Source organism: Adiantum capillus-veneris, chromosome 14 (genome assembly GCF_014529385.1).
Source record: "Adiantum capillus-veneris isolate H3 chromosome 14, ASM1452938v2, whole genome shotgun sequence".
Classification (NCBI taxonomy): Eukaryota; Viridiplantae; Streptophyta; class Polypodiopsida; order Polypodiales; family Pteridaceae; genus Adiantum; species Adiantum capillus-veneris.
Window position 1 is genome coordinate 42,309,053 of NC_140944.1, and position 72,089 is coordinate 42,381,141.

The 72,089-nt window shown below is 41.4% G+C and overlaps 1 protein-coding gene across 1 annotated transcript; it reads right to left on the reverse strand.

The window, feature by feature from the left end:
- Nucleotides 1-26,229: 26,229 nt before the first annotated feature.
- On the reverse strand, nt 26,230-30,719 carry LOC147442271 (uncharacterized). Its single transcript, XM_086528503.1, has 7 exons — nt 30,096-30,719; nt 29,493-29,646; nt 27,607-29,406; nt 27,432-27,491; nt 26,962-27,110; nt 26,724-26,854; nt 26,230-26,625 (listed from the first exon to the last, which is right to left on the reverse strand). The coding sequence occupies exons 1-7, from the start codon at nt 30,483-30,485 to the stop codon at nt 26,568-26,570; spliced, it is 2,742 nt and encodes a 913-aa protein (XP_086384629.1). The 5' UTR covers nt 30,486-30,719; the 3' UTR covers nt 26,230-26,567.
- Nucleotides 30,720-72,089: the final 41,370 nt, after the last annotated feature.

Below are 72,089 nucleotides of genomic sequence, written 5' to 3' on the forward strand. Positions count from 1 at the left end.
GTGTGTAGATGCGCTCGTGTCGTATGTGACACGCCTCCAAGAACTGTGAGCCGTCCTTCGATGTGTAGACAGCCACAAATCAACACTCTGGGAGTGTCGATATCCTCAGCACCTGCAGACGTACGCGGAAAACCCCAAATTTGTAGAGTCGGATCTGCACCCACTGAGACCACGTAGTCGAAAATGGCCTGCGCAGACCTTTGTCGAAGCCGAACGGTGGCCGAGATGACCTCAGAATGAAATTTTGACAACACCAAGCCCTTCGGGCTTACCCACGAGATTTGGGGACGTGTCTTCGCTTGTCGAATTTCACTCCAATCTGTGTTGGTGACTCTAGCCTCCTGCAGTGCTGCCCCGAGCCTCGATCTGAGCTCTGATACCAGTTGAAGGAGTACGAGCGAAAGTGCGACGCGAGAGAGAGTGCGAGAAGAAGAGCACGATGATATGGTGAACTCGCTCTACTGTAATGTGTAGAGCATAGTGAGTTCTTATTAGGTTTTTACAAAAGAATATGTGTACATACCTGGCGGCCCGCCCACTTACCTGGGCGACCACATTGGGCTTTATACCCCAACAAAAATATCACAATGGATTGAAATAAATCAGGAATTTACAATACGTGACCATTTTTGGGAAATGTGGAAAATGTGTAACTCCAATCTTTACTGCTTCTTCACTTTAATCTTCGATGTGCATCCGTATGTCTTCAGGTTTTAGCAGCTTCTGTTAATTGACGTTGAATCAGTTAACATTCTCCCCTTCCTATTTTAGTGTCCGTCCCCGTGCACTGTTGAAAAAGTGTCCTTGGAGGCTGTGGAAGGTTTTGATTGGTTGTTGATGGGCTGATCTTCATTTTTTCATTGGATTTGTTGATGAGGTTCAATTTGCTGCAACATCTTCATTGGTCCGAGTAGTCGATTTTGAGAGATGATGTTGCATTTGTCCGTTGTAATAGCATCATGATGAGGTTGTTGTTTATTTATGAAAAATATGTACAAGGGAAGTAGAATGATGAGGTTCTAAATTAAGGTCTTATACCTGGATGACCAAAGGAAAAAAACCCAGTGGGAAAAAAGTGCCTTTGGTATACGCGCATTATTGGAGTACTTATTAGCATGGGAAATATTAATAAAGTACTCAAGGGATTTTTTGCTGATAGATATGGAATTAAAAAGGTAGTAAATATGAAAGGGTAGCATGATGGAACATTGGTTTGTCTATTGTAGTCCACTCAAGGTGCATAGGTGGAAGCAAAAAAAACATTGTCTAATGCATATGTCCAATGATGGGACATCCTATTTATGCATACACAAAAATGCATGGGAAACAATATGTTGTGCAAGAGAGATTTTGAGGGGTTCTTCAGAAAGATGGTGTAGCTATAAAAGCATATGACATGGCTTTGCAAGCTGGCACCCCTTTAAGAATGGTTTTCATTGACAAGGATATGTGCTCTCATCTTACTATGCACTGTGCGTGAGTGTTGGACTCTACGACATCACCAATTGTAAGTTAATAGACGTTGACTCTTATGCTCATCTCATCCATCATGAGCGACACGACTTTAGATATGCTCAACTCTTCCAGCTTGACTGTAAGCCTAATAACTACGACCTTAGCACAGATTTTAATATGACTTGAATCTTTGGGTCTAATGCTTTGCTCATTTTATGGCTCAGCAGCCCGACTCTGACTATGCCAAAGAGTGTTTTTTGCACCCTGGCGACTTGACTTTTTACATAACTTGTGCTTACTATAAACATTTCTTCAGGTAAAAGTAAGCTTGAATCCTCAAAAAGAGGATTAGTGAAGTACCAAGTTGGCATTGAAGGTTTCTTTTGCCATACCTGTTTTATCATCTTTGAATCTGCATTCGCGTTGGTTGGGTTGTCCTTCTTTGACTATGAAGACTCCATTGGTTGTTTGATTCTCCAATTATGCCTGTTGATAGAAGTCTCTGATGTTGTTGGAGGCCTTTGTTCACTTTTGGCATCTGGCTTTTGACTAGGAGCATTGGAAGACTTAGGAATCCAAACCTCTTGATGACCTTTGTAACTCCTTTGTTGACTTTGTTGAGCTTTAGGTCCTGCTGAGTTTTTTAGATCTTCATGCAAGTCTGGCGTAGTTGCCGTTGGCTTGTGGTTAACTGGTAGCCAAATCTTTGTATACCCTATGTAGAATCCTTGTCCAAGAAGAAGACTCTTTGAGATCCATCTTTGTTCTATATCCTTTTGTGAGCCGTGGTAGACTTCAGCATCATTCAATGTTGTTCTATTGTATACCTGCTTCTTAGGTATCCTAGGATATTGTCGAGGTTGATACCTTCGGGGCCTTCTTTCTTGGGAGGGACTTGAAGTTACTTCATATGCTCTAACCTGTGGTTTTGGCACCCATATCTGTCTGTTACCTCCATAGTACTCCTGTTCCTTTAAGCTCCATTGTGATGCTATCCATCCCATAATTTTGTCCCTGATGATCTTCATAGAAGAAATTTTCTGCAGATTTTGATGGTTTCTGGGTCAACGAAAAACTTCCAACAACCATATGATCTTTCAATAGTTTCTGCTTTGAAGGGGTCTGCTGGCTAGAAGTTATTGGGCTTCTAACTGGTGTAGCCTTTTCTGGTACTAGAGCTGAGCTTGTTGAATTTGTAGCTCCCCCCTTCCTAGGGTGATCACTATAGCCTGCTTCATTGTGAGAGATCAAAACTGTTTGGCTCTGGTTGAGTCTCACCTTTTGGGATTGTGAAGGCACACTTTGGGTAGCACTATTGATGTTTGGCATCTGTAAACCTTCTACATAGTTTTCTATGTATCTCCATGAAACATGACAAAGTATTCCCCAAGTCAAGCTGTAGATAGCATTATCTTTATCCTGATATTTCCTATCCCATGGGTCTCCTATGATATTGAGCTTCTGTGGTTTCACGACCCAAGGCATCATAGATGCTAGACTCTCGTCTATATCCACGACTATTTTGATCAAAGTATATGTTTGTTTGGTCACAATATCGAAGCTTGATTTTTGATGCAGGAGAGTTTGGCTCTGAACAAATTTTTGAGTTCACTCGGGTAATATCCCTCAGCTCTAGAGAGGATGGGATATAATAAATTATTTCCCCTGAAATGAATCATCCTTTTTGATCTATCACTAGAGGCACTTCTATGAGCTGGTATGTGGGCCGTTCAAACACTGGTTGATCCTTTTTGTACAGCTATCCTTTTTGGTCCACATAGTGTGCATATGAAGTATGTGTACCATATAATGCTAACATCATTCTGTTTGATATGTCCCTTAGACTTGTGAATGATTGCACACTTGTGTCAATGGATACAAAGTCATTTTCAAACCTTACAGTCTTTTCAACCTTTGGTGATATGTGGATACCTTGACCAAATTCATGCAGGAATTTGTTGTTCGAAGAATCAATTTTAAGATTTCCACGTGCCTGTGCATCTTTATGCTGATTTTGAACTTGTAGTGCAATTACTGGTGCTTCTAATGGTAATGTAGAATCATCCGATTGCATTAAAAGTAACAAGTTAGATGCACTTACATCAAGATTCGCATTTCCAATTTTCTCTGTACCTTGCTCAGCGGTTGATGTATCCCTGTTGTCAGGATTTCTTGGACAATCTTCAACAAAATGTCCACCTTTTCTTCCACAATCTGAGCAATACGCCATGATGGGTGGTATTTCATTTGGCTCTATCATGTCAAGCTCTTGAAGAGGAGCTTCTGTTTCTGTGCTTGCCAAATTGTTGGCATCTTCTTTTAGAACATTGAGCATCAAGCTGTAGACTGCTCCATCTTGACCTTTGTACCGTCTTTGGTTTTGTTCTCCAATTAGATTGGCTTCTATTGGTTGATCTGTTGGATCTTGCATTTTTAATTCTCAATTGTAGATCTGACCACTGTAATCCATGTACAATGACCCTGATTGCATATGCACCAAATATATGCTTTGCTGGCTTTGCAGATTTCTAGATAACCACTTGGGTTGATTTTTTGCACCTCTATCTGCACTTCGTTTTTAAGCTTGCAATACCTGGCTCCACTGAAGTCTGTGAACATTTGGGAGTTCTCTGAATCTGGTTTTACTCTAATCAATAGGATCTTGGCTCCTGTGCTGCTTTTGTTGTTCATCAAGTATCTATGGCCTTTTGAATCTATATACAAGACTTTATCTCCATTGTAGCCATAAAGCTGTAAAATCTGCTATGTTGCACTTGTACCTGTGTTACCACTTCTACTGACTTGCTCTGTTGTACTTGACCTCTCAGCTCGAGATGAGTCCATGTCGACTGGTTCTGTAAAAATTGTCTCCTAACAGACTTTGGTATTGATTAGCAAAAAAAATTCTGCTCAAGTTTGATAAGAATGCTTTACCAAAGTACTTTTGATAGTTGATTTCTCTTAGACTCACAAGAGTTGATTAACTCTAGCTCAAAAGTGTCAGAATTGATTGCAGCCTTTGAAATGATGAAAATCTAGGCCTTGAATAACCTAACCTGCAAATTAGATTGTTATCCGTTTTTTCACAATTGACTTGAATTCAGCTCTTGTCAAGCTCCGAATTCTTTGTCTGCAACCTGGTTCTTCAATCTGAGCTAAGTGAGTCAGCAATTGAGATTTCCAAATTCTACCCTTGCAAGGAGCTAAAGGACTAATCTGCAACCTTGAAATTGAGTTAACAGGTATCAATTTGGATCCGATCGAACCCAAAATTGACCAGTGGCCTTGTATTATGTTGTTCTAGCACTGTACAAGCTCAAAAGTCAAAAGTCTTGTTTCTAGAGCTCAAAAGAAGAAATAATCCCGATTATTTACTTTTCTCAATTTTTACACTTTTTAAGCTTGTGTTGCCAAGTAATTACCTTGTTGTGGTCTTTGGACAAGTTTGGTTGAGTTTGATCAAGATTTGTCCAAGTTATCAACAGTTTAGTATCCGTAGACTTTGATTCCAAGAATCTTGCTTCAGTCTCAATTTTGTGATCCAAATTTCACCAGATTTGATTTGTGGACTCTACTTGATGTGCTTGACCCTATGGTATACTCAGTTGTGCAGAATTTTTCAATTCTGGAGCAAAAGTAAATAATCGTGATTATTGACTCCAGTTTTTTTTCTCAAAAGTAAATAATTATGATTATTTACTTTTGGTGATTTTTGGTCATCTGAGCATGTACACTTGTTTAACACATCAAGATAAGCCTATGAGTCAAGTTTCACTGAATTTGAACAAGATTTACCAAGTCACACTCAAGTTCTCGACATTCAGTACCGATTTCAGTTTTTATCAAGGTTTTGGTCTATTTTGTGATCCAAACTTCATGAGCCTTTACAAAAGATGTTTGCAATCATCCTTAGAGTCTATGGTATCAATCTTGATCTGTTTTGAGCCAAAAGTTAATAATCGCGATTATTAACTTTTGACTTAAAATGACAACTTTTGTCAACTTTTCCCTAAACAGTCTTTTTTATGATCTCTTTTGAGCCTATGAATCAAGTTAAAACTTAATTTGAACAAGATTCAGCAAGTCAGACTCAGTTTCTCGACGATCAGTCAGAATTCAGTTTTTAGCAAGTTTTTGGTCTGTTTTGTGATCCAAATCCTTTGTGCCTTTACAAAAGTTGTTTGTACACATGTAATGAATCACTGGTATCAACCTTGATCAGTTTTGAGCCAAAAGTTCATAATCGCGATTATTAACTTTTGACCTAAAATGACAACTTTTTTCAACTTTTTCAGAGCCGTGTCTTTTTATGATCTATTTTGAGCCTATGAATCAAGTTAAAACTTAATTTGAACAAGATTCACCAAGTCAGACTCAAGTTCTCGACAATCAGTACAGATTTTAGTTTTTACCAACTTTTTCAGAGCCGTGTCTTTTTATGATCTATTTTGAGCCTATGAATCAAGTTAAAACTTAATTTGAACAAGATTCACCAAGTCAGACTCAAGTTCTCGACAATCAGTACAGATTTTAGTTTTTACCAAGTAATACACCTACTGTTATACACTAACACACTCTATTAACTCTCACAGATCTTCCTACTTACTGTACACAGAAAACTAACAACCTTAGTACACAGAGAATAAACACAGTACCTTTGAAAACTCTATTAACAAAGAAAACTAACAACCTTAATACATAGAGAATAAACACAGTACTTTTGAAAACTCCATTAAAATAAAAAAAACACAGTATAACACCAAATCCCTCTTCTCAACACACACACCCTCCTTCCTTACCTTTCCTACAATTGAAATTACACCACAAAAGAAGCACAGAGTGCCATTCAAGATTACTGTATGGCAATCCCCGGCAACGGCGCCAAAAATCTGCGTGTATGTTGCACGTGTCAATGCAAGGAACTTGCCAATACACCGTGTGCGAGCCACAAATGGCTCCAAGCACACAACAAGCCTAAACTAGTAAGCTCAAAGAAGGCGATGGTGTGTCACTCACCGCTCTACGCTTGCTTCGTGGAGGATTCCTCGCCGCGAAGAAGAAGGAGACGCCGCTACGCCGCGCTCAACCGCCTCGCCGCCGTCGTGCCACCGTCGCAATGCTCGATCGCACTCTCTCTCTCTCTCTCTCTCTCTCTCTCTCTCTCTCTCTCACACACACACACACACACACACACACACACACACACACATACACACACACACAAGGAGATGAAGAAGAAGAAGATGGAGATGGAGCAAGAGCACTCTTCAATTGCACAAATGAGAGAATGAGTGAATTTTAGGTTTAGTTGACTTTTATATGAGCTCGCCCCATTCACACTTGGGCGCCCATGCTTAGCCAACTAATCCCTTGAATGTTCCAGTTAGAGTGCGCCTCTCATCGGCGATCAATCTTACCCTTTTCCTATTGGACTGACAAGCCCGGTACCTGACTCTACCAAGTAAATAATACAACGTCCGTCGTAGGTGATAGGGTGTCCGTGAGCCGTGAGGGTTAACATGTTTTCAAGACTCACTCTATCTTATTGTATTGATAGCAAGAACCATGTATATGAATGTCATACTATGGGATGGAGTCGATACGACTAGTACACGGAGCCTACAAGAGGTTCGCAGGTTCTTGGAAAACACACTCGATCCTTATCTACTCAATACTACACTCAACTGCATGTCAAAGAGCAAAAAGTAATCAAAACATTCGCAGATAAACCTTGACAATTCACCAAGAAAACAAAGTCCAATTGTTACCAAACTTATAGCTCGGGTAGATAGAGCATTAACACACATGCCTAGGGTCTCAAATGATCCAATTTTCAAAACAATTCTTACTATCTACAAGGTTATTTTGACCTAGTCCATTTTGGCTGGAATGCACTCAATAACTTAGGAATGCTGCCCTAATACCTGTCCTATGCATAAAATGCAATTTGGATGCTTGAAACTTGAGTTACAATTAAATTAATGAGAGTAATAGGTACAAAAAAATTATAGAATCATCGCAAGAAACTTACAATGTCGCATAGAGCTTCCACCTACAAACACAATGGAATAAACGATGCTCCAAACAGACTATCATCAAGGGAGTTATGAGAAAAAGAAGATTGTAGGAGAATACATAGAACTCAAAGATTGTACATGCGTTTATTAGCCAAAAACTTCATTGAGGGTTTTTTATGAAATTTGGCTTTTATACCTTAGAGAAAAATTTTAAAATGTCAAAATAGAATCAAATCTAGATAGGAAGGGACTAGAGATAAGATAGAGGTATTTATCTAATTGGAAAATTTTCTTGAAGCCTATCAAGCGGTTTTTATGGAAAAGCAACATGAAAGCCACAACCCCTTGCTAATAGGGGAGATGGGAATGGGTAGCAAGACCTAAGAACCAAGACAAAATAATGATTATTGACCCCATGGTGCATGCAAAAGCTTCGTGTGCCAAACTTGTTGTCTCTTTGATAAACCAAAAACAGGAGTGGGCTATTATGGCCTAGGATATGATAAACGACGCAAAGCTTGCCTCAAAAGGGGAGATATGGAAGATGGCCACTGTGTCGGACAAGATTTTAGCACCTTGTTGAACATCACTCAAGCTTGGTGGCTGCACAGGGGAGCTAGCATGGAAGTGTAACAAAGCAGTCTCAACTCTGGAATGGGGAGAGAATCTCAGATACTTCAAGGACTCCTCCCGCAATTGGTCTCACTGGCTCTCCAAACTTGGAAGGGGCTCCTTGGACCCCTTTTGGAGGGAAGTTGCACAGCTGGTGAACGACAAAGGAATCTCTAAACTTTTGCATCTTAGGGAGGACAGAAGATTTTTTTGGAAGGATGTGGAGATCATGGTGATGTAGCATAAATTAGGGATATTTGAAAGGCTTCTAATTAGTAGACTCTTGGAAGTGCTGGCATCCTCATTTCCTTCCAGCTACGGATCAGAAATAGATTGGAGATCCTAGAATTGGCTGAAAGACAAAGTGTTCTCGCTTCCCCAAGTCCCGGAGTACCTATAATGTGCTAGTGTACAAAGCGTATTTGTTTGCTCCACTCAACCAAATTTGGAAGAAAAAGAGGGTTACTACCATATGGGAGATTTAAAGTCCGGATGACATAAAGGTATTTATCAGGAAGGTGTTCTAGCACTGGGATCAAGGTGCAAACTAGAGGTCTCGGCTCTGACACTTGCTCTGGCTGCAAGTCAGCCTTGGAAGACCCCCTTTATCTATTTGGCAAGTTCCCTACTTCACGAGGACTTGCCACTAGGGTTTGCAAGTGGGTACAAAGGACTTGGAAGATAATAGTTTTGATGGATGACTTGATCTGTAACATTTAATGGCCTAGTAACTTGTGTGTAGCGGAAAATAGCATGAACATAGTGAGTATTTCATTAACATAGATTCCTAATGAGCATAACAAGAGTGCTTGGGTGGAGAGAGCAACAAAAAGCATAACACCTAGTTAGATAGCATGAACAATACTTCAAAAGAGAGAGAAATTAAGCTATTGACAACAGTTGAGGACTGGATTTGCATGTGTATTCTAGTTTCTCCCATCAAGAGAGACATTTTACAATACAATCCTTTGTGTTCCTTCAATACTAGCTAGTGCAATGAAGATGGAAACTTCAAGCACAAAGCAAAACACTTATAAAACACAACATCAATTCCCTCACGGTCTCATACCCAAGACCTCACACACCTTCGAAGATGGTGAGAGCTAGCGGGGTATGAGAGTAGATTGAGAGAAAGAAGGAGTAGTCTTACGAGAAAGATGTACATCTCCTCACATAATCACTCGTATTAGCATAGCATAGCTTAGTAATTAGCATGGTAGAAGAGATGAGCATGCATTGAAGCTTGTCCCTTGGTTGGATTTGCATCACAAAGCCAAGAGTTGTTGGTGTAGGCTTCCCTTCTCACAAGCTTGGAGCAGGTGATAAGCTTTCCATTAAATCTTGAGAAGGAGAGAGAGAGTCTTCTTGCTTCACACATGACCTTGTGTGAGTGTGTATGCAATAATGCCTTTGAAAATTCATCCCCCTCTCTCTCTTGGTCGACCCCTCTTGCTATTTGATCTTGCTAGCAGCTCATTGGACCTCTCCCAGCTTATCCAATGAAAGTTAAGGAGCATAAGTGATAGCCTTCTGGCATGTGTCCCCCTTTCCCCTTTTTTGTGAGAGCTTTAGGTAATAAAGTAGTGCAACTAAACTCTCATTGGACCCCTTTGTCTCCTGGCCAATAGGAATCAGGCAAGCCATTGGGCTGCCGAATGCTCATTGGACCCCTTGGGAGACTGTTCGATAGTCTTCTAGAGAGATTAATTCTTATTGGTTCTTTCATTAAGTGTTTTTAAATTAATTAAACAAGATTTACTCTAGCCTAATTCTCATTGGTCCACCTCCATGGCCATCCAATAGGATTTGAGTACACCTTGTGGGCATCTCGTCTAGGGAGATGACATGTGTCCCTCATTCCCTTTTGTGTAAGGGAGACTTGTGAGTGTGAGTGCGTGTGTGTGTGTGTGTGTGTTTCTCTCTCATCCCCTACTTGCAAGGCTCACCCCCTCCTATGTAGGGACTATGAAGACTTTTTTATACACACAGTAAGCATTCAATTTTTCTAGTGTTTGACATTTGGACACAACCTTTGAATTTTGGAACCTTAGCATTAAGTCTTAATGGGCTGAACCTTAGGTTCTTTAAAGCCCATTGTTGCACCTTTCTCTTTTGCAGATGGCCCCCCCTTTGGATCCCTATTTTCCCTCCTTTGGATCCCTACTATGGCAGGTCTTCCAGCTTAACCAATATTCTAGCTTTTTCTCCCCTGGCACTTTCCCATATTAAATGATTAGTTTAACATGAGAAAATCATTTAGGAGAATTAGATATTAGTTATTATGACATTACCTCTCTCTTGAAATCATAGGCGTCCTCTCTATGGGATAGAGAAGATAAAGCCTATTCATTAGTCCTTTTTCTAGCGGGTAGAGGATCCCTATGTTACCCTATGACTTTGTTCTAGAACGTATGACTAATCCATTTGGCGCTTTGAGAGCCTAAGCTGCCGCAAGCATGTGTGCACATTAGTCATATCAATCTTCCATAGTAGAGTGACAAGCTCTACTTGGTGTTTGGTAGATGTCGTCTCCACAAACTTGATCTAAGCATGCATATTACTTCACATTTGTGCACAATAAAGAAAAAGAGAGTCTTATAAGACAAAAACTTTGTTCATTTTAAACATTTGTACATTTGCTTACTCTAGGGAAGCATTGTAAGCATTGACAAGGTTTAGGTTATCCTTTAATTGTATGCCTCGCATCCATCTAGCATCTTCAAAAGGATAATTCTTAAAGTTAATAAGATATTTTCGGATAGTCTTTCCTCCTCTTAATACCTTGTCTTCATGTCGGAGAATGGACTCGGGCCGCAGAATCTCTTGGTCCTTGATCTCCAGTGGGTCTTCAATAGTTGGTTCTTGAGGTGGCTCTCCTTTGTAAGGCTTTAGTAGGCTCACATGGAAAGCATTGTGTATGAGCCAATGGCTGCGCGACTTGAGTTGATAGGCCATCTCATTGATTGGCCTAAGAATCTAGAAGGGACCATAGTACCTTTTTGCTAACTTAGCATAGTACTTTTGGTGTCCCGTAGGATTCTTGCCTGTCGTGTGCCTTAATCAAGCCTTGGGAAATTTAAGTAAGACCCAATCATTTTCTTTAAAGGCTTGGGCTCTTCTTTGCTTATCAGCAGTAGCCTTTTGCCTTTTTTGTGAGATAGAGATAGCATCCTTAATCTTTTGGAAAGATTCTTGTAGGTCTCGGCTATACTCATTTGCAACGAAGATCTTCCCGTGTACGTGAAGTAGCAAGGGACTTTTTGATCTTCCTTCAATTACCTCGAAAGATGCTTTCCCATAGAAGTATGTACAGTGTTATTGTAGGCATACTCCACTAAGGGTAAGTACTTCTCCCACTGGGACCTTTAATCTAATTCCGTTACATAGTAGATCAAGAAATGTTAGGCTAGCTATTTCACTTTGGCCATCCGTTTGTGGGTGACAGGCTGAAGAGAAGTTTAGCCTTGTCCCTAAATTCTCAAAGAGACCCTTCCAAAAATTACTCGTCATTCTAGGATCTCTATCCGACACTATGGACATTAGCAAGCCATGGTACTTGAAGATTTATGAAATAAAGAGGGTTGCCATTTGATGGGCTTTGATAGTCTTTTTGATAGGTATAAAATGATTTTGTTTACTAAACCTGTCTACTATCATCCATATTCCCGTATTCCATGGATAGACTTAGGCAATCCAAAGATAAAATCCATGGATATGCTCTCCCATGGTGAATCAGGGATTGGCAAAGGTTGAAGCAATCCAGGTTGCTTCCCTCTATCAAACTTTGTCTTTTGGGATACCACACATTTAGAAACACACTCTTGTATGTTTGCTTTCATGATAGGCCAATAGAAATATGTTTCAATCCTTTTTAGGGTAGACTGAATCCCTCTATGCCCTGCATAAGGAGGAGCATGAGATTCATACTTTACTTTCTCACGTAGTGAGTTAGTAACACATAGTCTATTGCCATAGAGAAGATAACCATCTTGTAAAGTAAGTGGTTCCTCTTTCTTCCCTAGTGCAAGGGAATAGGGATCAATAGCATATTCATCTATCATAGAAGATAGATCATTGTGAGTGGCTATGGAAACCGCATTCACACTCGGCCGTCTTGAGAGTGCATCGGCTACTTGATTATGCTTGCCAGCAATGTGAGCAATATGAAAATGAAAATGCGGAAGGAAATTTTCCCACCTCATTTGTTTTTTGGAGAGCTTGGTCTGCATCATGAAGTACTTAAGACTTTGGTGATACATTCGTACAATGAAAGGAGTCCCCAATAAATAGTGCTTCCATGAGTCTAAGGCATGTAGAACTGTGAGGAGTTCCTTTTCATATATGCCTAGAACTTGCTCAACAGGGTCGAACCTTCAACTTTCATAGGCTATGGAGTGCCCTTCTTGGAGAAAAACAGCTCCAAGGCAATCACCACAAGCGTCAAATTGGACCTCAAATGGCTTTGAGAGATCCGATAGTGTAAGCACAGTTTGAGAGATAAGCTTTTCAAAAGCATTGTTCTCTTTGGTAGACCATGTATACCTAACTTTTTTCTTGGTTAGGTCATGTAATGGTCCTACTATTAGTGAGAACTTTTCTATGAAGCATCTATAGTATGCACACATACCTATAAAGCTTCTTAATTCATGAGGATTCCTTGGTTTAGTCCATCCTTTTATTACCTCTAACTTTGATGGATCCATTTGGATGCCATCTTGAGAGATAATGTGACCTAAGTACTGAATCTCTTGTGTTAATCTAATGAATTAGAGTAGATGATAATATCATCCAAGAATACTCGAGTAAAGGTTTGGTGAGGCCTGAATAGCTTCTCCATCAAGCGGTTGAATGTGGCTAGTGCATTGGTCAAGCCAAAAGGTATGACAATATATTCGTAAAGACCAAACGTAGTGCAAAATGCGGTCTTCACAATGTCTTGATCAACTATCCTTATTTGATGATAGCCACTTTTTAGGTCAATCCTACAGAAGTAGGTGGATCCTTGTAGCTTATCAAATAGGTCTTCTACCCGTGGATCAAGAAACCTATTCTTGATAGTAATCCTATTTAGTGCTCTATAGTCGATACACATACGATATGTGTCGTCTTGCTTTTGTAATAATAGCACAGGTGAGCAAAATGGAGATGAGCTAGGCCTGACCATGCCCTTCTCAACTAACTCATGCACTTGCTACATAATCTCCTCTTGTTGAGCTTGAGAAACTCTATAAGGAGGTTTATTAGGCAGTGAACTTCCTGGAAGAAGTTCAATTGCATGGTAATCATTGCCTCATTTATGAGGTAGCTCACAAGGGATGTCGTCAATAAAAACATCTTGAAACCCCTTGAGAAAATTGGATAACTCTAATTCCTTGTGATTATTTATATTTTCTTTCTAAAGCATTAGGTTCATTTTGAGAATCTTTAACAAAAATCATGTACACGGAAATAGAGCTCTTTATTGACTTATTGAAAGCTTGTGTATGTACATGGGTATGGTGTTACCCATTTGCTTAGCATCTATGTACATATCTTTTTCCCTGAACCTAAAGTAGATTCTCCTTTCAAGGAATTTAACATTGGCAGCCATGAAATCAAACCATGGTGCCCCTAGGATTACATCCCGTGCTAGAGAGGAGAGATAAAGAAGTCCTCTTTAATTTGTCCACATAGCTTTGGACATGGAGCCTCAATTTCCCAATTAAGGGAGTGACTAAAGCTTCTTGCCCCTTGAAAGCACCATCTACAAGTAGGACATCTCCCATCTCATAAGCTTGGATGCCTAGCTTGGTGGCCAAATCTGTGGATATAAAATTGTGAGTAGAACTAGGGTCAAATAGAATAAAAGCATCATGTTCTCTTACCTTTACCCAAGCATGGCATAGAGGAGATCCTTTGTGGTGAGCTTCCTCTTCTTAGATTTCAACCAAGGTAGCTCTTGAGGCTCATGGAGGGTGTTCTTTGGGGACAAGCGCAAGATGCATGCCCTTGCTTGCCGCACTTGAAACAGCGATTATCCTTGCGATAACACTCAAGCTCTTCAGGAGAGAGTTTGTTTTTGCCTTTGTAAACTCCCTTCTCCTTAGATTTTTTTGGAATTTCCCTTAGGAGACTTTTGGACATTGTCCTTCCCCTTAGGCTCATTGGAACCCTTGTTTTCCGTGGACTTAGAATTTCTTTTAGCCCCTGTTTGGAAATTGATTTGAGAAGCCACCATAGTATGGTGTATAACCCGCTGATATGGTGCGTGGCCTTTGGGAGTTGACATAGTCCGCCATTTCTTCAGTTAAGCCTGCACAAAATTGTTGCTTTTGCTCTCCAAAATCCATTCTTTTAAAGACAGGGCTTTGAGATCTAAATCCCAAAACTTGTCTACATATTTGTGAATGGATTTGTAGGGAGAGAGCTTCAAGCTTCTCCATTCGGTGAGTACTTTGAGGCTTTGGCATCAGTGACCAAAAACTGCGTCATAATGGAAACTCTTAAAGCGTTCCATGTTTGTGGAGCTTCACCGTTTGCCCGTAGGCTAGACCACCATTTCCTGGCAGACTTTTGAAAGTGCATAGCTACATGGTGTAGCTTAGAGGACTCTGTGAATCCCTCATCTCCAAACGCCACATCAAATTGTTGGATAAAGGCCAAGATTTTTTCCTTAGCACCAAAGGTGCCATCGTAGTTAAGGACAGAGATGCTCTATCCTCCCTCTTTGAACTTCTTGAGCTTGGATGACCTCTTCCACGTGGCATAGGATTTCCTATGGCCTCTTCTTTTTTATGGTTCAAAAGTTGCACCATCACTTTCTTCAGAAGATGAAGAATTTGAGGAAGATGGGGAAGAGAGTGACCTCTTTCTTGCCTTTTTCTTGCCATGATCTTCTTTGTCTACACCATCACTTTCATAAGAGGAAGAGTATGAAGAAGATGGAGAAGAGGGTGTCCTCTTTCTTGCCTTTTTCTTCTCTTGCTTTTTGTCATCCCTCTTTGAATTATGGTGTGGAGAAGTGTGAAATAGTCTTCTCCGTTTTGGAGGTGATGGAGAGCGTTTAGCCCGCCGTCTTCGTGGAACCATCTCCGCCGAGGTGGCAGGAGACTCACTTCTTTCTTGTTCCTTTGGTGGGGGCTCTTGCGTTCTCCTTTGAGAAGGAGATGCGTCTTCAAGAAGCAAAGTTTTGAGCCCTTCGTATGGATCCTCTTCTTCTTCCCGAATTGGAGAGAGGACTCTTTTGGGAGTCTCACAAGGAGCCTTCCTAGGTACTCTCTCGTCATGGTGGGGAGCTTGGAGAATCCCATGAGCACGAAGCTGCCGTTGCACTTCACTTTGGAGGGATGGATTGCTGATTGCTTATTGAAGCCTAGAAACAAGGTAGTTAACAAGCATAGGGGCATCATTAGTAGCTTGCTCATTAGCAAAATCAAAGCTATCAACATTAATTTCACTCTCTTTACTATTGTCAACCATTCTAACAACTTTTAGGTGTAAACTTTTTTAGGTGTACTTTGGCACTTCAAGCCCTAGTTGCTACTCCTCTTTACCCCTTTAGAAAAAGTACTCAAGCTATTGTACCCGTGGCTTGAATACCATTAATTGCAAGGAATAGAACAGAGGATTTTTCAACACCAAAACAGCACCAGCTCCTGTCAAGCTTCTAATAGCTCAATAGTGGTTAAGCCGTAGGCAAGCCCCGTAGGACTCCACTATTAAGACCATAGCTCTCGATGGTGATGCCCCGTTATCTGCACGAAGGCTGGAGCACTGCAAGGCTGAAAAATCCCTATTCTACTCACTCATTTGGAATTAATAATAACAACCATTTATAGCTAGCTTGAGGACCTCCTTCCTTGAGCAACAAAAGAGAAACCTTGTGCTCTAATACCAATGTAACATTTAATAGCCTAGTAATTGTGTGTAGCAGAAAATAGCATGAACATAGTGAGCATTTCATTAGAATAGATTCCTAATGAGCATAACAAGATTGCTTGGGTGGAGAGAGCAACCATAAAGCATAACACCTAGTTAGATAGCATGAACACTTCAAAAGAGAGAGAAATTAAGCTATTGGCAACAGTTGAGGACTAGATTTGCATGGAGCCGGTCCCCCCTCCAAAAGGCTTTGTATTATGGTTTCTCCCATCAAGAGAGACATTTTACAATACAATTCTTTGTGTTCCTTCGATACTAGCTAGTGCAATGAAGATGGAAACTTCAAGAACTAAGCAAAACACTTATAAAACACAACATCAATTCCCTCACGGTCTCATACCCAAGACCTCACACACCTTCTAAGATGGTGAGAGCTAACGGGGTATGAGAGTAGATTGAGATGAAGAAGGAGTAGTCCTACGCGAAAGATGTACATCTCCTCACATAATTACTCATATTAGCATAGCATAGCTTAGTAATTAGCATGGTAGAGGAGATGAGCATGCATTAGAGCTTGTCTCTTGGTTGGATTTGCATCACAAAGCCAAGAGTTGTTGGTGTAGGCCTCCCTTCTCACAAGCTTGGAGTAGGTGATAAGCTTTCCATTAAAGCTTGAGAAGGAGAGAGAGAGAGAGAGTCTTCTTGCTTCACACATGAGCTTGTGTGAGTGTGTATGAAATAATGCCTTTGAAAATTCAGCCCCCTCTCTCTTGGTCGACCCCTTTTGCTATTTTCTCTTGCTAGCAGCTCATTAGACCTCTCCCAGCTTAGCCAATGAAAGTTAAGGAGCATAAGTGATATCCTTCTGACATGTGTCCCCTTTCCCCTTTTGTGAGAGCTTTAGGTAATTAATTAGTGCAACTAAACTCTCATTGGACCCCTTCGTCTCCTGTCCAATAGGAATCAGGCAAGCCATTGGGCTGCTGAATGCTCATTGGATCCCTTGGGAGACTGTCCGATAGTCTTCTAGAGAGCTTAATTCTTTATTGGTTCTTTCATTAAGTGTTTTTAAATTTTTTAACCAGATTATCCTAATTCTCATTGGTCCACCTCCATGGCCATCCAATAGGATTTGAGTACACCTTGTGGGCATCTGGGCTAGGGAGATGACATGTGTCCCTCATTCCCTTTGTGTAAGGGAGGCTTGTCTGTGTGTGTGTGTGTGTGTGTGTGTGTGTGTGTGTGTGTGTGTGTGTGTGTGTGTGTGTGTGTGTGTGTGTGTGTGTGTGTGTGTGTGTGTGTGTGTGTGTGTGTGTGTGTGTGTGTGTGTGTGTGTGTGTGTGTGTGTGTGTGCGTGTGTGTGTGTGTGTGTGTGTGTTTCTCTCTCGTCCCCTACTTGCAAGGCTCGTCCCCTCCTATGTAGGGACTATGAAGACTTTTTTATACACACAGTAAGCATCTAATTTTTCTAGTGTTTGACCTTTGGACACAACCTTTGAATTTTGGAACCTTAGTATTTTGGAAGTCTTAATGGGTTGAACCGTAGGGTCTTTAAAGCCCATTGTTGCACCTTGCTCTTTTGCAGATGCCCCCCCCTTTGGATCCCTATTTTCCCTCCTTTGGATCCCTACAATGGCCTGTCTTCCAGCTTATCCAATATTCTAGCTTTTTCTCCCCTGGCACATCCCCATATTAAATGATCAGTTTAACATGAGAAAATCATTTAGAAGAATTAGATATTAGTTATTATGACGTGATGTTGGGAGGGTGTGGTGTCCAAAGCCAGGCCATTTTAGTGTGCACTCAAATGATCAGATTTTGCTACCTGAACTAGGTATGGAAGTCGAGGAACCTTTGAATCTTTGAGGACAAACTGGATGTTGCCCTCTTTTATGATATTGAGCAACTGAGCATTGAGCTCATACAAATGGTAGGAGCAAGAAGAGGGGTAGTTGACAAAGATGAACGATGGGTGCAAGCTTTGAGCTATTATCTATGTGCAAGTCTCTTATGGAACCCTAGCCCCCTCAAGGCACATGTAGTGCTTGAGAGCAATTGTACTCTTACCGAGTTAAAATAAACTCTCTCAACTCACAACTGTGAGTATGGGAAAAAAAAAGATAGTATTTATAAACTGGAAGCTCTTGGCCTCCACTACCAACATTACATTTTTGTAAAAATAATCAAAATTACATTTTGGACATGGTGAGTTTTATATATCAAAATTGAATGGAATTACAAAATTCATCTAAAAAATGGGTTGCTTTTATCCTACTGCTAACAAAGATGGTTTAGTAAGGACTACATGTAGGTTGCAACTCGTGCATAACGATGTGTGTGGGTCTATGCAAACTCCATCCTTGGGTAATTACCTATACTTCATTACTTTCATTGATGATTACTCTAGGAATGCATCGATGTATCCTCTTAAAGCTAAGCCCGAAGTGTACATGTTTCAAAAAGAAATTGGTTATGGTTGAAAATGTCTCTAAATGTACTATGAGCATCCTGCATTCAGATTGAGGGGGTTAGTATATGTTTCATGAAGTTGATGTATTTTTGGCTAGTCATGGGATAACACACCAATGTACAATGTCGTATATACCACAACAAAATGGTGTTGCTGACAGAAAAAATAGGTCGCTTATGGAGATGACGTGATGTATGATCAAGGGTCAAGCTTTATCACATTTGTTTTGGCTTGAGGTTATCATGTGTGCTACTTATGTATTTAGCAGATGTCCCACCAAAGCCTTGGAGTCTATGACCCCTTATGAAGCATGGAATGATAAAAGTCCATCTATTGATCACATGTGCATTTTTTGTTGTTTAACTTATGCTTTGGTGCCATAAGCATAACACAAAAAATTGGATGACAAGGCTGTCATATGCATTCTTTTGGTTACAGTCGTGAAATCAAAGGTCATAGGTTATATCATCCACAAACAAAATGTATCTTGGTTTCCTGAGATGTTGATTTGTGGAAGATTTTGATCAGTCTTTATTATCATGTACCAGAGATAGTAATGTAAGCTCACATGACATTTATGACACTTTGTTGTCTCTTTCTAATAGTGGAAACGTGAATGTAAGTTCCAATGAGGCACATGTATAGCCTATGGTGGTTTCCAAAAATTCTACGGATCAACCTATTACTAATGCAGATGTACATGATGTACTTGATGTCGAAAGGACTGAGAATCAAGAGAATAGGGGTATGCAAAAATGGTTGGTGCATACTTTGTGTGATAATAAAATGGATGCACCTTTGTCTCGTTGAACTTGCAAATATAAAAAACTTTGTATGGGTTGAAGCAGTCTTCTCATGCTTAGTATGAGAAAGATGACACTCCTTTGATTAAACAAGGCTTCTGTATAATAGTCCAACTAAAAGTAATTTGTACGTCAAATGTGAGGGTGATGTATTTCTCATCATCGTTCTATATGTAAATAATTTGTTGATCACTGGTCTGAATGAGACACACATTGTTGAATTCAAGGTTGACTTGAATGCCACTTTCAAGAAAAAAGTCTTGGGACTTTTGCACCATTACTTGGGCATATAATCTAAGCAGTGTGATGGAGGTATTGCTTTGCGTCCGCAAGATACATAGAAAAGTTATTATATGTAAGTTTGGACTTGAGGACTGCAAACCTATTTCTAATCCAATGGAAATGTTTAAAAATTGATCCTTCATTATGTTAAAGATGTTGTTGATGTCACTCTTTATCTAGATGTCTTATTTATGTATGCAATACAAGGCCAAATAATCAGTTTGTAGTCTCATAGGTCAACAAATTTATGCATAGCTTAGGGTCTAAGCATTGGTAGGCTATTGAAATAATTCTTTGCTACTTGAGTGGCACTTTACATCTTGGGTTGTTTTATAGGGGGGGGTGCTCATTGCCGCCAGATTTACATGCTTTTTTGGACTCAGATTCAGCTAGTTTTTATGAAAAGTGTTCAACAGTTGTTTTAGTTTCATGCTCGATAGTTAATGCATATCATGGTTCCATTACTGTGGACACTTCCATTTGTGAAGCTAAGTACAGGGCACTCTTCACAGCTATGGTTGAGTGTGTATGGCTCAGATGCCTTCGGGTTGACTTGGATGTTGGACAAGACATTGCCAACATCATCTACATTGACACTTAAAGTGCATTACTCGTTGCAAGGAACAAGAACCCAGTTTTGCTCACACAAAGCACATTGAGGTGCATTATCAATATGTCAAGGAGAGACTCTCAGCGGGAGAGATCAGCTTGACTTATGTGCCAATACATGCCAACCTTGCAGATCTGTTCACAAAGGCATTGCCTTGTGAGAAGTTTGAAGTTTTTCACAAAGCTTCAGGCTTGCTTCCCTTTGTGGATTGATTGTGTCCTTAGGGCATGGAACTTTCCTATACACTATGTGCCAGCTCTCCTTCACACCATCACTCACGAGGGGGGTTTGTTGCCATATATGTGGTAATGATATGTGTGAATGCACTTAGGACTAACAGGGTATTTTTTCGTCACTAGGAGGTTTTTATCCCCGTGCAATTTATATACACCCAACATTCTAGGGCTAACTTATCTTTCTACTTATGCACTAAGCAATACATTCTCTGTTGTGTTCCTTGAGCTTCTTCGTCTTCTCCAAATTATGTGCGCATCCCTACAGCCCTAATTCCTAATAGAGACCTTTCTTTTGGCTGAGGATTGCATGGAGCTTCAAGAGCCAGGAAGACAAAAGTATCGCTTCTCTCTCTAGTGCATTCTTGCAAGAAAATGGAAAAATCTCTCTTTTGCGTTCCTCCAATCAAAAAGAAAACTCTGAACATGAAAGTTGTTCATCTGATCATTTTTTATAAGACTTGTCAGCCATTTTTCAAAACTGTCTTCTTTTTTGAGCTATTCCAAACATATTCACACTAGGTTTTATAGGCCATTTTGTATTTTTACTACTCATCTTACCTTCTCTCTTGCATGGGAGGCTTGTGGACCACATACGTTATCTCCACATAAATTTAGGCTGGCATGAGTGGATAATAACACCTTTGCTCCCATTCCCACCAATTTTTTCCCATATTGCTCACTTTTGAAGGCCTTTAGGATCCGTTTTCAGACTTGCAAATATCCCGTTTTCATCCCATAAAATCTCGGTTGAATCCTTATTGAGTTTTGTTGGCACTTCTAAGGAATGCATTCAAATTCTAGAACTCTCTAGTTCACAAACACATTTCTCTTCCCATTGTACATAATTGGCCCTTCTACTATTTTCATTTTCTCTCAATAGAATGGCCAATTCTAGAGAGATAAAATTCATTTAAGTAAACCAAAAATGGAATGGAGGCATAGCTTCATCAAAACATTTTTGCTCCAAGTATCAAGTAAGGGCATCAACACTACATCAACTCTTGCCTACTTTCTAAAAAGGTATGTTAGCCTACTCTTGACCGCTATTGAATATATAATGTTGCACAAGACAAAGAATGGAAACATGTGCTAAGTTGCATCAACATCTCGGGTGGTGCTTGCTAAGGAAATACATACCACTAATCTTCTTCTAGATAAGGGAAAAGCAGGGTCTCTCACTAATGAATTGTAGAGCCCCTTTTATTGTCCTCTCAAGGCACATGTAGTGCTTGAAGTTCATTGTACATTCTTTGCTCATTCAATATAGCATCTCCACTCAAAATTGTGAGTATGGAAAAAAGAAAAAGAGTAGGTTAGCCTTTCTAAATGGCAAAGGGATCATATGTTTACAATGGTTGATAAACTTGTTTTTGGTCGAGCTTCTTTTTTTTCATACTTACAATTGTGAGTGGAGTGAAATTAACTCAAAAAAGAGATTACAATGTGCCTCAAGCATATTTTGTGCCTTGAGAGCCAAAAGATACAAAAGATTGCAAGAAGTTTATTTTTTGTAGCCACATACACAATTAAAATTGAAGATGTGACATGATTGCTAACACATAGCCCTCAACAAACACTTTATATTTTGTAGCCACATAAGATGTGACATGATTGCTAACACATAGCCCTCAACAAACACTTTCTTAATAGCTAATGTTGACAAGTGTTTGCTTCCACTCATTAAAGTTCTTGTTTTGTCCAACAATGAAAATAAAATACTTTCCTCTATGATTCTTCAACTTTGGCCGTTGCAAGGTTTCTTTCAAAATCTTGAAGGTTTCTTGATTTCCAAGTTTGCTTGAGATAACAACATCAGACAATATATGTATGTGCATACCAAAATGGCGTGGTTTTTAAAAACCTTTCCTTCAAGGAATAGAAAAAATCGTATCATTGCGGCTTGCCTGACACTAGGTGGGTAAGGAGAAGTCACCAAGATGGGATGGAATGACAATAGAGCTCATTAAAGAGTTTTGGGATGGCCTAGAAACCCATATTACATGCTTGGCAAACAAATCTCTTAAAAGGGAGTGCTTGATCCTAGTGTATAAAGAGGTATGATCAAGCCTATACCTAAGAGGTGTGATACTCCTAGTCTATTGGGAGTACCACAATAGCATAGCTCCAATGACCAACAATAATTGTCAATCTGTATACCCGTCGGCTAGGGGGAAACACTCAACGATTAGTGAGCTAATCATGGCAACACAAACGACAACTCTATGAAGTAGACTTCTTGGCCTATGGAGGAGCTAAACCAAGATGTCTGGCAATCTCCACATCCACTTCTCTTCACCCCAAATCAATCCAATCACACACACTAACATTGCAAAGACGCACACATCACTAATCCCATCATGCAACACACTAATCACAAGCGCACACACATAGATCTATTGAGCATCCACACTCTAATCAAACCTACATGCACACACAAAGAATAGAGGGAAATCACACAAAATTAAAGCAAGATTAACCACTAATTAGTTACGATCTAGCTAATCAAAGCATCATTAGCAATCACAAGAAGTATGAGAGAGGCATAGTGAAAGAGAATTAAGCCTTGATTAGTGTTAATCAAGTCACATGAGCAAGGAGAAGCTCAAGGACTCCATAGCCACACACCTTATGAGCTATCAACAAATCAAGCTGAGAACCCTAATTTCTTTTACACGTTGCCTTATATACCTAGAATAAAAATATGCAATGTTCGGGCGTTCCTTTGGGAAAATGTAAAAAATGTGTAACTCCGATCTTTATTGCTTTTTTGTATTCATCTTTGATATGCCTTTGTACGTTTTGGGCCTTTAGCAGCTTCTGTTAACTATCGTCGCCTCAGTTAACATTCTCCCCTTTTGATTTTAGTGCCCGTTCTCGATCACTGTTGAGAAATCCCCGGCAACGATGCCAAATGTTGGGGGTACCATTGTAGCATAGCTCCAATGACCAATAATAATTGTCAATCCGGAGGGATGAGCTACCTGGCTAGGGCATGGAAACACTCACCGATTAGTGAGCTAATCATGGAAACACGAATGGCACTCTACGAGGTGGGTTTCTCGGCCTATGGAGGAGCTAAGCCAAGATGTTTGGTAATCTCCACATCCACTTCTCTTCACCTCAAATCAACCCAATCACACACACTAACGATTGCAAGGCGCACACATCACTAATCCTATCATGCAGCACAGTAATCACAAAAGCACACACATAGATCTATTGAGCATCCGCACTCCAATCAAACCTACATGCACACACAAAGCACACAAGATTAGAGTGGAATAACCACTAATTAGTTACAATCTAGCTTATCAAAGCATCATTAATAATCACAAGAAGTATGAGAGAGGCATAGCGAAAGAGAAATAAACATTGATTAGTGTTCATCAAGTCACATGAGCAAGGAGAAGCTCGAGGACTCCATAGCCACACACCTCATTAGCTCTCACCAAAGAGTGGTCTCAACAAATGAGGCTAAGAATTCTAATTTCTTTTACACACTTCCTTATATACCTAGGGTAAAAATATGCAATGTCCGGGCGCCCAAGGCCTGTAGGGCTCCACAACATACTGAATCTGCAACTTAGGCACACTAACTGGCCTATTCTCTACAGCTTGGAACTCTCATTGAAACCGTAACACATTATAAATATTACAATGACTTGAAATAAATCAAGAATTTACAATACATTGCCATTCTAGAAAAATGTAAAAAATGTGTAACTCCAATCTTTACTGCTTCTTTGCATTTGTCTTTGATATGCATTTGCAAGGCTTCAATCTTTAACAGCTTCTGTTAAATGACGTCTGCTTAGTTAACATGAGAGGCACTAGATAAGAATTTTAGACTTAGGAAAAAGAAGAGCAAAGTGAGCTTAAAGAAGAATCTATATAAGTTAAAAATGGAACCTAATGAAGATAGTGCAAGCTTGGTCATTTGCCTTAAAAGCATGACCACACAGCTTTCTTATGTGAACTGTGCAGTAGTAACTGAGGACAAAAATGAAGTTCTTCTAGGAGCTTTATGGTCTAACTTTGACTAGATAGTGATCATCATTAAAGAGAAGGCTCCAACACCAAATTTCCAAGATGTTATCAACTCTTTATTGTCCAAGGAGAAGAAGTAGAGGAGAGATTCTACTTAAGGAGGAGGAGCTTTTGCAAATATTTCTAGCAATAAAACTTGTTTCAAGTGTGGCAAAGAAGGGTACATAGCAAAAGATTCCCTAGCATCAAAGACTTGTAGCGTTTGCAGAAAGAAGGGTCATCCTTTTTCCAAGTGCTTCAAGAAAAACACAGGCAGCACCAACAGTAATCCAAGGCCCAAAAGTTCAGTCTGTCTCGCAAAAGAGACAAAGATGGAAAATAATATAACAATAGCCTTCTAGTCTCTTGTAACTACGATTATGATGAAATTCTCTAGCTTTTATTTTTTGCCTTTACCTCTCATCGTATTTTGCTTAGAGATATATTGGGTTAGCCTAATCTCAAAATGTATACATCTATTCGAGGGAAGGTGTGCAACGTCTCTTGGATTAGAGATAGTTTGTCCCTAGATTAGAGATGGCCTCCTGAAATGGAGATGTTCTTTTTCTCCTGAATTGGAGTGTGACACACATGTTTGTTTTATAGTTTAAATCCCAAGGGGAGGATTCATAGGGTTTTTAAGCTTTAGCCTATGCTTGTGTGTTACACCTCTTGTCTATTGTGATGCATAGGTTGCATAGAACCATGTGGTAGCATATGGAAAAGGCACCTAAGAGGTGTGAATACCCATAGAGGTCATTACTAAAGGGTATGGACTCACTTAGAGATAGTTAAGGGGCTCCTAAAGTGCCTTCAAAGGTGACCCACGAGTTTGCAAGTTGGTTGGGCTGATTTGGGGCCTCTATGTGATGTTAGGCATAATGCCAAGTAAGATGCCTACAATAGCTCTATATAATCAATCAATCAAGTTTGTATCTACATTATTCTACTCTATTTTCATTGTGTACTCAAGTAATATTTTATCTTGCCAATCCATTGAATGGTTCTCTAATTGACCCTCCCTAAACCTCACAACAAGTCCACCAACCCCTTCTTCTTGCACAAGCTTTCCAATTTAGTTTTTTTCAATCCCATCACAATGCTAGATAGATCTATTTTGTCTTTTCGAGTCTACCATATTAAATTCGCTATGATGCACCATTCCTCTTCTATTGGGGAGTCTCTAAGAGCCACCCCCTATTTTTCTCCTTGGGGCTACAGGGGCCATAAACATTGATGATGGTTAGCAACTGCTTTGCCCATTTGATCTTCATACTTAGGATTCTGCCTGAAGCATGATTTAAGACCACCTGAGACTCAAGATCTTTGTCTACAATGGTAAGAACTCCACTGAAGCCATCCATCGTTTGCTTCATCATAAAAGTCTAACTAGTTTCATGCTACTTTTGACATCCAAATGGTGTTCTTGATTGTCCAACCTATCTTTCCTTCTCACGTCCCAGAAGAGAGCATGCTTTTTACAAGATTTTATGCCCTTCACATTCCACGACTACACATTTAATTGCTGAGATTCTCGTAGTGAATTGGAGCTTCTGCTTTGTCCGGTGAATTCTCTTTGAGTTGCCCAACGGCCCGTGCTTGTGCTTACCTGATATATTCTGCCACCCAACATCCTCCTTTTGAAAGGCTTTACAAGGATGCAAAGTACACCTTGCCAAGGAACACAAGACCACTGCTATAGGTGAGAAGGTTAACTTGCCCTTCCTCCTTTGAGTACCCTGTTTAGGGGGGTTTCAACAGAGAGAGAGAGAGAGAGAGAGAGAGAGAGAGAGAGAGAGAGAGAGAGAGCGCTTAAATGGCTTGGAAGACCTCACAAAAAGAGTGCCCTTAACACAAATGAAGCCAAGCAAGTTATTATTCTTCTGCTGAACAAATTGTCCAAACAAACTCTGCTGCCATCCAGCATGTATCCTCAGTATATGTTAGTAGTGCATGAAGCCTTGATTATTGAGGAGAGCCCTCCCCCCTTCATGATCAGCTTTGTCTTCTATAATTTAAGCTAAAGATTCGTGAGTGACTGGTGGTGATGTACAAGAGAGTAACTGTGATCTGCAAATGGTGCAGAATGTAGTCAGTAAATCTCTTCTAACAGGTCAATTTCTCTTTTAGAAAAGTGGCATCCATATGGGTGCAGGGAATGCACCACGCCACTGATGTCCCAATGTGCAGGGCGTCTCACTGACCAAAGCCAATGTTAGAAACCAGCGATGCACCAGACCCGCATGCTTGTAATCTTGCATCGAAAGCAGAAGTTTGTGAAGCTAGTTGATGCAAATGGTATGCTAGCTTTGCTTGCTATTCTGCCTTGAAGTTCAGGCTAGCAGTTCTCACCTTGTAGCCCATCCTTCTCCAGATTCTTGAGCGAAAAAGCCACACAATGATGGCAGCATGGAGCTTTGATGGCTGCCCTTACCTTGGCAGTATGACAACTGCATCTGAGTAATCTGGTTAAGCCAGCTTTCCTGCATTTCAAACCATGAAAAAGCCTCATGATGATGACCATACTAGCAGCAGAGAAAGCAAAAACAAGCATCCTTCGACCCATAGCCCAAGGGATATGTCAACTTACGAGCCTAGTGCCCTCCAAGTGTAAGACATGTTCCATCTGCAGAAAAAAGGCTCTCCACTTGTCCATCTCAGCTGCTTGGGTGGCCAGCTTGTCATCCAGTTGGCCCGACACTAAAACACTGCGAACTCTCCGCTTGCTTCGTTTCAGAGCTGCACAATAAGCAGAATTTCTTTATCCTTTTTGTGTTATAATAGAGAGCCTTTATGTCAAGCTGTATGGAACTTAACCTATGAACACGGAGTGATATCTAAAAGCAGTTATTATGTTTTGAAAGAATTTTAATTTTTCCGACTTTGGGGGGCCCTAATGGAGGGGTGTCACTAAAGAAAAAACCTCTCTGTGTAGCTCCCCACCCCACCACCCCAACCTCCTCTCTCTCTCTCTCTCTCTCTCTCTCTCTCTCTCTCTCTCTCTCTCTCTCTCTCTCTCTCTCTCTCTCTGTGATTATTTCAGGATGCCAAAATACATACCAGATAGGCGACCCTTGATATCGAGCCGCAAAAGCTCCAGCCAGCAGGATGCCACATTGCCTGCAGAGAATTAGAGCGATTTGAGCTTGACCTATATATCTAAAGGCCTGATGAGCCTGAGATTAGCTCAATGAGAAACATTAAAAATACAAATTTCGACCATGCTTGACCATACCAGTTGCAAATGAGACATTGCTTTCAAAACTTTTCTGGTCCTCTGTTGCTTCAATAGAGCATTGCTTGTTGTGCTGAGCTGCACAAGCTGCCAAACATTCCATGGTCACTTCTTTGGAGAATTGCTCAGAAGTTGATAGGGGGCAACCCATTTGTTCATTGGGCTCGCGTGAACTTTGCTCCTGCTTTTCAACTTCATAAGGTCCTAATGCTGCTCTTTGGCCGCTCTTTAAATCCACTGCAGCTGTATTAATAGCATGCTCTTGTCCCTCTTTGTCATCTCTAAAAGCTAATGAGGAGTCTGTATCTTTATTTACATATCCTAGTTTCAAAATAGATTCTTGTTTGGAAGTTTTATTGATCATTTCCCTCTCCTTTGTACCCTCTCTACGTCTGGCCAAGCTCATCACGTGATTCTGTATTGCAAGGTTTTCTTTCTTTCCATTCATGAAAGCACCTCTTATGACACCTTCCAGAACTGCATGAACCTGTTTTCTATCTCTCAATCTTGAAATTATACCAGGATTAAGCTTTCCCAAAATGCCACTAGGCCCACATATCCTGGCAAATTTGTTTGTGTTTTCTTTTGCCTCTGGGCATGGACACAAGTTTGACTTCTTGGGGGGTCGTCCACGGCGAACTCTAGGGATGCAGACACTGCTATGCTGACTCTGCTGGTAGAGAGTACCTGTTCTTGGCACAATTGGATGACTCCTAGATGTTTGTCTCGCAACTTGACTAGACGCAAGTTGTAATAGATTTTGCCCCATTAAGTTCTTCATTCCTTCCGTGTCTGAATGGTGTCTTGAAAGTGATCCACCACAGTCATTGCTGCTGAATTGAAAGATCAAGCCTGCTTCTACTGAGCTCTGAACGACATACTCCTGCTTTACTTCATTTAATCTAAAGACATTGTTAGAGTCATATATCATTTTGGCATCCAGCAAATACTGAGGTTTTGTAAGTTCCATTGTTTTCTCTTCTTGAAAACTGGTAGCACTATTGTTTCTGCTTGACGCACCATCCACCTGCATCATAGATTTCTGACTGGTTGCAAAAGAATCTGCATGGTGCAAACTGGTATGGTTGGCAAGGCCATCTTTTGCTCCAAAGTCTGCCATTAGAATCCCAGCTTCCTCCGTAAAACACACAGAATCCTCTTCAAACTTAGATTGACCTATCTGCCTCTCTAACAATGAGGAAGACAAAGTTTGATCACTGTTAACATTTCCTTGGCAGATCAAGTCAACAGCATCCGCTGTTTTGCTACAGCTAGAATTAACCACAACATGACTGCTACATCTCCCACTAAGTCCAGCTGAGACGTTTTGCTTCATTTTAGGGTACGTGGGAGGCTTTGTGAGTGGAAGATCCACAAGATTCTCTGATTTTGATGATGAGAAATTCAATTGCATTTCATTCTTGGCATGGTCAGCACTAGACAAAGAGTTGTTTTGATCCTTCAAACCCGAAACAGGGAGATTGGAACCTTGAAGGGCGGATAAAATTGAGTGCACTGTCAAAGCAGACTTTGGTTGTTTACAAATTGCAGCTTCTTGCAATAAGTTATTGCCCCCTTGTATGTGTTTAGTACAATCCACTGCTTTAGAAAAAGTGTAAGTTTCCTCCTGCGTCACTGGCTTTGTCTTTTTGCTGAACACCTTCCCCTCTTCGCAATTGGAAATGGACCTTACTGCTAAAATATTCACAACAGAAGACTCATTCTTGGGTGAAGATGTCATTGTCCGCCAAGATGATAAGGTGGACCTCCTCTGCTTCAGCAACAAAAGACGGGCATTTCCTGGTCAGTTAAAAAAGACAGAGTTGGTTAACTTACATGACAACATATTGTAGGCATTAGTAGTTTTGACAAGACACTAAATTCACCTTCAAACACAGGACTTTTCCGCTTCACTCCCTTGTGCTTTGGGCATGTTTCTTTCGTTTGGGTAGCATCATGGAGCTGCTTGTTTTCCTTGTTATCACAATAATACGTTGCTTTGTGCCGTGTTCTGGGACCTGCTCTTGCTGCAGCCAATATCTGCTTCAAAGAGATTGAAAATGTCAAAAGAAAACCTACACTTTCAGACATTTCAACAAAACTTTCGGCAATGTACTGGTGCATAAACTCTCTTGAGTGCCGGATTCACCAATGAAGAAAGAAAACTACTATTTTTGTCAGACATCTATAGAATTCAGATGGTATTTGAGCTGAATCTTAGCCAAGACTATTTTCCATTTCACACATAGCATCATTATGAGCATCACTAACTATGCATGATACAACATCATATTATCATTGGTAGCATAGTTTCATAACATTATGCCATGCACAATTCATGGTGTAAGGTTGCCGTTGCTTCATGACTGCCATAGAAAAAAGCATGTGTTCTGCTAAAACCAGTAGAATGCTGCTCTGTTCAGGCCCCAAGTGTGCATGCAAAGCCAACAGCTCAATCGCACAGAGAAAAGCAGGTGTTAGAGTAGAACCTTGGAAGATGCTTGGTTCTGATGTGAATTGGGGCTCCTCCTTTTAGAAAATTGAGTTACTGCTAGCCTCATTCTGTTTACACAGTTGTTTTGAAGGCTTGAGAGAGGCTTCATGCGGTTTCCTTGAAGTCCGTCATCATCTAGATCTGAGAATTCGTGACGTGCACCAGAAACAATTGCTCCTTTGGCCCTGCTTTTGAAGCTTTCCATGGAAGCTGAGCTGTTTCTGCTACTGTCGTTGCTATAGTTGAGAAGGCCTTTCTCTAGAGCAGGAGCGGGAGAGTGATCGGAAGAGCTCAATTCGGTTGCAGGTTTAAGATTTGATGAGCTAAGAAAGGCCAAGACATTGGAGGCCATGATGTCTTCATGGGAGGGGCCGCTGACATCCATTTGTGTGTGCGCGCGTGGCGAGGCAATTTTCTCAAGCCGCTACAGCAGAGAGCAATTGAGTTGCTCCATAGCTCGCTCGCTCTCTCTCCCAAGCTACCTTGCTCTGCTCGTACAGAGTTGCGGCGCAGACGAAGGACGCGAAGGAGAAGAGCAGAAGAATGAGAGAGACTCGGGGTGCCCTGTTTACAAGAAGACAACCCCTCTCTTCCTTTCGAAATTTGAATTCAAAATACTCAGCTGATGAGCAAATGCTATGTTCACACACACAACGGTCCCTTGAAAAGGGCTCCAAATTTCCAAAACCCTCCTTAAATTTGAACTTTTTTAAATTTTTTGTTTTGGATTCAAATTCAAAGCTAATATGACCTAGAAGCCACACCCATTTAGATGAAAGTTAAGGGCCGGTTCAAACAACGCAGCCAGCCCGCTCATGCCTTTTCCTCACGCTTGTATTCTCACAGCGTGCGCATGGCGCTTGTTATATAGTAAAATCTGCCGCTTTTAATCAACGATGGGGAGTGGCCAACTTGATAATGTTGGTAGCCTCGAGGAATGGGGTCATGAGATCAAATGCTGCTCAATTTTTTTTGCAGACAAGTCTCGAAACATGCTGCATGCCCGAGGCAATGAAGCCGCCCATGTAGACAAAGGGTCTGGAATAGACTTCCTTCCTAGTGGACGAATGCAAGAGTGCCACATAGACTCCACAACTCTATGCATTGCGCTTGGGGCTCAATCTGAATGCCCCCTAAGTCCCTTCTTGGAACTATCAGTTTCGCCTACATTGGCTACCCATTGGTCATCCATTCTGGGAAAACGGTATTGAATTCTTGGTTAGCGTAGTCGAATGCAGGTGCTTACCCACCAGAAGGGCACACGTCTATCCCAAGAAAATGCTTTACACACCACCTACCCGACTATGTCTAATGTCTTCTTTTTTTTTTTGCAAAACTGACAATTGTGAGTAGATTATATTATAATAGCAAAAAAAAACAAGTACCTGTCATGCTCGTGTCTAGCCATGACAACTTCCCGAGATCATCATTACATATGGGAGCCATCCCATGGCAAAGGCTGAGCTCATTTGTTAACCCAAGAGTGTCAGTCATAACGACGCCTACAGCCTTGTTCCATTCATCTGAATTTATATGTTTCTCGATGGCAATGATCACCTCTTTACTTTCTTGGATTATCTTCGTGAACTTAGTTGTTTCCAATGTGCTCTCGTATATCCGACTGTTCCTTATCTTCCAAACATGACGGAAATAGAAAAACCTCACAATTTGTGTGACGACGAGTAGCACTTGACTCTTAAACACCTTCCCTCCCGAGAGAGAGAGAGAGAGAGAGAGAGAGAGAGAGGTGTCGTGTTGTGCATCTACTAGGTGGAAATTTTTTCATTTCTAGAGATGTCGTGTCTTTGATTGCCTAGTGCAGCCATCCATCCATCTATCTATTTTGTCTCGATGCCATTGCCAGGTGGCCCTTGCACTGTTGCTTGTAGGTCAATGCTAGGTGGGGTAGATATAAGTGGAGGCGAGGGGATATGGTCTATGGTGCGGGTAGAAGTGCGTAATGAGGGAAGGGAAAGCGAGTAGAATGGCCTGCTCTGAAAGAAAGTTGGTTCGCAGATGGATGATAGACACGCAAGTGGAGTTGCACCTACAGGATAGAGCGAACAGGTTGCTAGGGACAATGGCGACGCATAGCAAAGAGACAAAAAGGGAAAGTGAGATGGGGAGATGTGTAGGTACAAGTGCAGAGGAGGCCATGGCAAACGCGTGCAAGTGTAAAGGAGGCCATAGGACATCCAACCACAAGTGCAGACAAGGACTTTTGCTTGGCAATTACGAGATTATGAGAAACCTTGCCTAAAAAGTAATAGGCTTACGAACATAGACTAATAGGTGATAACTAGTGTGTGTTTTAGATAGTGAGATAGAGTGTACATATGGAGTAAAAACAGAGTCTAATGTGAGCTAAACTTTGCAACGTGCATCTTCTTTTTACATTGACTAAGTTGCAATAGCCACTAAGGTTGCCATTAGCACATCTATAGTATATATAATGGAGCTTAGACCCTCCATGTGCCACACTCTACTTCACTTTAAACAGAACTTTAAAAACCATTTAATTTGAAATGCAAAAGTGAGGGATAAGTACTTAGATGATAGAAAATGAAAAGACTTTTGAATATTGGCAATGCAAAATCAAAAATTTAATGCTCTTATTTCTTATTTATAATATTATAATATATAAAAATTTGAAAAGGCCATGGAGTTTCACTCCCGCTCTCAAATTTCAAGGATGAGAGTACTTCTATTTTTAAAAACAATTTGAAAGATGCCTTTACTTTGCATTTTCGAAGGCCATAAAGAGCTTCTCTAAGTATTCCTCTATGTGTCATCGATCAATGAACCTTTTTTTTGTAAGTTTACATGGACCTTCCATGTAGTAAATGATTTTCTACCATTATATGTATACTATATATGATGGAGCTTAACATTTTTTAGAAATGAGAGAGCCTCCATATGGTGAGTTTTTTGTGCATTGCACGAATTGCATCTCTGTCAACTTTTGAGTCTTTATCGTTGTGGCGTCATCTTGTCTTCTTTTTGAACTTCAACTTTTGAGCCTTCGTCATTGTGGTGTCATCTTTTTTCCTTTTGTAGGATTGGTTTGAGCAGGTTTGTCTTTGTTTGTTTGTGTGTGTGTGTGTGTACGCGCACGTACGTACATGTGTGTGTGAGAGAGAGAGAGACGATTGTGTGTACGCACAACCTATGTGTGTATGTGTGTGTGTGTGAGAGAGAGAGAGGGAGGGAGAGAGAAAATAGCATCTTTGAGAGCGCTCACAAGCATGCTCCTGTATCCAACCAAATCATGCTCATCATCAGTGGCGTCTCTCTCTTCCTTGTGGCCTCACCATCATCGGCATTGTCATCACCCTTGTGCTCCTCACACTCGTCTTTTTTTAGCCTCATCCCCGTGCTCGTGTGCAGTGTGCTATTTTTGTGCGTGGTCGGCATGCTCTTTGTCAGAGGTACTGTGGGTGTTGTTATCCTGTCTATGCTCTTATGAGTTTGCAACAACTTCAAGGGATGACACCTAGGCCGGGACTCGGATCAAGTAGAGCATATGCGACATCATGATTATGAGGGTGCTAATGAAGTTTGCCAGGAAGCTGGATACATGCATGGGTGTACAAGCCCAAAGCAAGGCAGTCCCATGTGCAATTGCTCTATAGTATACAAGATAAGTGTGACGTACTAGCTTTCATGAGAGAGAGAGAGAGACAGAGTGAGTGAGTTATAGTTGTGTATCATTTTTGTGGTAGGGTGAGATGACTTGCATGATTAATGTGGGTGAGGCCTTAGATAAAGCATAAAAATGACTACTTCCTATTGGAGACTTTCAGGTTTGCAAATCAAGCAAATAAGGCTTGCCCGGGGAGGGAAGAGCATTCAACATAGCGAGAGACAGAGAGAGAGAGAGAGAGAGAGAGAGAGAGAGAGAGATAGATAGATAGAATTTATTATCGTCCTCGGAGGTTAAATATGACCTATGAGACCAAAGTTACATGTGATGTAGTATGTGTATGGCTGATGAGTGACTCTCGATACTCCAAAATTGTGGTGATGAGAGTCACAATGGAGAGCCCACATTGTGGCTGGGTGAGGAAAGTGTATAGGTCTAAGTCATGGCTAAAAATGTGTGTGTGTGTGTGTGTGTGTGAGAGAGAGAGAGAGAGCGAGAGAGAGGTGACACATTGAGAGTGCTCCCGCATCTATTTGGATGCCAATAGTGCATAAAAGACACACACACACACACACAGATTGGGAGTCAATTCTTGAAAAACACTTCTTCCAAAAACTTGAAAAACCTACAAAAGAGTTTTTGGAGGTATATTGCTTTTGGATGGTTTTTACATTAAATTTTGTAGGTTTTGTCACCTTCAAATTTAAAATTTAGCAATAAATTCAAATTTTCTAGGTAGGATTGCACTAAACCCTAGGTTTTTTTGTGCACTATTAGCGCGCGCGCGCGAGAGAGAGAGAGAGAGAGAGAGAGAGAGAGAGAGAGAGAGAGAGAGAGAGAGAGGAAGCAAAAGTATCCCATCAAGATCTTGCTCCCATACGTAGTAGATAGATAGAAAGGTTCAAGTGGTGTTTGAAGACAAATGACGGTTTGCGGTGGCCGACCATAGTCGGCAAAGGACAAATCACATTGGGACATCATGACAATTTGCACATGCATATACCTTGCACGGTGAGCACACATTCGTTCGCCTCCATTATAAGCCACATTCTCACAATAACCTCGTTCTCACATATGAGAAATTTTAAAGGTGTCTTGAAAGTCTTTACACTAAATTTCTCTAAGCTTTGCTGGCTTACTTGCCTTCAAATTTACAATTAAGAGGTAAACCTAAAACAATTTAGTTGGGATTACACTAAATTCTTTTCTTTGTGAACGATGCTCGTAGACGCAAGAAGTTCTAGAGGTAATTCGAAGATTTTTATCGTACATTTTGTAAGCTTTGTAGATTTTTTCACCTTTAAATTTGAAATTTTTAAGGTAGACCTAAAAAATTGTAGTTGGGATTATACTAAACGTGGGTTTTTTTGAGGACACACGTTACTATTTATTCCAAATTTGGAAACCATCCATATAGGGTTATAGTAAATCGCCATTATTGTTAACCATGCTCTTAGATATGAGAAACTTAGAGATAATTTGAAGGTTTTTACGCTAAGTTTGTTTGGCTTTTTAGGTTTTCTCGCTTTCAAATTTAGAACTTAAAGGTAAACCTAAAAATTTGTACTTGAGATTACACTAAACCTCGGTTTTTTCGGGCATTGATCGATACACAACCCTCTATACCGCAAACTTTGAAAACTTGCAAATAAAAAATGTTTGAGGTAAATTGCCTGCATTCCAAGGTTTTTGCATGCACACGCGTGCGCGTGCACGTTCGCACACACACACAGAGTCAGTCTTGCTAATGACATGATGGCATTGAGAGAGACAAAGAGGGAGGGTGGAAGAAGAAAATAATATTTATTTTTATAAGAACAATCCTATTAGATATCAAAGATCTAATGAACGAGTCTTGATCTCAAGATAGAGAGAGAGAGGGGGGGGGGGGGGGGGAGGGGGGAAGAATTCCACCCACCAAACAAAGAATTTCAGCACACTGTAAAGATAAGTGTGATGTACTAGCTTGTAAGAGAGAGAGAGAGAGAGTGTGTGTTATACTTGCATATCATTTTTGTAATAGGGTGAGATGAGTTGCATGATTAATATGGGTGAGACCTTAGATAAAGCATAAAAATTGACTACTTCCTATTGGAGACTTCCATGTTTGCAAGTCAAGAAGATAAGGCTTGCAGAGGGAAGGAAGAGTGTTCAACATATAGAGAGAGAGAGAGGGAGAGAGGTGACACATTGTCAGTGCTCCCACATCTATTTGGATGTCAATAGTGCATAAAACACACACACACACAGGGGGAGTCAATGCTTGAAAAACACTTTTTCCAAAAACTTGGAAAAACTTACAGAAGAGTTTTTGGAGGTAAATTACTTTTGAATGGTTTTTACACTAAATTTTGTAGGTTCTGTCACCTTCAAATTTAAAATTTAGCAATAAATCTCAAAGTTTCTAGGTAGGATTGCACTAAACCTAGGTTTTTTTTGTGCACTATGGAGAGAGAGAGAGAGAGAGAGAGAGAGAGAGAGATTTGGGGGTGGCCCGCAAGACCACTTGTGTTGCAAGTGCACAGAGACACGAAGAGGGAGAGAGGCAAGAGACGTTGAGACGTAGTATGGCTCTCACGAGAGAGAGAGAGAGAGAGAGAGAGAGAGAGAGAGAGAGAGAGGAAGCAAAAATATCTCGTCAAGATTTTGCTCCCATACGCAGTAGATAGAAGGTGCAAAGTCGTGTTTGAAGACAATCGACAGTTCGTGATGGCCAACTATAGCCGACAAAGGACGAATCGCATTGCGACCTCATGACAATTTGCACATGCATATGCCTTGCAAGGTGAGCACACATTCATTTGCTTCCATTATAAGCCACATTTTCACATTGACCACGTTCCTACGTATGAGAAATTTTAAAGGTGACTTAAGGTTTTAACACTAAATTTTTCTAAGCTTTGTTGGCTTACTTGCCTTCAAATTTAGAATTAATAGGTAAACCTAAAAAAATTTAGTCGGGATTACACTAAATCCTTTTCTTTGTGAATGATGCTCATAGACGCAAGAAGTTCTAGAGGTAATTTGAAGATTTTTATCATAAATTTTGTAAGCTTTGCAAATTTTCTCTCCTTCAAATTTAAAATTTTGAGGTAGACTTAAAAAATTGTAGTTGGGATTATACTAAACGTGGGTTTTCTTGAGGACACACAATACTATTTATCGCAAACTTGGAAACCATGCATATGGGGTTATACTAAATCGCCATTATTGTTAACCATGCTCTTAAATATGAGAGACTTAGAGGTAATTTGAAGGTTTGTTCGCTAAGTTTGTTTTGGCTTTTTAGGTGTTCTCGCCTTCAAATTTAGAACTTAAAGGTAAACCTACAAAATTGTACTTGAGATTACACTAAACCTCGGTTTTTTCGAGCACTGATCGATACAAAATCCTCTATACCGCAAACTTTGAAAACTTGCAAATAAGAAGTGTTAGAGGTGAATTGCCTACAATCCAAGGGTTTTTCGTGCATATGCGTGCACACACGTGCACACACACACATAGAGAGAGAGAGAGAGAGAGAGAGAGAGAGAGAGAGAGAGAGAGCTAGTCTTGCTAATGAGATCTAGTCGAGGAGTCTTGATCTCAAGATAGAGAGAGAGAGAGAGGGAGGGAGAGAGAAGGGAGGGTAATTGGGGGTTGAATGCCAACATGTGTGTGTGTGTGTGTGTGTGTGAGAGAGAGAGAGAGTAAGTGACATGATTTATCAATTACTACCTTTGCAAGAAATTGGAAAATATCATCAATTCACTACAAACATAGTGGATAACTGCTCAAGATTTACTCAAACCAAGCCTCTTGTTCCATTCATGCCTTAATATTTTACATGTGATTAATTTAGATAGGGAGAAGAATGCATCAAACAATGGAAAAATATCACCAGAGGTTGAATTAGAGAAGTGGATGTCCATATTACCTGTCACCATCACCACAAATAAAAAAATGAGAATGTTAGTACATGTTGGTGGAAGACAGGTGTCTTAAGAAATCCACACTTGTTATTGATGTCACCCTAATGCAAAAAGAACTCTAAGTGATAAATGACCAGAGAGGAGGAATCCATGAGGTGAAAGTGTTGTGGTAGTACCCTAAAAAAAAAAGCCTATCGTGTCCCTTCTTCTTCTCTCTACTTTCTCTCTTGTTCTTTATAGAGAGGAGTTCTCTCCTACCTTGCTTTTCCAAGAAGTGGTATAGTTAGGTTATTAAGAGTGGTGGGGTCCCTTTTTGGGAGTGGGAGGTAGTCTTGGAGTCCAACGGCTTTAGTTGGTTAGAGAGGGGGGTCTTTTGGTTCAAAGAAATAATAATAATCCCTTGCTCCAAGCATACTCACGACTTCCCTTATGTAACCCTTTTCATTTTTCAAAAATGGGTTCTATGGGTGTCCTTTTTTAATACCCTTAGAGGACTAAGGCTAGAAAGTGTTTGGGTCAGAGAGAGAGAGAGAGAGAGAGAGAGAGAGAGAGAGAGGAGGGCGGGGGGGGGGGGGGGGGCTCCACCGCCCACACTAGGTACTGTGTAAGATCCCCGAAATATGGGGGGCCCTAGGTCCCCCATAGGGGTCCTAGTGCCCTCCAATTTCCAAAGCTTGCAGTATTTTGTTTGGATCACAAGTATGTGGGGAGGCTATGCAGTTTTGAAGGTATCCTCTCGCTAGTCTCCATAGTTTGGCACGTTCAAATCCATTAAGGCAGAAGGCTTGAATTAATTGATTGATATCAATAGAGGCATCCTTTGGATGAGTATTGCAGAAGAAGATGGGTTCTAGTTGAGAATGATTACTTTATGTGCCCAGTCTGATGGTCGATTGCTAGACCGTTTTATGAATTTGATAGGTGGATAGGGTATATCATCTTTTTTTGTCAATCTTTTAATGAGTAGAGCATTGTTTATATCAGCCAACCCAAGCATCTCGCAACCACATTTTAAGAATGGTATGTGGATATTCCAAACCTGTGTCATGTAGTTGGTATCGCGACCATTAGTCGACATGACTCCTTTAACCCCTATTACACAGCCAAGGATTGCTCTGTGAAGGGGATCGGGGAGCACCACAGACGGAGAGTGAGAGAGAGAGAAGGAGACACACACACAAATGTGGGTGGGGAGACTCAAAGAGTGAGCAGCCCCCTATACACTTATGCTATGTATAAGGTATACAAGTCAGTGGGCGCCCAGACTCTGGGCGGCCGGGCAAGGCACAGACACCTATACCCCAACAACCTCCCACTTAAAGGCGACTGTGCCTTTAAGCAAGGGAACCTAGTCTAAAGACTACAAAAGGTGAGAGAAAACCGCTCTCAACCGATGCCCACTGACTGGCTGTGATCGTGTGCATCCGGCTGTCCTGCTCCCGTGTAAGTCCATACACCACCAGACGTACCGCACACGTACTGCAAGTATGTATGCAATACCTGCATATCTCCCTCGTGCACTATGCCATCATCAGTCAACAAACGACTGACAACCCCAACTGCAAATGCTCCCACTGCAATTGCGATATCCGGTCTCAAGATCAGCATCTCATACATGAGACCACCGAATGCCGATGCAATGCTAGCGGGCCCTGCTAGCTCTACAGAGCATGCATCAACATATATATCCCTGGCAATAGGCATCTCTGACTGACAAGCCGTGTCAGCCACATGCATCTCCTGACTGTCCGCAAAAGACGCATCAACCTTTCGTGCAACCTCAGAGCAAACCAGCTGCTCTAGGTGTCTGCTGGAAGACATATCCTGCACAACTATATCCCCATGCTCACTGTCAAGCATAGAAAGGAATGACTGCATAATCGCTGACATCTCAGCCTCCTCTACAATCATCCACTGCAAACATGACCACTCAATCTGTTGTGACTCACTAGAGCAAGACCGCTCTACCTGTCTATCCTGCATAGAAGTATCTCGCACAACTGAGTCTCTGCTTTGCTCAGTCACTAGCAAAGCATGCATGTCTGACTCTGTCACCTCTCTGTGTGACTGCTCAAGTTGTGCCGCAACTGTGTGCACAACGAGCTCACTACTCTGCACTCCATGCAAAGTACCCTGCAACCCATGAGCAAAAGAGACTCGCTTGCTCTCTCGCTCTCTACCTGGTTGCGTGATCACAGAGACAACACTGTCTCTCCCGTGATCCACATGCAATGGGTAACCTGTACCACTCCTGGCACCTCTCACAATCACTAGCGAACCCAAATGCATCACAAAATCTCGCTCTCGTAGCGAAATCTGACATCCACAATCTCTAAGCTGACCAATCGAGATCAAACTCACTGTCAAATCTGGTCCATAGCGCACATGTCGTAACAAGTAAGATGCACCACTCGGTAATGACAATCTCACATCTCCTGCACCTGCTATCGCATGCACCGATCCATCGGTCAAACGTACACTGCCAAGCATCCCGCTAGAATAGCTACAAAACCATTCACAATGCGGCGTGACATGAAACATAGCATCTGTGTCTAGCAACCACTGCGAAGGGAGTGCACTATCCACATGTATAGCATCTCGTGCATAGCTCGAGGTAAAAGTGACATCCCCGTCACTAGTATACTCCGACACTACATGTGCCTCAATTGTCAAAGCAACTGAGTCCATGGCATCACTACATACATCTCTGAGACTGCCATGTCTCCTACAATGTCGCATACAACGAAAACAACGCCGTCTAACGTGTCCAGAATGACCACAATACCAACATGTCACCTGTCGGCGTGCTTGTGAATGTACATGTCTCACACGAGTCCGTGATGACTCAGATCTATCATACATATCATGTAATCTGCGCCAAAGTGCTCTCGAAGTAGTCTCATACATAACAAGAGCATATACAGATTCCGCAAGGTGCAAAGAGAGCGTAGATAGTGCCATCTCCTCTAGCTCCTGCCACTGATCGTCAGACATGTTTGAAGGTCTACCTGCATCACCACTCAATGGTCGATGCAACCCTCGCTGTGTCAATGCATCAAGCATACACTCTCTCCATGCCGCAAAGTCTGACCCATCAAACACGTGCATCTGTGAGAGGTCACAATCTGATCGATCACCTGTCTCTGCCATGAGCACAAGTAGCAAGCTAGATAGCAAAACCACCTCACCAACAACACCTGGAAACTGTCTACAAATATGGCCAGAAACACAATGTAAAACCTGTGAGACACACTCCAAAATAGAGCTCCCGCAATGTCAATACAAGCCTCGCCTGCTCTAGTATCACATTGCAATGTGTGAGCTAATCACCAAGCCCACACTGTGCGGTATCGATGCATACACACGCACAAGAACTCCCACCTGCAGAGAACACCGCACGCAAATGCTGAGTGCAACCAGCAATCTCTACCTAGATCGCATAAATGATACACATAAAACTCCTGGGAAAATTTCGCCAGAGTTTCGACGCACAATGGCTATCAACACAAAGTAACCATTGTCATGCAAGCTCAATACAATGAGCAATCAATGCCCATCAAACTAGACTCAACATACATGCATAAGCTCTGCAAACTATGGCAAACAATGCTCGAGATCACAAGACTCTCCCACCCGAGAGCAAACCACTGTCTCAAGCAAAGAAAGATACACAACTCCTCACTCTCGCAAGAGTGGATACAAAAAACACAAAACTGTGTCCAAACTGACAAAACCTGTCAAAGTGAGAGTAAACACTCGATCACAAACTATGGCGAGAATCTGGGAAAAATCGGACAGAATTTCCCCTGAAAACTGAGCAAAAACTCAAGTACAATCTCTACCATAAACCATAACACTACTCAATGCCAATGAGTAGAAATGCTAAAATGGCTCCACATTTTCACATACAATGGCAATCCGCACTCAACGTACATCAACGGAGTGACCGCGCATAAGCAAGCGCCAAAAGATTTGCAATCCGGAAACTTGATCAATGCGAAAACAATGCTCTCAAGAGAGCTCACCGGCACTTGAAAGTGCTCGCCAAAATGCATGTATAATGGGCATCAACCATGCGCCATAACCATATGCAAACCATCCGCAAAGACCATGAATCCAAGCACAAAATCACTGCCAAAGTATCCTGTGAAAACCAGTGAAAGAAGCTCCACCTGTGTGCTCCAAAAAACTGCGTCTCTCAAGAGACCGCTTCGGTGGTGTGTAAACGCCTCCGTACTTCGTTGCCCAAGTCTACCAAAAACCCTCAAACCACAAGCTTAACACAAGCTGCAATTGCATCTTCAGCTCAGAATTTATGCACTCAACTTCAAGCATCTCCCGTGCTTCCAAAAGTGCATCAAACTCGCACACAATGCGACAACAAAAAATCTGGAATTTCTGTATACAGTCAGTCTGAGCTGAATATTAGCAAAACGGTGAGGAATTTGCAAAAAGCTTCTCCTGCAAAGTTGTAGACCACGTCGAAACGGATGAGTTTAGTGAACAGAATTCTCAGATCTGCATTCTACAAGGAGAAAAACGAATCTGAAAACTGTGCTGCTGCGTACACAATTTTAGAGCAGCACCTTCACTTACACACAATCTTCCACACTCCTTTCTGAGCTTCCACAAGAGTATACATCACTCTCAACTAAGCTCACAAGCTCCCATTGCATTCTCACAAAGCTTCCAAGCTTTCTTAATCTCTCCACCGTCGAGAGAGAGCGAGCTATCGCCTCGAAGCTCTCAAAGCCGTCGTGCTCTCCGCTGTCACCATAGCTCTGATACCAATTGAAGGGGATCGGGGAGCACCACAGACGGAGAGTGAGAGAGAGAGAGAGAAGGAGACACACACACAAATGTGGGTGGGGAGACTCAAAGAGTGAGCAGCCCCCTATACACTTATGCTATGTATAAGGTATACAAGTCAGTGGGCGCCCAAAATTTGGGCGGCCGGGCAAGGCACAGACGCCTATACCCCAACACTTTGCACCTGTGGGTGTCAAAAGTTTGTAGGAGTAGAGGCGGAGAGTGTGCAAGAGAGGGAAGGAGAAGGGGAAGGGGATGAAGCACAGTACACAACAAGTAGTTTGGGTTAGTGGAGAGGAAAGTGAGAGAGAGGTCAATCCTCTCCCTTTCTCTCCCTATATTCATTTAGGTGAAAGTATAAATAGGGGCGGTTTCCCATGACCACCTGGCCTACACCCCAACAATCTCCCACTTTAAGGTCATGGTGGCCAATAGTGGCGTCAATATAGTTAGTCTATACAAAGTTGATGAAGCATCATCGAGGCTTCATCCTACACCCATAAGTTCTATACAATGTGTAAATCGCTTTGAGGCTAGGCTCTTCGTGAGAACATCTGCGGGGTTGTCATCAATGTGAACCTTGACAAGCTCGATGCGCTTGCCAGCCAATGCATCTCGTATGACATGGTATCTGACCTCTATGTGTTTCGACTTTGAGTGAAACACCGGATTCTTTGCCAAAGCAATGGCACTCTGACTATCACAATGCAGTACTGGAACCTCGTGAATGCCCAACTCTCCGACTAGACGAGCCAACCATATGGCTTCCTTGCTGGCGTCAAACACAACAACATATTCTGCCTCAGTGGTAGATGAAGACGTGCAATCCTGGAGACATGATCTCCAAGAGATAGTTGCTCCAGCAAACATGAACACATAGCCAGATGTGGATCTTCTACGATCCACGCAACCCGCATAATCCGCATCCGTGTAACCTACAATAGATGCATCACTGTTTCCAAAGCGTAAACACTTGCTAGTTGTACCTTTCAAATATCTGAGGATTTTCTTCACTGCTTTCCAATGCTTCCTGTCAGGGTTTGCCAAGTACCTACTAACCACTCCCACTGCATGTGCAATGTCTGGTCTTGTGGCTACCATAGCGTACATCAAACTGCCAACTACTGAAGAATATGGCACTTTCGCCATTTCCTCTTTCTCAACCATTGTCTTGGGAGAATCTTCCTTGCTAAGTTTGGAGTATGCTTGCATTGGGGTACTCAATGACTTCCCCCCTTGCATACTAAAACGTTGCAAGACTTTGTGAATGTACTTTTCTTGAGACAATTCAAGAATTCCACGTTGTCTGTTTCTCTTGATGTGCATACCAAGAAAATGATTGGCATCTCCCAAATCTTTCATGGAAAACTGAGTGCTTAGCATATTTTTCAACTGATTGATCTCATCAATTGATTTGCCTGCGATAAGCATATCATCTACATACAAGATCAAGATTATTAAAGAACCATTGTTCAACCTTTTTGTGTATAAGCAATGATCCTCTTGACTTCTTATGTAACCCTTAGACTGCATGAATTTGTCGAATTTTTGATACCATTGCCTTGAACCTTGCTTGAGGCCATAAAGTGCCTTTTTAAGTCTAAAAAACCATTCTGTCCTTGTTGGTTTTTGGGTTTCACATACGAAGCCCTCAGGTTGTTTCATGTAGACATATTCATCTAGATCCCCGTGAAGAAATGATGTGTTCACATCCATTTGGACAAGTTCCATGTCCTGGATAGCAACCAAGCCAAGCACGGTGCGAAGTGTAGTCATCTTGACCACTGGAGAGAAAATATCATCAAAATCCACACCTTTTTGCTGCTTGAAACCTTGGCAACTAGACGAGCCTTGTATCTAGGCTCGGGATCTTCCGCTGTATACTTCTTCTTGTATACCCACTTGCAAGGTAAAGCATTTTTGCCTTTTGGTAATTCAACCAAATCCCATGTCTCATTAGCCACAATTGAATTGTATTCTGATTGCATAGCCTGCTCCCACTTAACGCTATCATCCATTTGTATAGCTTCTTTATAGCAGGTTGGCTCTCCACTGTCAGTGACCAAAATGTGGTGTATACCCGGCTCAAACCGCTCAGGCGCACGTGATACTCTCTCAGAGCGTCTTAGTGCCTGACTGCTGGACTTTTCTCTCTCCGGAGCAATAGTAGTATCTTGCACTTGAGGAGTAGGTGCAACACTACTGAACTGAATTGGTTCGGAGGTCACATCCTCAAAACGAACACGTCTGTACTCAACTTCTTTGATGGGCTTCTTGTGCATTTTTTATTCATTGAAAATCACATGTGAGCTACGAATGACTTTGTTTGATTCTGGGTGCCAGAGACGATATCCCATCTCTCCATTTGCACCATAGCCAATAAAAATGCATTTGTGTGATCTGGGATCTAACTTTTGATGAAGTTCTTTGGGCACATGTGCATATGCCTCACATCCAAATACACGTAAATGCTCATAGCTTGGCCTTTTGCCAGTCCATAATTCCTCTGGAATTTTGAAATTCAAAGGAGAACTTGGTGACCTGTTGATGATGTGCACATACTGTTAGAACAGCTTCCCCCCAAAACTCTGGAATAAGCTTAGCCATAGACGTCATAGAGACAACTCGTTCTTGAATCGCACGATTAATTCTTTCAGCTATCCCATTTTGTGCAGGTCTGTATGGAGCAGTAAACTGTCGCCGAATGCCTCTTCTATTGCAAAAATCCTTGAACTCCATGGAGACGTATTCTCCACCATTGTCCGTGCGAAAAGCTTTGAGCTTTTTTCTTGATTGGTTCTCAACCATGGCAAGGAATTTTTGGAATGTCGAAAAGACTTCTTCCTTGCGCTTAAGTAGATACACCCACACCTTTCTGGTAGAATCATCTATGAACGTGAGAAAGCAGTTTGCCCCCCCTAGAGTTTTATGTGGCATTGGACCACACAAATCACTGTGCACCAAGTCTAGAGGTTTGCCTAGTTTCTTATTCAATGGCAAAGATGTCAATCTATTCTGTTTGCCATATAGACAATGCTCACACAATGGAAAGTCCATGTAATCTAACACAGGTAAGTAGCCAAAACGCTGAAGTGTTTTCATTTCCTTTTGGCTAATATGCCCTAGCCGGCTATGCCACAACTCAGTAGATGGCAGCTCGGTAACATAGATAGAGTGTTCGTTGACACTCGAAACAAACAAAGAGTACATGGATCCATTTTTACTACCTTTCATCATGATAAGGTTATTCTTGTGGATCATCCAAGAACAATTACCAGAAACTGTAGTGTAGCCAAGATCATCCAACTGTCCTATAAAAAGCAAGCTCTTTGTAAGCTTGGGTACATGTCTGACATTCTGCAACACAAAAGCAGTGCCATTATGCATCTGAAGTTTCACATCACCAATTCCAATAATGTCAAGCTCATAGGAATCACCAAGCTTGACTATGCCATGCATGGATGCATAAGAGGAAAATCACTCTCTATGCGGTGTGACATGAAAACTTGCACCAGAATCAAGAATCCAATTCTGTGCATAACCCTCGTCCTGTGCAACTAAAGCATATGGAGTGAGATTTGAAGTGAAAATAAGAACATATGAGGGGTCTGCTGTCACCTCGGCATGAATCTCTATGGGCATAATGATCATCACTGGAGGAGGAGCATCCTTTACTGCAGTGGTAGGTATGGGAGACTCAACAACATTGAGCTCCTCAATCTTTACTGTACTTTTTCCTTTGCTAGAATTATCCTTTTGCATGTTTTTCTGATCTCTTAGGAAACTGCAACAATCCTTTTTGTAATGACCCTTCTTGTGGCAATAGTAACACTCGACATTTTTGGCATTGCAGTCTCTACTTTGGTTCCTGTGTCTGCTAGGACTACAAGGATTTTGCTCTCTACTTTTGCTTTTGTATTTGTTCCTGCGGCCTCTTGCCTTTGTTGAACTGCCAGTCATATATGCATCTCCATGACTAGCACCGTCGAGAGATTTACGACGAATCTCTTCAGTGAGCAACGCATCTGTGACAACATTGAACTCTAACTTGCCATTCGGAGCCGAATTGCTAATGGCTGTGCAAAAGATATCCCATGAACTGAGTAGAGAGCATAACAAGAATATAGACTTGAGTTCTTCATCAAACTCCTTAAAGCCCTGAGATGTCAGTTGATTGAACAAGGAGTTGAACTCATTTAAGTGACCAGAAACTGTGCTACCTTCTTTCATGTTGAGCTCATAAGTTTTTTCATAAGAAAAACTTTGTTGGATGCACTTTTACTCTCCCATGCTGAACATAAGCTATCCCAAAGTTCCTTGGTTGTTTTCTTCCCTATGATAGTGAAGAAGACTGACTCGGCTAGATGTAGACGCTTTTGCATCCAAAAGCTCCCATTGAGCTTGTGTATAATCATCATCCTCTGCGCGCTCTTTCAACGGTTCTGAGAGGCCTTTGTTTATCAAAACATCTTTCATGCGCTCTTTCCACATGGTGAAGTTGCTGCTATCGAACTTGCGAATGAAATACTCCTCCTTTTTTGAAGGAGAAGCCATCAATGAGACAAGAGGGTTTAAGAGGTGCCAAACTATGGCGAGAAGCTGTAGAAATTTTGGCAGAGTAACCTTTGTATCAGGAGTAAAATCTCAATCGAAATAGACTCAAAAGTGCCAACAATGAAAGTCACGACTCGCGGGAAGGAAATCCGGCAGAGTCTCCTTTGTATGAGGAGTTAAAACTCAACTCAAAATACACATAAATGTGCCAATTGCACTAACTGGGCATGTGCTGCACAAAACCACTGCTGTGTGACTGCCAAATCGGCGTCAAAAGCATAAATAACCGTCCAGATACATATCCTATGGCGAGGGTACCGTAAAGGGGAACTCCAGCTACCTGTATCACCGAAGTTGTTTCAACATTCGAGCACACCCCATCTCAAAGAAAACCTCATGCTATCGACCCTCCAAAAGCTAATGCAAACACAAATGGACTAGCCATAATCTCAGAAAGGGCTCTTCCGGTCCGAGTCTCAGAAACGGTTGGGAAAGACTGCCAAAATAGCCAAAAAATGGCTCCACACATAGTACAGTGGGCAGTGTCTACAACTCAACGTACATGAGTAAAACCACGCTCAAACAGGCGTCAAGAACTACTGCATGCAGTGAAAGTGATCCCTGTGGGGATATCTGCTCTCAAAAGAGCTCAGTAGCACTAGGTGTGCTCACAACAAAATGCATCTGTCAATGCATGTGTCCGCAGAGAATCTGCTGTCGAAATGACTGCCAAATCGCCTGTGAAAGCGCTGTGTCTGGTAACCTGGAGAATCTGTGAGTGAATGGGCTGAAAAACGCCCTGTAGCTTGTAACCTGCGTGTCAGTGTCGCTATGTGCCGATTTCTGTCGCGCCGGGTAGAAATATGCTAGTTGAATAGCTGCCAAAGGTATCATATTCGTAAACTGTGTCGTACAGTGCGATGCGTGCACTCGGTGCCGATGCCGGGTGGCACTTCTCTATGACAGAGGTACCTTACCCGCGCATGTCGCAAGCACGGTTGTCGATCATGGGAACGTGCTCGTCTGGGGAAACGCCCGGTGTCTGGGTCGGATATCGGAGATCCATCGCAATGAGTAAGTAATGCCTAGCCGGTGCGCTAGAAATGGTGTCGTAAAATGATGCCAATAGCCGTTGCTCGAAGCCGTGGAGGAGAAACGCTAGGAAATCGTCGAATCAGTGTCGAAAACTGATGCCAATGTCGCCTCCCGCCGCCGGGCGAGAGTATCTGGTGCCGAGAAATGCCGAGGAAATGGGCCGATGTCGGGTGATGTCCGGGCTTAGTCGCCGCCTGCTGTAGCCGAACACAATGTGTCCGCTCTATCTCAAGCTCTCTCTCTCTCTCTCTCTCTCTCTCTCTCTCTCTCTCTCTCTCTCTCTCTCTCTCTCTCTCTCTCTCTCTCTCTCTCTCTCTCTCTCTCTCTCTCTCTCTCTCTCTCTCTCTCTCTCTCTCTCTCTCTCTCTCTCTCACGCTCTTTGGCAGTGAGGTTGTCGAGGGCTCTGTGGGAACGAGCCCTTGCACACAAAAGAGTTTTAAGCCTTTAAATAAAAAATCGATTTAATATTTTTTAATATTTACTGAGTACTTCCTGTGCTAGCCCTGACGAACTAGAGGATGAGACTATGTGTGTGTGTATAGTCTAGCTTTGCTCGCGAACTAGAGGATGAGACTGTGTGTGTGTGTGTGTATAGTCTGGCTTTGCTCGCGCTCGTTCTTGTCTACTGTTGCAGCTCGTTCAATGAGAAGCACACACACAGTGTGTGTGTGTGTGTGTGTGTGTGTGTGTGATACCATGCTCGGACTGCCTGCCGGCTGCAATCCCCCAAGCTTGTGATTCGATGCTACTCGAATCTGCTGCATCAATTCCCCAATGAGCTTCTCTCTCTATGATAAGCTGCTCGGTACTTCTCGACCCTACTGCTGTAAGGCTATACACAATATCAAGCTTGCAATATTTTCAAATTGCAATGCTCTTCAATGCTCGAGCTATGTGTGGATTCCAGCGCCACCAAGCAACTGCTCTCTTTGCCGGGCTGCTCAATTGCAAATGAGCTTTGCCAATACAATTTGCCAACACAAGCTGGGCAACTTCCTCTGCTTTCCCCTGTATCTACTTCTCAGCTTGCCTTCCAAGGCTTTATTTCTCCTCTCGATTGCCTTCGACTATAAGCTCTCGATTTCCAAGCTTGAAATAGCCTTTGGTCAAGCTCGCTACTGCCATGCTTGTCCTGCCCGAAAATGCCTCCTCTGTCTCGATTTCCTGCACATTGCCCGATTGTACAATTCTCCTGCCGCCGCTGCCGACATATCTGATTTGTTGAGTACAAGGGAATTGCACTTGCTCGATTGGCTTCAATTCCAAGCTCTATTTTGTCTACTGAGTCTATTTCGAGTTCTTTTTGCAAAGCACCTCGATGCTCCAATTAAGAGGCTTTCTCCTTTGTCTGCCCGACATGCTCACTATGCCAAGCTATGATGCCCAATTCTCTCTCACAGTGCTCTCAATTTCCTGCACAGCTTGCCAAGCTCCCTAGCCCGGGGTCGGTCGATCAGGAGGGCGGGAGATGTCGGGGCTCGGGGTCGGATGCAGATGCCCTTAGCTCTGATACCAATTGTAGGAGCAGAGGCGGAGAGTGTGCAAGAGAGGGAAGGAGAAGGGGAAGGGGATGAAGCACAGTACACAATAGGGAGTTTGGGTTAGTGGAGAGGAAAGTGAGAGAGAGGTCAACCCTCTCCCTTTCTCTCCCTATACTCATTTAGGTGAAAGTATAAACAGGGGCGGTTTCCCACGGCGACCTGGCCTACACTCCAACAAAGTTGACATGCTAAACGGCACCGCAATTAACAATGTTTGAGGAATTTCCTTCCAAAATCTGCATCAGTCCGATCCGGCTAGCTTGCTTATCACTGTTGTTCAACAACGTTAGAACCAGACCCTCAATAAAAGGAGCAAGCACAATTCAAGAAACCTGCAGGGTATATATGGGTCTGTGTAAGACTCAAAGGCTTCTTGGTGAAGGTGGGTTGTGGGCTTGAAAGAGAGAAGCCGTACTCTGCGATGCGTTGTTCATCCTCATCGAGGTCGGTGGGGAGAAGTGAGCTGCTGGTTTCTGTGGGTGGTGAGAGGGTAATTTCAGAGAAGCCATTAAGCAGGTGCTTCTTGCGCTTTGTTAGCATGGGGTCATTGCGCAAGGCCTTACCATGATTATGCATGAAGCACCTCATCAAATTTGGTGAATTGTCTAGCCACTCCTTGCGCTCTGTTTCATCATGCTCCATTATGGTGGACAGATTTGCGGCAAGTTCTTGCAGACGTACCACTGCAGCCTGCGGGTTCTCCTTGGACAGTGCGTACAATCGAAACCACACTACTATGCCAAGCTATGACAAGATTAGGGCTTCATAATTTTTGTCAGCGCTCAGGGTAGCCCCATCAAGTTGAATTAAAGTCTGATGGAAGCTTTGCTCAAAGATGCAGAGAAGCAAGCCTTGTACTATGGGGGGAGGTGCAGGAAATAATACTCCATAACCCATTTGTGAAAGTGGTGCGTCCCAGCTATCGCCCATTTGTGTCAAGAGTTACAAAGTTAGGTACTCAAAATTTTAAATTTGAAGGCAATAAATGTTAGGATCGAAGCTATGGTGGGTGAAGCTTGTGAGGAGCCATGGTGCTTTAGAGCGTGCAAGTGCAGAGATGGAGAACGAGAGAGAGAGAGAGAGAGAGAGAGAGAGAGAGAGAGAGAGAGAGAGAGAGAGAAGAAGAAGAAGAAGAAGAAGAAGAAGAAGAAGAAGAATCGACAAGAATAACACATGCCTTACTAGATTAATAACACTAGCACATATATATAGCCAATCCAACTAATTGTAGGCACTCTTTTCCATGCACTATTGAGTGTATCATTTGCATGGCATGAGGCTTGCTCCCATAGGTTTAGACTCAGTTGGACTAGGGCTTGGAAACCCAACAATCCCCCCCTCAAGCCCGGATCACTCTCATGATATCTCGAGTTTTTGGTGTACTCGACAACCGTGAGTTTTAGGTTCTCTCACAACCAAGGATTTTGGTGTATCCATAACCTGGTGCTATGATAGTAAACCCCCCCCCCCCCCCTTGAACAGATAGGGTGTAGGTTGAAAAATTTAGCTAGCTACCAGCCAATGGAGTTTTTGGTTCATTGCCAAACCTTGGGTTTAAGGTGTACCCAACAACCTCACAAGAAGTGCAACAAAAATAGGATTTGAACAAAAAACTGATATTTTGGGAGGTCTTACCACTCATGTGTGGCATTGTCTATAGCCTGTACAATTTATTTTGACTAGGAAAAACATGAAAAGAGTTGATCTAGAAAAAATCATTGTTAACAAAAAATATTTGAGATTCATGTCTCCATTAATCACATGAATCTATTTTTTACCCTTTTGAAAGCATCTATTTGAAGGATGATTTGTTTTACCACAGTGAACACAAGGATTCTTCTTGAAACAATCCTTTGTCTGGTGACTGTTGTGCCCACAAAAGGAACAAGATCTGGTACCAATGGATGGTCGGGATGAAGCTGAGGTAGAAGCGCAATGAGTGACTGCATAGGCACTGGGAGTATTAGAAGTGGGGGATACTGCATGGGAGAGTGTATATGCACTAGGAATAATGGGAGAATTTGTACGGGATGCTCCTCTTTCTTGTTCCTACAATGAATTGATGATACCACCCAAGGAAGGCAATGGATCTTTCTCTTTTAAAAGTAAACAACCTGATGGAATTTATCAGGCAAACTCTTTAACAAAACAGCTATGAGATCTTCTTTTGGCACTAGGGCTTCGACATAAACAAGTTGAGTTTGAGTACTCTTCATTTGGTTAACTAAAGATGTAATGTTGTCATCGACACGCATAGCAAGAGAGTATAACTCCTTCTTTGGACTTATCATTGAATACTTAGCTTAGCACCAAAAACCTTCTCTAGTTGTATCCAAGCAGCACTAGAATATTGCACATCATCCAAGTAATGAATAAAATTGTCTTTGAGAGATGTCAGAATAATACCTAATGCTTGCTCGTCCTTGAGTTGTTGCTTAACAAATAGTGCTCTCATAATTGTAGCGGATGTGCCGGCTTTGTCGATTGATAAGGGTTTCACGACACTCCACAAGTTCTTTTGCATCAAATAGCCTTTCACTTCAATTTGCCAGGTATGAAATCCGGAACCGTTGAATTTGTCCACTTTTGATCCCATAGTGAACCAACAAAAGATTTTGATGTTGAAGACTAATGTCAAATATGTTTTCCACACCATTGTTAGAAAAATGCAAGTGATTTTTAAGATACCTTTTGATTTGCTGGTGTTCAAATTGTAGCTTTTAAACCTTAAGAAAACCCTTGCTGATATGCTGCAAATATGAAATTTTCATTTTGTAAGCCTTTTCAATCTGCTATTAATAAGCACCGAGCACCGAACACCGAACCAAGGGTGTGAAGACCCTCTAAGCAAAGGCTCAAAGGTAATGGACACTTTTACAAAGTGTGAAAAAAAAAGAAAAAAGCAGATGGAGAGGCAGCGGTGTTGATGACGTTTTCCACCATAGCGACCAGTAGAAGCAGAATTCGAAGATGTTGTAGTATCGAAAGTTGCTTCTTAGGTCATGGCGAGCCTATTGATGATCACACTGATCGGATCCATGCAGGTGACTGAAGCTCTTCTCCCTATGAAAGCACCTGTTTCTGCAAACGGATTCAAGCCACGGTCTTGGATGCTAAAGCCTAACATGCTTTGATACCATGTGTTAGGATTGAAGCTATGGTGAGTGAAGCTTGTGAGGAGCCATGGTGCTTTAGGACGTGCATGTGTAGAGATGGACACACACACACACACACACACACACACACACACACACACACACACAGAGAGAGAGAGAGAGAGAGAGAGAGAGAGAGAGAGAGAGAGAGAGAGAGAGAGAGAGAGAGAAGAATCAACAAGAATAACACACGTCTTATTTGATTAATAAAAGCTAGTAGATATATATAGACAATCTAACTAATTGTAGGCACTCTTTTCCATGCATTATTGAGTGTATCATCTGCATGGCATGAGGCTTGTTCCCATAGGTTTAGACTTAATTGGACTAGGGCTTGGAAACCCAACAAAAAAATCTACTAATCTTAGAATATTTACGATAAAAACCTTCAAATTACCTCTAGAACTTCTTGCGTCTAAGAGCATCATTCACAAAGAAAAGGATTTAGAGTAATCCCAATTAATTTTTTTTAGGTTTACCTATTAATTCTAAATTTGAAGGCAAGTAAGCCAACAAAGCTTAGAGAAATTTAGTGTGAAACCCTTTAAATCACCTTCAAAATTTCTCTTATGTAGGAATGTGGTTAATGTGAGAATGTGGCTTACAATGGAAGCAAATGAATGTGTGATCACCTTGCAAGGCATATGCATGTGCAAATTGTCATGATGTCCCAATGTGATTCGTCCTTTGTTGGCTATGGTCGGCCACCACAAACCGTCGGCTGTCTTGGAACACGACTTTGAACCTTTCTATCTACTGTGTATGGGAGCAAGATCTTGATGGGATATTTTTGCTTCCTCTCTCTCTTTCTCTCTCTCTCTCTCTCTAGAGAGCCATACTATGTCTCAACCTTTCTTGCCACTCTCCCTCTTCGTGTCTCTATGCACTTGCAACACAAGTGGTCTTGCTCTCCCCCCCCCCCCCCCCCCCGCCCCCCCCCCCCCCGCCCCCTCTCTCTCTCTCTCTCTCTCTCTCTCTCTCTCTCTAACAATGCACAAAAAAACCTAGGTGTAGTGCAATCCTACCTAGAAATTTTGAGATTTATTGCTAAATTTTAAATTTGAAGGTGACAAAACCTACAAAATTTAGTGTAAAAACCATTCAAAAGCAATTTACCTCCAAAAACTCTTCTATAGGATTTTCAAGTTTTGGGAAAAAGTGTTTTTCAAGCATTGACTCCCAATCTCTCTCTCTCTCTCTCTCTCCATGTTGAACGCTCTTCCCTCCTTGTGCAAGCCTTATCTTCTTAATTTGCAAATTTGGAAGTCTCCAATAGTAATTAGTCATTTCTATGCTTTATCTAAGTCCTCATCCACATTAATCATGCAGTTCATCTCACCCTACCACAAAAATGATGCGCAACTATAACTCTCTCTCTCTCTCTCTCTCTCTCTCTCTCTCTCTCATATAAAAGCTAGTACATCACACTTATCTTTAAACTGTGCTGGAATTCTTTGTTTGCTGGGTGAAATTCTTTTTTTTTCTCCCCCCCCCCCCCTCCCCTTTCTCTCTCTCTCTCTCTCTCTCTCTCTCTCCCTCTCTCCCAAACACTTTCTAGCCTTAGTCCTCTAAGGGTATTAAAAAAGGACACCCATAGAACCCATTTTTGAAAAATGAAAAGGGTTACATAAGGGAAGTAGTGAGTATGCTTGGAGCAAGAGATTATTATTATTTATTTGAACCAAAAGACCCCCCTCTCTAACCAACTAAAGCCCCTCTCTAACCAACTAAAGCCCTTGGACTCCAAGACTACCTCCCACTCCCAAAAAGGGACCCCGCCACTCTTAACAACCTAATTATACCACTTCTTGGAAAAGCGAGGCACGAGAGGACTCCTCTCTATAAAGGACAAGAGAGAAAGGATAGAGAAGAAGAAGGAACATGCTAGGCTTTTTTTTTAGGGTACTACCACAACACTTTCACCTCATGGATTCCTCCTCTCATGTAATTTATCACTTAGAGTTCTTTTTGCATTAGGGTGACATCAATAACAAGTGTGGATTTGAGACAACCGTCTTCCACCAACATGTACTAACATTCTCATGTTTTTATTTGTGTGATGGTGACAGGTAACATGGACATCCACTTCTCTAGTTCAGCCTCTGGTGATATTTTTCCATTGTTTGATGCATTCTTCTCCCTATCTGAATTAATCACATGTAAAATATTAAGGCATGAATGGAAAAAGAGGCTTGGTTTGAGTATATCCTGAGCAGTTATCCACTATGTTTGTAGTGAATTGATGATATTTTCCAATTTCTTGGCAAAGGTAGTAATTGATAAATCATGTCACCTACTCTCTCTAGTGGCTAGAGTAGACCATGGGCCTACCTCCAGTCTGTAAGACCCTCTCTCTTTTGCCTTCACACAAGGGCCCGAGAAATACTGTTGCCACTCAAAAATTGTATTTGGGATTATACTAAACGTGGGTTTTTTTGAGGACACACGATACTATTTACCGCAAACTTGGAAACCATGCATATAGGGTTATACTAAATCGCCATTATTGTTAACCATGCTCTTAAATATGAGAAACTTAGAGGTAATTTGAAGGTTTGTACGCTAATTTTGTTTTGTCTTTTTAGGTTTTCTCGCCTTGAAATTTAGAACTTAAAGGTAAACCTAGAAAATTGTACTTGAGATTACACTAAACCTCAGTTTTTTGGAGCACTGATCGATACACAATCCTCTATACCGCAAACTTTGAAAACTTGCAACAAATAAGAAGTGTTAGAGGTGAATTTCCTACATTCCAAGGTTTTTGCGTGCACACACGTGCGCACACTTACACTTACACTTACACACACACACACACACACACACACACACACACACACACACAGAGTCAGTCTTGCTAATGACATGATGACATTGAGAGAGAGAAAGAGGGGGGGGGATAGACAGAGAGAGAGAGAGAGAGAGAGAGAGAGAGAGAGAGAGAGAGAGAGAGAGAGAGATTGAATACCAACATGTGTGTATGTGTTGTGTGTGTGTGTGTGTGTGTGTGTGAGAGAGAGAGAGAGAGAGAGAGAGAGAGAGAGAGAGAGAGAAGGGGGGGGGGGGGGGGGGGGGGGGGGGGGAGAGAAAAAAGAATTCCACCCACCAAACAAAGAATTCCAACACAGTTTAAAGATCCACTTAGCCAAGATTCAAAGTTGGAGAGAGAGAGAGAGAGAGAGAGAGAGAGAGAGAAGGAGAGAAGTTTTAATGTCATAGGAACATATCAAGGGACAACAAAGCTCTATCTGAGAAGTCATGAACTTAAGACTTGGTAATTAAGAGGGATCTCTGATAACCAATCCACCACACTTAAAGGTTATTGTAGTTTCCTCCTCTTATTCATTGAGAGAGATCTCGACAAGTCTTGAACTCAAAACTCTATGTGTGTGTGTGTGTGTGTGTGTGTGTGTGTGTGTGAGAGAGAGAGAGAGAGAGAGAGAGAGAGAGAGAGAGAGAGGAGGAGGAGGAGGAGGGAGAGTGAAATAGATAGAGATGGAGGGTTAAGAAGAAGAGTGTTTTTATTGTGAGAAGAAAAATCCAAAAAGATATCGAAGATCTATTCAGCAAGTCTTTATCTCAAGATTTGTGTGAGAGAAAATTTACATCTTCCTCGAGTGATTAAAGAGACTATAGCCCACCCTCCTCAATTGACCCAATGGCCATGCTTTTCTTGGCTGCAGCAACACGCGGGTCACACACTAGTTTTTTGTTATGCCCCATCCCTCTCTGTCTTCGGTCTAGATTCAGGAGGTCATTGTCAATTTACATTCAATGCATGATAATTTTTCCCATTTGTAATACCCACTATGATAATTTGCATTTTCCTCTGTAGCACACATTAAGCAAGCATATATTAAAAATACCATATCTGACCCCCTCATTTGAATTTCTTGATCCCCTCAAAATAAGAGTATCACAACATGACTGTGGCAATGAGTTGTGGTTGAATTTCACTTTACAAAAGTTGGTAGTATTTTGGTGGTAATATGCCTTGAATCATGGGTTTGTTTTTACATCGAATTGGATGTTTGGCCATGCATTCTACATCAAGATTGAGACATGAGCGCGTTGGCCAAATGAAGTTGGAGTTGAGATTCATCATGATGAAACTTGAGCCCGGAGAAGGGATCCATCTAGACAAATTTGGAGCTACTTTGATACTAGCAAAGACCTTTCCATCACATTTGAAGGCTTCAAGGATGAGAATGACAAAAAAAATCATGACTAAGAAGGGCATTGAAGTTTGGTATGCAAAAAAAGGGGTTGATTGCACTAAAGAGCGAAAGAAAGAAAGGCGTTAGGATGATCTTGTGCATGCCTATCTTTGAGGCCAAGGGTCAAATCAAGAACGGCCAAACTTTAGCATGCTTGTATCTTCATTTTTTGTCCATTGGTTTCACTCCCCTCTTGTTATTTACACAAGCTAATGCATGAATTGATTTGAGGTTCTAAAATTCTACAATACAATCATTTGCAACCTATATAACCTTTGTATTATGAGGCCCAAGGATATGCACCCTTTCACAAGAGGGGAGTTGTGTAGTGTCAAGTGACCCCTATGCAAGGTAGCCGTAAGATGCAAAAAAAGCATACGATGTACAAAAAATAACGTCAATGTATGAAAGAGAATGTCATGAAGTAGTCATGAAATTCCGTTAGGTGCCCATTTTGGCATAGCTTCTAGAATTCTTTTTTTTTTTGGGTTATTTGGGCTCTTAATGAGTTTCAATTGGTGATAGCAATGTAAGTAGTAACTAGTATGTGATCGGCACGTTGTGGCCAAAGAAACATCACCTCTATCCTCATAGGGCTATTTTCTCTTCCAAGTGGAACACTATCAATAGTCTCTTCCTACATGTATAGTCCATTGCATTTATTTTACAACTTGAGCATGGTGACAGTAGTAGGGAGATTACACATATCATGTATTTATAACTGCACATTGTTATACATTACACCCTTGAGGGGCGGTTGTGGGAACCACCTCCCAATAGGGATGGAGGATACACCCAAGAGAATGCAATCCACGAGCCTCGAACCCTCAACCTTGGGGATACATCGGTCTCACCAACTGAGCTATGCTTCCTACATGTATAGTCTATTGCATTTTTAAAAATCATGCGTGACACAACCTCTTGATAGATTCTAACAAACATGAATATATGTAGTATGATGAAAAGCATTCTTTCATACCAAATGCTTGGGATCTTCTCGTAGGCATTATTTTTCATGAGGTGCTAGACAAACTTAGGAGTGCTCTACTTCTATTGAGATTGTGTGTGTGTGTGTGTGTGTGTGAGAGAGAGAGAGAGAGAGAGAGAGAGAGAGAGAGAGAGAGAGTCCTCCTTTTGGTCTATCTTGGTCTAGCAATGCTACCAAACTTGATTATACATATAAGATAAGGTAGCATGGTGTGAAGAGATGAAAGCTAAGAGAAGTCAATGTAATCGTAAAACTTTGTTTGAAAATGGAGTGGGCTTTAGAATGGGTTTTAACAATGGAAACAAAATTGGATTCAATGTCTCTTCTCCACTCCCTTACTTGCTTCTATCCTTGTGTATTTCTTTTGAGCAAGACATGATAGTAGTGCACATCATAACCTTTTATATCATAGGAAGAAAGTCTTTTCCTTAGTCTACCTAGGGTTAGCAAAGTGCTACCAAGTGAAAAAGTACAAATTGTGTAAGCTAGCAAGTTTTGAAAGTTGAAGGCCTATAGCTACTACATTCTGTAATCATAAAACTTTTCATATCTAAGAGTGGAGTTGTGAAAAGATTAGGGATCGTAGTTTTCGATGTACCATAAAAGCTTCAAGTTTCAAAGAGATGAGTCGCCTTTCTTCTAATATCAAGAATGTGATTGACCCTTTCGTCTATGTCACTCTTTGGATGCCTCACTTTCTTACATCTATATCTATGTTTTATGCACAAGAATGGTAATGGTTTTTATCTTTACCTAATTTGAACAATGAATAAGCATTTTAGTATAATAAGGTGCACACTATTTGTTCATGTACACTTTCACTCCATTTGTACCTTAAAATGTGATATAAATGAAAGCAAAGTAAGCTCGTTCAATTGTTTATTTTTGTAGAAGTTTTGGCTATTATGCTAATTGAAGGACATTGTGCAAAGTTGCATCTATGACATAAGATCATGCATATCATTGATGTCTCTCTCCCCAAATTACAATAGAATCTCCTCTTTGAGAGAGGAGATTGTATTCAACCATTTACAAGTTTGAACCTAATTCCTTGGGCACAATCTATACCATACAAACCATTTGGCTTAGCTCTTACTCCCTTAAATGTGAAGCATTACATTGAGGAGTGTAGGAGAGCCAAATGGTTTGTATGGTTAATGAACCATAGACTACATTTTTTTCTCTCCCAGAAACCTCATGGGTTCAATCTATCCACTACCAACATTACATCCATAGTCTTCAACCATGCTACATATTGTAATTGGTCCCATAGGTCAATTTAACATTTAAGGATGATGAATCTCTCTCTCTCTCTCTCTCTCTCTCTCCCCCCCCCCCCCCCCCCCCCCCCAAAAAAACTTTGAGGTTATTATGATTTTTTCCACAATATTAAAAATCCCACCCCCCTCTCCTTCCTTGAGAAAGTGTGCAAGCATCTAAATACGTGTTCAAGAATCAAGACTCAGTGTGGCTACATTTTTTAGGTCTTTTGTGTACTTCTTCTTCTTCTTCTTCTCTTTCTCTCTCTCTCTCTCTGTCTCCCCCCCCACAAACAGAGGAGTTCAAGCAGTCCCCACAACATAATAGCACCAGAGGCATACTGCTTGATTAGGCGATAGAGTTGGGCAGTCCCGTCTCCCACAAATGAGGGGGACATCTCGACATTGATGCAAATTGCGACAGGAGGATCCATACCATACTGGCGCAACATAGGAGTCGTCCCGACAGGGTGCCTACCTTGGAGGACATTGAATCGTTATAGCCTTTTGGATACTGATGTATATGTATATGATGCCTCTATTGTTAGAGAGCTCCATTTATCAGCTCACCCTTTGTATCAGCTTTTACCCCACCCCTATCCACTATTTTCTTTTCATTTCTTTGTACTTCCGGTACCCAGACCTAGTATTAGGTTCACCACATGTAATCTTTTGGTTTTATAGGTCATTTTGGCCTTTTGATGACGTTAATATTACATTTCATTCAATTTCATTTCTCCCTGAAGAACTCGTTAGATATTATTTGTCACTTGATTATTTATTTTGGTGATGTTAAACATTCTCCCCCCCCCCCGCGTGCGCGTGTGTGCGCAAGCATGTGTGTGTTTGTATGTCTTATTTACGTTGTGCAACATAATGACTTTCCTTGTTAGCAATGATTGGAGAAGGTTTGCCACTCAGTTATTTATTTGGTGATGTTAAACATTCTCCCCCCCCCCCCCCCCCCCCCCCCCCCCCCCCCATGTGTGCAAGCATGTGTGTGTTTGTGTGTCTTATATAAGTTGTGCAACATAATGACTGGAGAAGGTTTGCCACTCAGTTATTTATTTGGTGATGTTAAACATTCCCCCCCCCCCCCCCCCCATGTGTGCAAGCATGTGTGTGTTTGTGTGTCTTATATAAGTTGTGCAACATAATGACTCCTTGCTAGCAATGATTGGAGAAGGTTTGCCTAAGCTTAACTGTTGAGAGTCTAGATTGGCCAATTTCAAGCCGGATAAGCAAGAATTGAAGAGGGTAAAAATATTCAAAAAGCTATAATATTATAAGTTTTATTAGTACTTTTGGTGTGCATCTCAATGGGGAGGAAGAGTCTCAAGGGCTTGGTTGGAGAGAGAGAGAGAGAGAGAGAGAGAGAGAGAGAGAGAGAGAGAGAGGCACATCAGGAGTCAAGTGAGACACACACAGAACCGCCGCTCTTTGTTCGTATGTTGGACTGAGGAGGGTTATGTGTGAATACGTCAAGCATTTAGGAAACTTTTAATGTCAATAAAGAATCTTATTATAATATTTTAACATTATAAAAAAGAATCCCAAATTATTTCAAAGATTTAAAGTCTTTGATAAAATGGGAATGATACATAGATGACATGCACAAGTTGATCTCTCTCTCTCTCTCTCTCTCTACATACACACACATACACAAACTCTCATATTCATATATATACATGTTTTCATTTTCTGATTCTCTCTCTCTCTCTCTCTCTCACACACACACACACACACACACACTCATATATATATGTGTGTGTATGTATGTAGAGAGAGAGCGACACACACACACACACTCATATATATGTGTGTGTATATGTATGTAGAGAGAGAGAGCGAGAGAGAATCACAAAATGAAAACATGAATGACTTTATTCTCACCCATATTGTCGGATATATCTTTTGGGACTTTTTCTATGGCATTAAAAAGTGTCTTCTATTGTTCCTCTCTCTCTCTCTCTCACACACACACACACACACACACACACATCCCTTTTTTGACCTAGTAGACAACAGTTCACTCTTTTGATCATAAATTTTTCATTTGAACTCCGATTTAGGTGATCTATAGCCTCAATTGAAGAGCACAAAGCCCTCTACACATTGATGTAAAGACATTATTTTGAGCAATGAAAGGCTTTGATGTAACAGCATCTCAGAATTGAAAAAACTATCATAACCTTTGCGTTTTTGTTGCCGACTTGAAGGCAATGTCGGACAAAACTCACAAGGGTAGAAAATCCACACTGACCATGGAGAATGATGAAAAATCTCCAAGGAATTTGCATGCTAATCCAACCACATCTTCTACAACAACGGAAGCAATGATTATGGCTTACTTGGTCTCATTACAAGAAACCGTCAACAAGCAAGGTGAAGAGCTACGTGCACTTGCAATGGAGAATGGCACTTTAAGAGTTCTTGGTGTGGAGAATGAGCACCTCAAGAAGGTTCTTGAAATGCAAACAACACGCTTGATGCATCTTGAGAATAATGTTCAAGAATGTAAGCGCTCTCTTGTTGACATGAATGTATTGAAAGAGTGCTTGAGCAAAATTGAGAGTGATCTTGTATTGAAAGAGGAAACGATATATACAATACGAGATGATGTATGTGAGATGAGAAATGCATCCAAATCATGGGTTGATATATGTAAAGAATGTTGTTTCTACATCTCCTATCATGCAAGCCGTTGTCCAAGCAAAGAACGTAGAGAATGTGGACACTCAAGAATTGCAAGAACGGCAAAAACGCTCAAAGAACATTGTCATTGGTGGAATCAAGAAGGAAAGCATGGAAACACCCCAATCTCTTGCGGTTGTTGTTGAAGAGTTTTTTGCTACATAATTTGGCATGTCTGAAATCATGGCTTATGGTGCACATCGAGTTGGGAAACAAGGAGTCTCTCACTTGGGAGAAAGACCTAATGTATGTACCATGGTTGATGAGGTAAAGAGAAAGATCATCCTTGACAATAGTTGGATCTACTTCAAAGGAATGGGTTGTAATGTATATGAGGATCGCACTCTTATGCAACAAAATTTACGTCGCAAAGCATATGAGGAAAGAAGCAAGAAGATTAAGATGTCATCTCAAGAAGAAAAGTCAATTGAGGAGGATGCAAGTCCACCCAACAAATAGGGACACATGATCTATGAGACCAACTCACACTTGCAAATAAGCTTTTGGAATTGTAATGGATATCCATGGAATGCAAGAATTGGAACTGATGAGCTTATCAATGACTCGGATGTGATACTTCTTGTCGAAACATGGGAGCATGATGCGCAATGAATTCTTGGATTTGACAAATACGATGTGCATTCTTTGATGTGGGCCAAAAATGCAAAGCAATGTAGGGCCAAGGAGGTGTAGCATGTATGATCAAAAAGGGTTTGAAAGATGTTTCCATTGTCAAAGAAGATAAGTATAAACGCTACTTATGGCTGAAAATCAGACCACCAAATAGTCAAGTCAAGTTTGTGGCTGGTTGCTACATTCCTCACTATGACTCCAACTTTTATGCTCGCTTGGATATAGATAGAGATCAGCCCTTTGTTGAACTAGAGGAAGGCATTGCTCATTACAAGGACTAGGGTGAAGTCATTGTCTTTGGAGACATGAATGCTCGCACAGATATATTACAACATGACACACAACAAGTCGACATGCCACATGTCTCAAGAAGAATGGATGACTCATACATGTATAATTGAAGTTCTAAAATGCCAAAGAACTGGATCACTATGAAAAGTCACTTCTACATATGTGCAATAGTACTGGAATGCTCATTTCAAATGGTGTATCTTTATGGCAAGGCACCAATGACTTTACATGTAGAAAATGGTGATAGCGTGATTGACTATATATTGTTTTCAAAAGCCACTTTAGAATGCATACAAAGCTTTACACTTGGTGAATGGAATCTGGAATCGGATCATTGGATGTTATATATTGACCTCAAGCGTGGTAAAAGACCCGAGCATGTAGCCTCCAATCATGATGTAAATCATTCATACCTACATCTAGACTTGAAACAAGCACTTATATATGCTGATATGGTGGACCAAATGCTAAGCATGATAGAGCATCAAGAGAGCCCAACATTAGAATGCGAGTGGAAAGTTTTTAAAGAAGTAATTTGCTCTTGTGCGAATGAATGCTTTTCAGTGAAACACATGTCTTACAAAAGGTCTAAGAAGGGTAGCACCAAGAAGAAATGGTTTGACATGGAATGTAGTCAAGCCCAAAAACACTTGCTAAGGTTGGATACAAGCAAAGACAAGAAAGTTTACTTGAAACATTCACACACATACAAAGCACTTGTTCAAAAAAAGAGGAGAAGGTGGGAAGTTAAAAAAAACTTCTTTTAGCACAAGAGAAAGCACATGCATGTGGCAAGTTTTGACAAAATGTAAAAGGCAAGTGTGTTGAGAGCTTTGGTGACTTGACTCTTGAGGATATGTATACACATTGCAAGAACCTCTATGAGAAACCCAATGTTGATAAGATGAAGTGTTGTAGCTCCCTTCCGTTTATGCCTCCCTTCTTTACCATTGAAGATGTATGCCGCGTGCTTGAGAAACTTGCTACTCATAAGGTAGGGGACCTTCAAGGTGTCAAGGCTGAAATGATTAAATGGACAAGCAAGAAAATACGATATTGGATACGTGATATGTTTAACCTTGTACTTCAGCATAGCATGCCTCATGATTGGAGTGAAAATTGGATCAAACCTTTGCACAAAGGAGGAGATGTAAACAATGTGAACAACTATCGCACTATAATGGTTGGTTCTTTGTTATTTGGATGTATCATGGAGATGAAGATAAGTGAATGGACTGAAAAGAACGACAAACATGCACTTGGCCAAGCAGGTTTTTGAAAGCATCATAGCACTATCGATCACCTTGTCACTCTTTGAGTTCTTATGGAAGCGTCTTGATTGAAAGGAAAAAAGTTGTATTGTTGATTTGCGGATTTTAAGAAAGCTTTGACATGGTACTGTGAGGAAATCTTTGGAGACGTATGCAAAGCCTTCAAGTGCCGAGAGAATTTATGCATGCAGTCTTTCGCATCTACCAAAAAGTGATATGTTGACTACATATGGGAGATGGAATTTGAGATTTTTTTGCAAGCACCATTGGTGTCAAACAAGGATGCCCACTTTTCCCAACCCTCTTTGGGCTACTCATTGATGAATTTGAATGCATGGTTCTTGATTTTATGCAACAAGAAGGCATAGAAGAGGTTAAGATCGAAAATGTGGTGATCATGCTTTTGCTTTATGCCGATGATGTAGTGCTCTTGGCACATACCTTAGAAGATGCACAAAAGCTTATAAGTGTCTTGGAACACTTTTGCCTACATAGTGGGCTGATTGTGAATGTATCCAAAACCAAAGTTATGCTTGTAAAGACCCTCAATGATGAAAATCCATGCATTGTATACAACAAAACATTGTATGCAACAATGAGCAACTTGAAGTGGTAGATATCTTCAAGTACCTTGGCCTTGAGGTTCCATCCAATCACAAATGGAAGGATTGCGTAATGTGTTGCTTGGAATCCGGAAAGAGGGCTTATTATGCATTTGAGAACATGTGCAATGCTGGAGAGATCAAGTATTGGGCTCTCAAAAAGTACCTCTTTGACACATTGGTGACACCGGTGTTTCTTTATGGAGTGGAGGTGTGGGGTGGTAGCATTGGGAAGTCTACTTGAAAAGAGTTTGAGAATGTCCAAAAGCGTTTTCTCACCAACTTTTTCCAAGTCAAGACACAAACACCCTACATGCTCTTACTTCTTGAGTTCGGATAGCTTCCCATTGAGGTCTTGGACATGCAAAGGGTTGTGGAGTACATACTTAAGACACAATGTAGCCCTTTGTATCGACTTCCTAGAATCGCAAATGAAGCAAGTCAAAAGGTCCAAAAGACATGCAGGAGCAAAATACTAAGTTCGGGGTGGATGCTTGACATCAAGAAATGGTTTGGAAAATGGGATGCATGTCACTTGGTCAAGGATGCATCGATCGACTCCCAAGTTAATGAGGCCTTCTTACAACGCCAATGTATCATGGCTTGGGAGAATTCCGTAGGTTCTCGCTTCAGCCATTACACCACACACATTGCCCCAAACTACAAATCTCTTTTCTTCTCTGAACGAGGTAACCGAACCTATCCCTACATCCTTGAGCCCATCCCATTGAGTGTGATCCGCACCATTGCCTCCATTCATCTTAGCTCCCATTCTCTATGCTGTGAGACATGATGTTGGGGCAATGGCGAGGAGTCTCATTGACTTTGCACCTTATGCCCTTGTCAAGTGCGAGAGAGTGAGTACCACTGTTGGACGGATACGCCGCGACGGACGTTAGCACAACGAGAACTCACCTAACATATAATGTCAACTAAGGACAAAGCTCGACCCACAGGCACGTGGAAGCAAGCATAAGGTGTCAACCTACACTCGACCGACTCCTAACTAATTCCTACAGAGGTCTCTACCAATTGTCTAAGTCACAGCCTTCAGGAGTGCATAAGAGGAAACTTCCTTCAACGCTTTCTAGAGCCGAACACCCATCAAACAATCTCGAAACACCATAGAACTTGAAGGAGACCCTACTAACACCAATAGGAAGCTCTCCTTAAGGTCTATGAACCCAAAATCCCAACCCAAAACACCCGGTGCAAAATCACGTAGGATGTCTGGCCGAAATCTGCAGGTCTTCGTTTCCAAAATCTAAAGTGCCTAATGTGTAGTTCTACTCAATGTGAATGCGTGGATATGCTACAATGCAAAATTGGACAACGTATGCTCACCCAAACACCAGATGAAGCTCGTAGAAAGAGCTTGCAAAACCGGACCGCACGCGCGCAATGTAGGTATCGACGCGTAGCTCTTGTCGGGGGCAACACGCTGCAGTTCTCCGCACTCGATTCCGACCACTGGAGCACACGTAGTGTCAAGATGAAGCTCACACTCTTTCTCGTACACAGTACGCTCACTCTCAGACTTCAAAACTTGTTTTTAAAAATGACAAAAGGTTCTTTATTAAGGTCAAAAAGTGGTATATATACCTTACAATTCTCAAACCCTAAAGTTCCAAAATCAACTATCTACTCAATCTAACTATCAAAACTGGGATACACTCTGGAAACTTCTGTAAGTCCCAATATTTACAAGGTGAAAAATCAGGTTTTCCTCAATGAATAATTACAAAAATAATAATCTTCCGAGTAGTTAGATGCCGTAGGGTGTGTCCAGCTGCTAACACTCCCCCCCTCCTTGCTCATGTCGTCCCCAACATGGCCACTGATCTGCTTCTTCATCGTATCGTTTCTCGCATGTTTATTAGTGATTCGTATCTTGCATGCAGGTTCATCATTGTCGGGTTGAAAATATCTGTGTTTATTGTGAAGAAGCCTGTGTAGAATGCTTCTTCAAAGGCCTGGAGGTGATAGGATGGTAGAAACATTATCCTTTGATACAGCGCATGTATCACCTCCTTGGAAGGCTGACCAGACAGATCATGAGCGCATCTGTAAGTATCCTGGAAGAAAAAGATGATGTCAGTCACCTGGCCTGGGTTGAAAGTCTCTAAGAGGGTTTTGCAGATTTTCTTCATCATAATGCATGTATGGTCAGGTGAGCCAGTGAACAACTTGATGGCGCCCGTTAGGGTTTTCACCATATATTGGACACTTATTCTCTCACCTGCCTTCAAGCCCGACAGCTTAGGGTAGTTCAGCCAAGTGGGTTGGCTCCTTTGCAATATTTCCTGCGCTTTCCACGTCCTGATCCTTGGTAGAGGACAAAAGTGGAGGTTGTCTCTGATATTTTTCGGTGCCTCTACCAAGTGGATTAGGTATTGTGGGTACTTTGTAAGCCAGGCCTTCCTCCACTTTGGCTGAGAAACAACAATGAGCCTGACCCATTCTGGTTGTGAGGTATCTGCATTGTAAAGAGGTACGGTTGGCTCTTCTCGTATCCGCTTGTTTATGGTGGCTGCCTCATATTTCAGCAATGGATATGGGAGAGAGGGTTGAAGCCACTCGCGCCTGAGGTTGCTGGCGTCGATCTAATGAATGGGCATAGACTTGAAAACCCTCTGCTCCCACTCCAAGGCTTCCTTTGTTGTCTCTCTGAGCTCCACCTCTATTGCTTTACACAATTTTTCTTCCTCTTCCTGTGTTAGATCCTGTGGCTCTTGAGAGGATCCTTCTAGGATTTACTCTTGCATAGGCATTGTCGAGAAATTTGCGGTCTTGCCAGAAAAGTACCGGGCTTATGGCTATGAGAGTTTGTGAGAGAACTCAACAAAAACTATATGAAGGAGTTAAACCATAGATGCCATGAAGACTAGGGTTTGGAAAGAAGTGCAATCAAAGAAGACTCACTCTTTCTCTCTTGTACTCACACACACACAAAGAAAGAATGCAAAAGAGAATGTCAAAACAATACAAAGATGAAAACATCAAGGCTATGGTCATATCGTATCATGGGTAATATGAAAGGGTTAATGGATGAGTTAATGGCATTCAATCTTGGCTGACCAAATAGGCTACGAATTGTTCTTTGGAATTGTAGTTTTGTGCTTACCATATTATATATATTTTGTCTAGTGATTGGGATTAATTGTGTGTACAAATCCTCTTGGTTCATAGCAAGATAACTACGCTTACATCAAAAGAAAAATTATAGTCTATGAGAGGTAGTATGATGGGATCCGGTGATAGAAGTATTTCATTGAGCCTTTCAGGGCCGAAGAGAAACACTATACGTTGTTGAAAGTGTATTTTACGGCTAATCCATACGTTAATTCTAATAGATCGTACAGAGTGAAAGCAATAGAAATGATCATCATGTGGGTTATTCATCTAGGATAGTATGTGAGAAATGTAGATATGAGAGAAGTGAAGAGATAAGAAGTTTCCCTCCCAAGCCCTATTCTTGCCCGTAGGCAATAAGGATACTGGAGGGAGAGATGTACCTGTAGCAAAGAGAACCTAGAGAGGATGAATTACTAAGAATGAGAGAGATAGGTTTGGTTAAGGAGATGAGATTAGATACATATATATATGTTGGATTAGAGATGAAAATGAAAACAACAAGAAATCAAGAAAACATCAATGTAGAACACATCTTACTTGAAACCCTTCGGCACCATTATTGATGGGAGAGAGAAGAAGAGTGGATAATTCCACTTTGATTGATACACCAAGTGCAAGACCTTCTTTGATTAGAGTTGATCTTCCAAGGTTAGCTTGTTACAAGAATGGCTAGTCTCCCTCTAGGAGAAAGTGCAGGCTTGGGCTTATATTAATGGCTAAGTACAATTAGGCATTACTACTCACTTCCTCGAGAATTCCTCTCATCAATGGCTTGAATGCTTGAGTTTCTTCCAAGGAAGAAGAGGTCCCCTTTTATAGGTGAAGGGAACCCCCAAGGGTTTACACAAGAAGAGAGGAGCCAGTGTGAACAGGAATTGGAAAAGTTGGAAATGAGCTGTCCCTGCATGATGTGGGCAGACTGGGGTCCAGTATTTTGATCATATCTCCTCAACCATGGCTCCAAATAAAAAAGTAAAAATATGGGCAAAAAATTCAGCTCATTAGCTACGATTTTCATTTTAAAATCGTTTTCCAATTCGGATTGGAACCTTGTGTAAAAAATTCATCAAAATAGGGTCCATTTATGGCAGCAAAAGTCTTCATGTGGTCTCCTTAGCCTAGACTTTCATTTAATTCCAAAGGACACTTCATGCCATATGAAAGCAAGACATTGCTCCTTGACAAAGTTTTGTAATCATGCTTGCAATAATGCATTAAAATAAGTGTATCTTTGAAATCATGCCACCTAGTGTCCCACTAGGATTTGATTCTCTCCTAGTAGCTATTTAAAAAGAAATATAAGAAAAGTATAAAAAATACATAGAATATATATATATTGGAGTTTACCCTAGATATAGGATCTAGCTAGGGTGTGAGATGATAATGAAATAGTAGAAATAAAGAATTAATGTTTTTTGCCCCAAGTTAAAGAGGCGGAGCTATTGATGCTTTTCCCATAGTATTTTCTGATGGTAAAGTAAGGATATGTTACCCTTGAGAAAAATAATAGGATGAGATAGAAGGCTTATTATTATACTTAAATATGCATATGTACACTATAAGAAATATAATTATGTATCTAAAAAAATACAAGATAGATCTTGTAGCATGCGTTCCCACTATGTACGTGTCACAGCACGACATCCACCCCCTCTAAACCTGCACATCCTCCGGTATGTGCCACATTGTCTCTTTGTAAGATTAGACCTCTTGTACATCTTCCTTGTCTTCTTCTTTACTGGATGATTCCAGAGCTTCATGTTCACTTTGATCTTCACCTGTGTTTTTCTCTTCTTCCTCATCAATATCTTCTAGATCATTGTCTCCTCTTCTCTTAAACATTTTAATCCTTTTTCTTGCAATGGGAATCTTTACTTCTGTACCATCTAGTTCAGACAAGTTGTAAGTAGCATTTTCATGCACATGCTTTACAACATACGGTCCAAACCATCTTTTTGAGAACTTACGCATGACTGTGTGCTGGTTATCAAGGCTACTATCATACACTAAAACCCAGTCACCTTTGTCAATTGCTTTGCTCCTGAGTTGATGTCGCTTATCAAAATAGTCCTTGTTTTTCAACCTTGCATTTTTGAGTCGTTCTTTTGCAGCTTCAATGTCTCCAGGTCTTCTCTCTAGCTGCCTTATACGCAGTGCAAGGAGATCTTCCCTACTAAGCCCCTCTTGCCAAGGTAGTACATTCCATGTGGAAATTGTATCCTCAATAGGCATCACTGGCTTTTGACCATGCATTAGCTCCGCAGGTATGTAGCCAGTTACTGAGCTATGTGTTGTACGATCAGCCCATAAAGCATATGGTAACAATTTTGGCCACTCACCAACTCTTCCTTCGCAAGCCTTGGCCAAAGCTTTGATGATAGGAGGATGCCCTCTTTCACTCTTTCCATTGCCTTCAGGGTTGTAAGCTGTAGTAAGAGAAAGCTTGATCCCTAATCTAGAAAAGAACTCCCTTGCTTCTTCGGCATCCAGTTCACCTCGATCTGCAGTGATTTTTCCCACACAACCATAACGGCAAATCACCTCATCAAGAAGGAATTTGCACACAGCTTCTGTGGTCTTAGCTCTTAATGCTCTTCCTTCAACCTGGTTAGTTAGGTCCTCTCGTGCAAGAACCAAGTATCTCATCTGCCAGAGTCCTAAAGGCATCGTGACTAGATCCACAACCCATTTATAGTGCATGGCTAGTGGATATGTAGGGTGCAATCCATCATGATGTCAAACATTTGAATACATTTGACAAGTTACACATGACTCTACAAACTGAGATACATCTTTATATATACCCTTCCACCAGTATTTTTCTTTCAACTTGGAGAAGGTTGCCCACACACCCCTGTGTCCAGCCCATAGACTCTCATGAAACTCTTGCATGAGCTTTACTTGAGTCTCTTTTTTACATATAACCCGTTGTGGTGTAGCACCCTTTTGTTTAGGATGCTTCCACAAGTAACCATCCCTTAAAAAGTACCCATATGCTTTCCTGCGTATCCTCTTGAATTCTTGTTCAGACCAATCATCTTGTTTTGTTAGAGTACTCAAGTACCTTCCAATAGAAAGCCAATCACCTTCATAAAGATCTTTCAAGAACAATTCAAGTGAATTAGTCATGCAGACATTGTTACCTTTGACATGAGAGATAGAATAGAATTTTGTGCCTACATCATCTCCCTCATCAATCATTTGTGACTCATCTTCATACCTTGCCCTTGATAGCATATCTGCCACTGTATTGTCTTTACCTGCAATGTGCTTAAACTCGGGATTTAAGGAGTTAATGTAGGCAATCCACCGCAACATAGCAATGTCTGGTGTTGAGCAGCTTGTAATCATCCCAAGAAGTGGTCGACAATCTGTTTCTACAACCACACATGCACCAATTAGGTACTCTTTCCCACTTTTCAAGGCTGTAACCATACCCCATAACTCTCTCTTTATCTGTGGATAGTTTCTTTGACGAGCACTTAGTACCTTTGCTCCAAATCTTACCACATACCTGTGTCCTTCTTTGTCATCTTGCCCTATTGCCCATCCAATCCCTGTAGGACTAGTATCTACTGTCACAATCACTGGCCTTTGACACTCATAGTCTACCTTTCTCAAAGTTGTTGCTGACTGGAGTAACTCCTTTAGCTTTTTCATGGATTTTACATGTGCTTCTGTCCATTTAAACTTTTGATTCTTTCTAAGCAGCTGATAAAGAGGATCAGCTACATGTGCATAATGTGGAATCCAAATAACATAGAAGACACATGCTCCCAGAAACCTTCTAACCTCAGTGATGCTAGTGGATGTTTCTTTCATTCTTTGGATGGCATCTACCTTTGATGGACAAGGTTTCCTACCATATGGCCCGCACATGTGCCCCACAATGAGCACTTCTTTGACACCAAACATAGACTTTTTCCCTGACAATGTAAGATTCACTTCTTCCAACCTAGACAAAATTTTATCACAATCATTTATGTGATTTACCACAAACCTGCGACATCCCTTGAGATCCAAAGCTTCATCTTTGTCACTTTCTTCACATCCTTTGATAGGCAAATCATCAATGAAAGGCATTGTGATTTGAGGAATAAAGTCACGTAAGACCTTATTCATCCCATTCATCATATGTGCAACCGAGTTGGTTGCTCCCTGTGGCAAGGTACACATCCTTACCAAACCCAAAGG

Coding starts and splice junctions, on each gene's coding strand:
- LOC147442271 (XM_086528503.1), bottom strand. CDS start 30,485: ATGGATGTCAGCGGCCCCTCCCATGAAGACATCATGGCCTCCAATGTC. Junction 27,492..27,606: donor CAATGTCTCATTTGCAACTG/GTATGGTCAAGC, acceptor AATTCTCTGCAG/GCAATGTGGCATCCTGCTGG. Junction 26,855..26,961: donor ACTTGGAGGGCACTAGGCTC/GTAAGTTGACAT, acceptor TTTGAAATGCAG/GAAAGCTGGCTTAACCAGAT.